A 63,892-nucleotide genomic window follows, 5' to 3' on the forward strand; every position below is an offset into this window, starting at 1 on the left:
ATTTAGTCAGCCACCAATTATGCAAGTTCTCCCACTTAAAAAGATGAGAGGCCTGTAATTTTCATCATAGGTACACGTCAACTATGACAGACAAATTAGGGAAAAGAAATCCAGAAAATCACATTGTAGGATTTTTTATGAATTTATTTGCAAATTATGGTGGAAAATAAGTATTTGGTCACCTACAAACAAGCAAGATTTCTGGCTCTCACAGACCTGTAACTTCTTCTTTAAGAGGCTCCTCTGTCCTCCACTCGTTACCTGTATTAATGGCACCTGTTTGAACTTGTTATCAGTATAAAAGACACCTGTCCACAACCTCAAACAGTCACACTCCAAACTCCACTATGGCCAAGACCAAAGAGCTGTCAAAGGACACCAGAAACAAAATTGTAGACCTACACCAGGCTGGGAAGACTGAATCTGCAATAGGTAAGCAGCTTGGTTTGAAGAAATCAACTGTGGGAGCAATTATTAGGAAATGGAAGACATACAAGACCACTGATAATCTCCCTCGATCTGGGGCTCCACGCAAGATCTCACCCCGTGGGGTCAAAATGATCACAAGAACGGTGAGCAAAAATCCCAGAACCACACCGGGGGACCTAGTGAATGACCTGCAGAGAGCTGGGACCAAAGTAACAAAGCCTACCATCAGTAACACACTACGCCGCCAGGGACTCAAATCCTGCAGTGCCAGACGTGTCCCCCTGCTTAAGCCAGTACATGTCCAGGCCCGTCTGAAGTTTGCTAGAGTGCATTTGGATGATCCAGAAGAGGATTGGGAGAATGTCATATGTCAGATGAAACCAAAATATAACTTTTTGGTAAAAACTCAACTCGTTGTGTTTGGAGGACAAAGAATGCTGAGTTGCATCCAAAGAACACCATACCTACTGTGAAGCATGGGGGTGGAAACATCATGCTTTGGGGCTGTTTTTCTGCAAAGGGACCAGGACGACTGATCCGTGTAAAGGAAAGAATGAATGGGGCCATGTATACGTGAGATTTTGAGTGAAAACCTCCTTCCATCAGCAAGGGCATTGAAGATGAAACGTGGCTGGGTCTTTCAGCATGACAATGATCCCAAACACACCGCCCGGGCAACGAAGGAGTGGCTTCGTAAGAAGCATTTCAAGGTCCTGGAGTGGCCTAGCCAGTCTCCAGATCTCAACCCCATAGAAAATCTTTGGAGGGAGTTGAAAGTCCGTGTTGCCCAGCGACAGCCCCAAAACATCACTGCTCTAGAGGAGATCTGCATGGAGGAATGGGCCAAAATACCAGCAACAGTGTGTGAAAACCTTGTGAAGACTTACAGAAAACGTTTGACCTGTGTCATTGCCAACAAAGGGTATATAACAAAGTATTGAGAAACTTTTGTTATTGACCAAATACTTATTTTCCACCATAATTTGCAAATAAATTCATAAAAAATCCTACAATGTGATTTTTTGGATTTTTTTTCCACATTTTGTCTGTCATAGTTGACGTGTACCTATGATGAAAATTACAGGCCTCTCTCATCTTTTTAAGTGGGAGAACTTGCACAATTGGTGGCTGACTAAATACTTTTTTTCCCCACTGTAAGTATGCTTTCAAAACAAGCTAAATACTCTTTACTTGATTTAATTTTGTTCTGCTACTCACAAACAGTCAAACTGCAGTTGCCCCCTTTTCCTGTGCCTGACCCTGAGATAACACATGCTAGCAATCCAAAGTAATTTACTACTGCCGGTATTCATTTCAAACTCACCACCGAGCGCTGTAGTTTGCTCGTGCATGCAGGTAGAACGGCGAGGGAGGTGACTTTTTTCAAGATTCATGAGTTTATGAGAACATCTAGTTTGATGGGCAATTGGCTACATTTAAAGTTACAAGAGAGAAAAGAGACTAAAAATAAAATAAAGAGTCATCAGTAAATGTGCATGTGCCTGACTGGCCATATCACTGGGGTGTTGTGCCTCTCTCACATAGCTGACAGTCCTCTCTTCTTTACAGCAGCATTTACACAACCATGTGGGCAGAAGATGACTTCACTCTTCCCTCTGGGGTAGTGCGACTGGGCCTAACTGAACCAAAAGCTGGTAACACCTACATCATGTACCACGGCACCTCTAAGCTGGCGGCAGATACAATTAAGGCCTCTGGTTTTTGTCAGTCTTCTTCTGGTATGTTGGGGCGTGGAGTGTACCTCAGCCGAGACCTGGAGAAGGCAGGCAGGTACCCCCTGGATCTTCCTGAACATGAGAGGGTTGTCATCCGAGTCAAAGTCAATGTGGGCAAGGTGAAAAAAATTGACCGTCAGGATCATCGTATGCAGACAACCTGGAATGAGAATGGTTACGACACCGCCTGGGTTCCTCCTATGTGTGGTATGGTGAAGAGTGGTCTAGAAGAGGACTGTGTCTGGGACCCAAAGCGCATCACTGTCTTAGGTACCATCCAACCAAAAATGTAACAGCACCAGTGTCATTCACGCTGGTGATGAAGGGATGGATAAGGTGTAACAATACGAAGATAAAAATACATTGACTGTATTTCAACAGTATGTAATTTAGTCTCATTGACTAAAATAACAGTTGATTTTGACCAATAAATTGTTACAACAATAAACCGTCATCTCTTGTTATGTCATCGATCATCATTCCATTGTCATGACTCTTCCTATGCCATGCCAGAGAGAACATTTACAAGAAAACGAAACTACGGTAGCTCGCCTTTTCTTCTCATGAATGCAGGACGAGGTCTAAGGGATCAAGAAAAAAGCAAATAATCTATATATTAATATACTGTAGGTACAATGATTATGGGTGAATGAATTTATTCATTTCAACAAACTAAATAAACCAAACAATTTATATTTTGTGAAAATAATATTTGTACCTATTGCTCACTTTGAGCAATGAAATATGTTAAATAGCAGAAAAGCCAGAATAAATGTTTTCTCTCCATAGGAAAACAAGTAGTGTGTGTTTGTCATATGTCTTGTTAGTGAGAGTTTACTGCAGGGTAACCGTGCACTTCAAAACAGGCTAGAAAAAGCATGACCATTACTGCACCACAATCTCATCCTTTATAATTACATTTAGTAGCTTAATCTCCCAGGAAATAAAGGCGTCATCATACAGTTTACATACATGTGTATTATTATTCAACATACTGTTAACATACAGTACATACATATTTAATTCCTCGTTTGTTTCTAGTCTTTCTATTCTACTGTTACAGTTGACCATTAGAATGGAAAGAGGAAAGAAGAAGAAGAGAACAATAGATAGAGAGAGGAAGGAAGGGAAGGAAGGGAAAGGAAAGGGAGAAGAGGAAATAACAGCAAAGACTAAACATGCCTCTGTTAACTTGGCTGTGTGTTAAGACACTGTTTGCCTCCTGCAGTAAATTAATTTACACTAAAAACAACAGAATAAATCCTCCTATTCTTCCTCAAAACAAAATGTCAAAAAGGTAGATTACATACGTGTGTACTCTCCAGGTTTATAAACTTAACTTTGCCATCCCCCTACTGTAGAACACATCTAGTAATCCAGTGGATTTCAGTCATGAAACATACATGAAACGTTCATAAAACATGGTATCACTGTATCTTTGTAGAACACGTCTAGTACTGTACTTTACACAGATGGCTCATGAAATTCAAAGTAGTCATCCATACAGTAGCTAATGTTCAGAGATACAACACAGTACATTGATGTATGCAGGAGCAGCACTCACTTCTCAGGAACATAGAAGGGCTGAATCTATCTAACTAGTTTTAGATTACTGCTTCAGATTACTTTGTAGAACATTTTGTAGGATTCTTGCTTTCATCTTCTGCTGTATTTGAGATCATTTCAAAGACATGTATTTTTCATAAGGGCCTAAAACGGTTTGTCCTGTTGAATATAGATCTCTCTCCATTATCTTCTGACAGTAAAGTCTACTAACAGAACTGCTCATGTAATCCAAAATTCTGTGTGTGCGCGTGTTTGTGTGTATGCTGGGTTATTACTACAGATGTCGGATCTTAACTTGATCACTCTTTTGTCGCCGAGAATTATTTTCCTGCTCCATTAGGAAATTCAAATGAGCCTCGTGAGTCCCTGAAAAATAGCAGTTCTCTTTCTCTCCATGCGGGGGCAGTCGAGTTATTGGGATCACGGCTCGCTATCAAATTTATTCTCTCTCTTGTTGGCTCAAACACTGGGCCTAGGTCCTATTTGTGACTAGGTTCAGGAAAGTAGGCTTTTGTCGCGGGTCACTACTTCACAGGAGAGCCATTTGAACGTAAACTTTTGTTTTTTAAATCAAAAATGTGTTTTTTGGGCAGAAAAAACAAACTTGTATGCCATCTGTAAATACAAATACAATTGTTAAAATACAAGCCTAGTGTCACGGTTCAGACAGACGACCAGAGGACCACAATTGCGTCACACCAGAAAGTTTATTAAACTTAAGGGAAAAGGGAAGTAGGGAGTGAATGAAGGCTCCAGGGGTAACAGGGATCCCGTCCAATGCGCTGGGTCTGTGCCCCCCCCAGTGGCAGCGATGCGTCCTATGAAGCCGGTGGTGGGTGGTCCAGAAGTCCTGGGGGGGGGGAGACACAGACACAACAGGGCGGAATGAAACCAGGCAGCAGTACAGTTCAAGGGAAATCCAAAATACGTAGTAGCAAGGCAGAAGGCTGGTCAGAGTTACCGGGATTGAAGAGTAGTCAGGAGTCGTAATGGCAGAAGCAGGTCTGGATCTCCTGAGGCAGAAGAGTATCCAAAAAACAGGCAGGTCCGGGGTCACAAAACCAGGGTGAGCCAGAAGCGCGAGCAAACAGGTTCCGGGTGTGAGCTTTGCAGACGATCTGACACCGGAGAGCTGAAAGACAGGGCCTTAAATACTGGGAGAGGTAGTGGGTAATGCAGCGCAGCTGGCAGAGTAATTAGAGCAGAGCAGAGCAGGGACAGGTGGAGCTAGTTAGGCTGAGTAGAGAGAGTGGTGAGCAGAGTGGAAGAAAATTAAGGTGGTAACCCGGTGGAGTGAGAGGCCCATGACAGAACCCCCCCCCCAAGGGACGGCCCCAGAAGTCCCAAGAGCAACACCACGCCGGGCGGGAGGAGGGGAGCCGGAGGAGGGCTAGAACTCCTCCGAACGGTCCGAGTGAACGTCCTCATCCTCGGAGGAAGCCGGAGGGCCGTGGTCGGGAGATGGGACAGGTCCCGAGACAGGATCAGGCACAGGACAGGAAGCCGAGCGGGCCGGACGGTTAGGAACCCCTCTGGGGCGGCCCCTACGGATTGCAGGTTGATCAGGATGCCGTTGGTGGAAAGCGGTGATGAGAGTCCTATCCACAATCCGACTAGCTGGCACCCAGGTCCTTTCCTCAGGTCCATAGCCCTCCCAGTCAATGAGGTACTGGAGACCCCTACCCCTCCGTCTGGACCGAAGCAGGCGGCGGACGGTGTAAACCAGACCACCATCGACGAGCCGTGGAGGAGGAGGACCAGGCGCAGCAGGGACCAGCGGACTCTCATGGATGGGCTTAATCTTAGACACATGGAAAGTGGGGTGCACCCTCAGGGAATTAGGCAGTTGGAGCCGGACAGCAGTTGGGCTAATCACTCTTATGATAGGGAATGGGCCAATGAACCGAGGTGCCAGCTTCTGCGACTCCACCCTGAGTGGCAGGTTCTTCGATGACAACCACACCCTTTGACCAACATGGTAGGTGGGAGCAGGAATTCTCCGACGGTTGGCCCCGGTAGTGTAGCTGGCAACGGATCTGAGGAGTGTGGCTCGGGCTTGTGACCAGGTGCGGCGACATCGACGGGCAAAAGCAAGTGCAGATGGGCAAGTAACCTCCTCTTCCTGGCTGGCAAATAGAGGAGGCTGGTATCCATAAACACATTGGAAAGGGGACATACCGATGGCAGAGCAGGTCAGAGAATTGTGTGCGTACTCCACCCATGTCAATTGCTGCGACCAGGAGTGGGGGTTGCGTGAAGTCATGCATCGCAGTGCCTTCTCGAGCTCCTGATTAGCCCGCTCTGACTGCCCATTGGATTGGGGATGGAATCCGGAAGTCAGACTGACTGTGGCTCCCAGCAGGTGACAGAACTCCTTCCAAAAAGCGGAGGAGAATTGTGGACCACGGTCAGAAACTACATCCTTTGGCAGTCCGTGGATCCGGAAGACGTGTTCCAGGACCACCTGGGCGGTCTCCTTGGCGGTTGGGAGCTTGGGGAGGGGAATGAAGTGTGCCATCTTGCTGAAACGGTCAACGATGGTGAGAATGACGGTCATGCCACTTGAAGGGGGCAGCCCCGTGACAAAGTCAAGGGCGATGTGAGACCAGGGACGTCTGGGCACAGGCAGGGGCTGCAGCAATCCGGCTGGGGGCTGGCAGGACGACTTGTGTTGGTTGCAGATGGGGCAGGCTTGGACGAATTCCCGTACATCCTTCCTCAGAGAGGGCCACCAGAACCTCTGGGCGAGCAGGTTGTAAGTGCGGGTGGAGCCAGGGTGACAAGCTAGGCGGGAGTCATGTCCCCACTGAACGACCTGGGACCTCAGGTCTTCGGGGACAAAAAGGCGGTCAGCTGGGCAAGTGCTGGGACCTGGCTGGTTACGGAGAGCCTCCAGCACCTGTTCCTCAACAGCCCAGGTCAGAGCTGCAACGATGCAGGGACTTGGCAGAATCGACACAGGGTCCTTGGAGGGGGTGTCATCCTTCTGGAATTGACGGGAGAGGGCGTCTGGCTTGGTGTTGCGTGATCCAGGCCGGTATGACAGAGTGAAATTAAACCTGGTGAAGAACAGGGCCCAGCGGGACTGCCTGGAGTTCAACCGTTTGGCCGTGCGGATGTACTCCAAGTTCTTATGATCGGTCCAAACGAGAAATGGAATGGTGGACCCCTCCAGCCAGTGACGCCACTCCTCCAAGGCAAGCTTCACAGCCAGCAGCTCACGGTTCCCTATGTCGTAATTGCACTCAGAGGGGGACAACCGACGTGAGAAAAAGGCACAGGGATGGAGCTTCCTATCCTCCGCAGCCCACTGAGAAATCACAGCACCAACTCCCACATCCGAGGCGTCCACCTCCACAATGAATTGCCGGTCCACATCAGGCATCTGGAGGATGGGAGCGGAGGTGAACCTCACCTTGAGGGTACTGAAGGCTTTGTCGGCTGCTGGGGTCCAGGTGAAGGGTTGCTTGGTGCTGGTTAGAGCAGTGAGAGGGGCAGCAACGGTACTGTAGTTCCGGATAAACTTCCTATAGAAGTTAGCAAACCCCAGAAACTGTTGCAGCTTCTTTCTGTTCTCCGGAACTGGCCATGAAGTGACTGCTGATACTTTGGCAGGATCCATTTGGATACTTCCCTCTGCCACTATGTACCCCAGGAAGGCCACTGTCTTGACGTGAAACTCACATTTCTCGGCCTTGGCGTAGAGGGAATTCTCCAGAAGACGATGAAGGACTTGCTGGACATGGCGGGTGTGTTCAGACAGGTTTCTGGAGTAGATTAAGATGTCATCCAGGTAAACGAAGACAAACTTGTTTAACATGTCCCGCAGTACATCATTCACTAGAGCCTGGAACACAGCAGGAGCATTGGTGAGGCCAAAAGGCATAACCAGATACTCGTAGTGGCCTGTTGGTGTATTGAATGCGGTTTTCCATTCATCTCCCTCCCGGATCCGCACTAGGTGGTAAGCGTTTCTGAGATCCAACTTGGTAAAAACAGTGGCTCCCTGGAGCAACTCAAAAGCAGAGGTGAGCAGAGGCAGAGGGTAACGGTTCTTCACTGTGATGTCGTTGAGTCCCCTGTAGTCGATGCAGGGGCGAAGAGATCCGTCCTTCTTCCCCACAAAGAAGAAGCCAGCACCAGCAGGAGATGAAGATGAACGGATTAATCCTGCGGACAGAGAGCCATTGATGTAGTCCTCCATGGACTTTCTTTCAGGAGCAGACAACGAATAAAGACGACCCTTTGGAGGAGCTGTTCCAGGGAGGAGGTCGATGGCACAGTCGTACGGTCGGTGTGGGGGCAGAGATGTGGCTCTTGCTTTGTTAAACACCTCTCTGAGACCATGGTAGCATTCTGGGACATTGGAGAGGTCAGGAGCGGAGTTAGTAGGTACTGGCCGAGGGGGTAGTGCGGCAGCAAGCAGGCAGGTTCGGTGGCAGTCCTCTCCCCACTCCCTGATCACCCCGGTCACCCAGTCGAGCTGAGGGTTGTGCCGGCGGAGCCATGGGTAACCCAGGATGAGGGGTTGGCCTGGAGAGGGGAGCAGGTGAAACTGGATAGTTTCTTGATGGTTTCCGGACAGACCCATCGAGACCGGAGCCGTGACATGAGTGACCGATCCGAGTAAGTGTCCGTCCAGTGCCCGGGCAGGAATAGGAGGTGTCAAACGGAGGTTCTCCAGTCCCAGTTGGCGTGCCAGCTTGATGTCCATTATGTTGGCTTCGGCGCCAGAATCCACCAGAGCAGCCAGGGTGTGAGTTGAGTCAGAGAGGCGGAGGTGAACTTGCAGCAGGGGTTTGCGGTCGGAGGACTGGATGGTCATTGAACTCAACCGGACTCCCCCTATGCCCGGTGAGCTTCGGCCCTTTAAAGGGCAGGTTACCACACGATGTCCATCACCTCCACAATAGAGGCAGAGGTTTGAGGTGAAGCGGCGCTGGCGCTCTGCAGGAGTGAGGGAGGCTCGCCCAATCTCCATAGGCTCAGACTGATCAAGCTGACCTGGGTGAGTGGCAGTAGATGACAGGAGCCCAGTCGGATCTCTCCGAATGCCGGTAGTAGGTGGACCTTGGCGCCCCCTCTCACGACGACGGGTCTGTATCCTTCTGTCGATCCTGACAGTCAGTGCGATGGCTTCATCAAGAGTGGAAGGCAGTTCATGGGAGACCAACTCGTCCTTGATATAGTCAGCCAAACTATGGAAGAACGCGTCCACCAACGATGGTGTGTTCCAAGAACTTCGTCTAGCCAGGGTTCGGAAGTCGATGGAATGGTCTGCGACTGTACGTCTGCCTTGTCGAATACTGAACAGTTCACGAGACGCCTCTGCGGTGGGTGAATCCAGGTCAAACACCTTCAGCATCTCCTCAGCAAACAGGTCGAAGGTTGCACATGCGGGGGTTTGACGTTCGAACTCTGCTGTTCCCCAGAGTCGAGCTCGGCCCGTCAGGTGAGTGATGGCATACCCAACTTTAGCCCCCTCCGTGGCGAAGGTCCTTGGCTGCAAGGAGAACTGAAGTCGGCAGCTAGTCAGGAATGGCCGGACCTGGGTTGAATCGCCGTTGAACCGCTCGGGGTTTCCAATCTTGGGTTCCGGAGCAGCGGCTGCGATGACCGGGGCAGGTAACTCGGGGGCTGGGCTGGTGGGCAGACTGGCTGGGGTAAGGTTGGTGAGGAGTTGAATGATCATGGCGAGTTGTTGTTGCTGCTGCTGGAACTGCTGCTCATGCTCATCGGTTTCCATGTCGGGGAAAGTGTGCGCTGAGTCCATAATGGTCAGATCGTACTGTCACGGTTCAGACAGACGACCAGAGGACCACAATTGCGTCACACCAGAAAGTTTATTAAACTTAAGGGAAAAGGGAAGTAGGGAGTGAATGAAGGCTCCAGGGGTAACAGGGATCCCGTCCAATGCGCTGGGTCTGTGCCCCCCCCAGTGGCAGCGATGCGTCCTATGAAGCCGGTGGTGGGTGGTCCAGAAGTCCTGGGGGGGGGGAGACACAGACACAACAGGGCGGAATGAAACCAGGCAGCAGTACAGTTCAAGGGAAATCCAAAATACGTAGTAGCAAGGCAGAAGGCTGGTCAGAGTTACCGGGATTGAAGAGTAGTCAGGAGTCGTAATGGCAGAAGCAGGTCTGGATCTCCTGAGGCAGAAGAGTATCCAAAAAACAGGCAGGTCCGGGGTCACAAAACCAGGGTGAGCCAGAAGCGCGAGCAAACAGGTTCCGGGTGTGAGCTTTGCAGACGATCTGACACCGGAGAGCTGAAAGACAGGGCCTTAAATACTGGGAGAGGTAGTGGGTAATGCAGCGCAGCTGGCAGAGTAATTAGAGCAGAGCAGAGCAGGGACAGGTGGAGCTAGTTAGGCTGAGTAGAGAGAGTGGTGAGCAGAGTGGAAGAAAATTAAGGTGGTAACCCGGTGGAGTGAGAGGCCCATGACACCTAGTTGGTTTAGCCACAGGAAAAGGCAGCAACCTTCCGAACTCATCATCTCATGATGGCTGAGATGATGAGTTCGGATTGGTCTGCCATATAACACGCTTCTGTCTATTTGAGCTGGTCAGTATGTGTAGGTAATCCTGTCTAACACTGTTTAAAAAAAAAAAGTGTATCTTGTAGTAAAACTGCATAAGTGTTGCGCCCACTTTCTGGAGGACCACATTTTGAAATCAGTGGAATTATGATAGCTAAGGAGATGGAGAAAACACCTGTCTCTGGATTACATCTTCAAACTAAGGGCAACCATGGCATCTGTGAGGAAGATATTACACGTTTCTATTTTTGACAGAAAGTGGTTTCATTTCAAGTTAAAGTGTACTGTTAGCTAGCTAGCTTACATTAGCTGGCTGGCTCGCTAGCTAACGTTACATGTATGATCTTATTATTCGTATCTCAGAGCCATTTGTTTAGCTAGTTATAGCTTAATGTTAGCTAACTAACATTGAACCTGGTTGGTTAGCTACCTGCAGATTCATGCAGGGTAGTAACGTCATGAGTTGTGATTATGGTTCATTGTTTACCTAGCTTGCTAGCTAGCTACATGTCTTAACAAAAGACTCCACTATGCAAGTAACCATTCGGGTGCGTTTGTAAATTCAGTCTGAGTATGCCAGAGCGCAGAACAACTGATGAATTCACGAATGCTCAACACCCGTTGAATATGGCCAGTGTCAGCAAACGTCGGCAAAAAAGCGTAACTAAATAGTTGCCAGCAGCACAGTTACAGTCACCAATGCTCTGGATAACATGAAAACAGTCTAACCAGCTCTGCTAGGGCGAGTAAAAAGGTCAGTGGGGTGTTCTCTCATTTGTGTCTGGAAGTAGCTAGCAAGCTAGCCAATGTAAGCCAGTTAGCTTGGGTGCTTGAGTGCAGTTGTGATTTCAGAACGCTTGGATCAACCCTACTCATCGGCCAGAGTGTTCAGTGTGCGCTCTGAACGCTCCGAGAGCTGGATGAGGCTAAAGCGTAAGAGGGTGTGAACGATGCTGAATAGGTGTAGACAAACAAGAGCTCTCCAGTAGGTACCAAATATTCAAAGGCCATTTTCTCAAAAATGAGATTACAAGTTTATCAACTTTCAAAGCAGAATTACTTCCCATTGTTCCTCAAATGCAGGGTATTATATACCATTTTGTAGCTCTGTGTCTCTTCTTTTATCCAATGTAAAAAACACAATTTCAAATTTTGCTACATAAGACCGGATCAAATGTACAAAAATGTATCTGAAAAGCAGCCAGACACATCGAACAACCGTCGTTTATCATAGCCTAATAACAATATAGATATTGGTCTCCACTAGGCTGCGACGTACAAGTGTCAAGTGTATGGTAATATCAGAATAAAGTTCAATCGTGGCCTCAATTCTGCTCTTTTTCTCTCGGTTCCTGAAACTTTTCCAATATCAAACACTATATGTCAACTATTGGCAAATATTGGTATTGGTGGCCCTAGCGGGAATAAAACCCACAATCCTGGTGTTGCAAGCGCAATGCCCTACATGACCACAGAATACCCTTATCAATTTGTTGTGTCTTAGTTGATTTCAGTCATGAAACATACATAGGATCTCTGCATCTGAGAGAGAGAGAGAGAGAGAGAGAGAGAGAGAGAGAGAGAGAGAGAGAGAGAGAGAGAGAGAGAGAGAGAGAGAGAGAGAGAGAGAGAGAGAGAGAGAGAGAGAGAGAGAGAGAGAGAGAGAGAGAGAGAGAGAGAGAGAGAGAGAGAGAGAGAGAGAGAGAGAGAGAGAGAGAGAGAGAGAGAGAGAGAGAGAGAGAGAGAGAGAGAGAGAGAGAGAGAGAGAGAGAGAGAGAGAGAGAGAGAGAGAGAGAGAGAGAGAGAGAGAGAGAGAGAGAGAGAGAGAGAGGTGTAAACTGTTAGTAAATCTGCCCCCTCTCATCCTTATATGTACCTTGGTCATGTGATATCCTGTATGATGGGAAACAAAACTTAAAACTAGAATCTCATTAGTTTGCATATTGACACGACACGCCCTTGTCATAACAATATGAAGATAAAAATACATTGAATGTATTTCAAACTATGTAATTTAGTCTCATTGACTAAAACAGCAGTTTATTTTGACCAATGAATTGTTACAACAATAAACTGTCATCTCTTGTTATGTCATCGATCATCATTCCATTGTCATGACTCTTCCTATGCCATGCCAGAGAGAACATTTACAAGAAAACAAAACTACGGTAGCTCGCCTTTTCTTCTCCTGACTGCAGGGCGAGGTTTAAGGGATCAAGAAAAAAGCAGTTAATCTTTCTACAACATTTAGTAGTATCCTTGCTTTCACCCACCCATTTTCTACAGTATTTGAGATCATTTCAGAAGCCTGTATTTTTCATAAGGACCTAATAATACTGTAGGTCCTGATGAATATAGATCTCTCTCCATTAGGCACAATGATGATTGGTGAATCACTCTAATCATTTTAACAAACAACAAAAAATAAACATTTTGTGAGAATAATATTTGTGCGTATTGTTCACTTTGAACAATGAAAGATGTTACACTGCAGAAAAACCAGAATAGATTTTTTCTCTCCATAGGTTGTGTTAATGTTTTTGGCATGATTTTTATTTTATTTTAAACAATACAAAACATACTCATACAAAAGACAACATACAGATCCACACAAACATCAATGACATCACAGTGTGTAAACTGTTAGTAAATCTGCCCCCTCTCATGATGGGAAACGAAACTTCATTTGTTTGCATATTGAAAGTACGACACGCCCTTGTCATAACTTCCTCTAGAACTGGTATAAAGTAATCCGTTGAATCACTCTTACCTTACCTGTACCCTGAGATCAACATAAGATAGACATCCAGATCTGTCATTAGGTAAGTCCTTTATCCAACTAATCTTGATCAAATTTGATACGTTTTACATTTTGGTTTTAACATTCCAACATTGCATTTTGGTTATTTTTGGAATCTTTTGATGAGCAGTTTGTTTAGGATGTCCTTTGCCTTGACTATTTTAAGTCTCTTAAATCCTCTCTGTAAAATGTGCATATGATCAAAGAGTAGGTCACCAACAAAAAAGCTAAACAATTGACCGAATGCATACCATTACATTTTCATATAAACATTTAGCACCTTACGGTTTTTGTTTATAATGTTGTGAAAATAATGGAGATTTGTTACTGTCATCCATAGAAGTTAAGCTACTTCCCAACATGTCCCTTAGACAGCATAATAATGTAGACTAGCATCAGGGTCGTACTCAGACCTTTGATGGGGCAGGTGCTTATAGAAAAAAAATCACACTCACTCATCACACATTGTTGACTAAGCAAGCTAGAACCACAGATGAAAGGGAGTTACTAAAAGTATCATTGCTAGAACCACTACTTTGGTGGGCTATATCAGCGGATCATTCCAAATGTAGATGAATCAGCTAGATAGCTTTCAAAACAAGCTAACTAGTCTTTACTTGATTTGAAATTGTTCTGCTACTGACAAACAGTCATACTGCAGCTGCCCCCTTCCCTGTCCCTGAGACGACACATGCTAGCAACCCAAAGTAACCTACTACTGGCGGTATTCATTTAAAACTCACCACCCAACTCTGTAGTTCACTCGTGCATGCAGGTAAAAGGGCGGGGGAGGGGACTTTTTTCAAGATTCATGAGTTTATGAGAAATTTGTTACATTTAAAGTTACAAGAGAGAAAATAAATTAGTTAAAAAAACACCACCAATCAAAAGGGCACTTTCTTAATAGTAGGGACAAAGGGCAGGTCCTCCAGCACCCCTAGGACTCTCTCTGTGCATGTGCCTGACTGGCCATATCACTGGGGTGTTGTGCCTCTCTCACATAGCTGACAGTCCTCTCTTCTTTACAGCAGCATTTACACAACCATGTGGGCAGAAGATGACTTCACTCTTCCCTCTGGGGTAGTGCGACTGGGCCTATCTGAGCCACAAGATGGTAACACCTACATCATGTACCACGGCACCTCTAAGCAGGCGGCAGATAAAATTAAGGCCTCTGGTTTTCGTCAGTCTTCTTCTGGTATGTTGGGGCGTGGAGTGTACCTCAGCCGAGACCTGGAGAAGGCAAGCAGGTACCCCCTGGATCTTCTTGAACATGAGAGGGTTGTCATCCGAGTCAAAGTCAATGTGGGCAAGGTGAAAAAAATTGACCGTCAGGATCATCGTATGCGGACAACCTGGCATGAGAATGGTTACGACACCGCCTGGGTTCCTCCTATGTGTGGTATGGTGAAGAGTGGTCTAGAAGAGGACTGTGTCTGGGACCCAAAGCGCATCACTGTCTTAGGTACCATCCAACCAAAAATGCAACAGCACCAGTGTCATTCACACTGGTGATGAAGGGAAGGATAAAGTGTAACAATATGAAGAGAAAAATTCATTGAATGTATTTCAACAGTATGTAATTTAGTCTCATTGACTAAAATAACAGTTGATTTTGACCAATAAATTGTTACAACAATAAACCGTCATCTCTTGTTATGTCATCGATCATCATTCCATTGTCATGACTCTTCCTATGCCATGCCAGAGAGAACATTTACAAGAAAACAAAACTACGGTAGCTCGCCTTTTCTTCTCCTGACTGCAGGGCGAGGTTTAAGGGATCAAGAAAAAAGCAAATAATCGAAATATTAATATACTGTAGGTACAATGATTATGGGTGAATTAATTTATTCATTTCAACAAACTAAATAAACCAAACAATTTATATTTTGTGAAAATAATATTTGTACTTATTGCTCACTTTGAGCAATGAAATACGTTAAATAGCAGAAAAGCCAGAATACATGTTTTCTCTCCATAGGAAAACAAGTAGTGTGTGTTTGTCATATGTCTTGTTAGTGAGAGTTTACTGCAGGGTAACCGTGCACTTCAAAACAGGCTAGAAAGCATGACCATTACTGCACCACAATCTCATCTTTTATAATAATATTTAGTGGCTTAATCTCCCAGGAAATAAAGGCGTCAACATACAGTTTATATACATGTGTATTATTATTCAACATACTGTTAACATACAGTACATACATATTTAATTCCTCGTTTGTTTCTAGTCTTTCTATTCTACTGTTACAGTTGACCATTAGAATGGAAAGAGGAAAGAAGAAGAAGAGAACAATAGATAGAGAGAGGAAGGAAGGGAAGGAAGGGAAAGGAAAGGGAGAAGAGGAAATAACAGCAAAGACTAAACATGCCTCTGTTAACTTGGCTGTGTGTTAAGACACTGTTTGCCTCCTGCAGTAAATTAATTTACAATAAAAACAACAGAATAAATCCTCCTATTCTTCCTCAAAACAAAACGTCAAAAAGGTAGATTACATACGTGTGTACTCTCCAGGTTTATAAACTTAACATTGACAACCCCCTACTGTAGAACACTTATAGTAATACAGTGGATTTCAGTAATGAAACATACATGAAACATGCATAAAACATGGTATCACTGTATCTTTGTAGAACATGTCTAGTACTGTACTTTACAGAGATGGCTCATGAAATTCAAAGTAGTCATCCATGCAGTACCTAATGTTCAGAGATACAACACAGTACAGTGATGTATGCAGAAGAAGCATTCACATCTCAGGAACATAGAAGGGCAGAAACCATCAAACTAGTTTTGGATTTCTGCTTCAGATTACTTTCTAAAATATTTAGTAGTATCCTTGCTTTCACCCACCCATTTTCTGCTTTATTTGAGATCATTTCAAAGACATGTATTTTTCATAAGGGCCTAATACTGTCACGATCGTTGACAGATGAAGCGGACCAAGGCGCAGCGTGGTAAGCGTACATTCTTTATTTAGTACACACACGAACCAAAACAACAAACGAAACGATACGTGAAGTCCTAGGTTATACACAAAACCTTACGGAACAAGATCCCACAACCTAACATGCCACAAGGCTGCCTAAGTATGGTCCCCAATCAGAGACAACGAGCTACAGCTGTCTCTGATTGGGAACCACCCTGGCCAACATAGAAACTAAACGATCTAGAACAAAAACCAATGAAAACTAAACATAGAAAATCCACACCCTGGCTCAACAATTAAGAGTCCCCAGAGCCAGGGCGTGACAGTACCCCCCCCCCAAAGGCGCGGACTGCGACCGCGCCACACCAACACAACAGGGTAGGGGCCGGGTGGGCATTCCGCCTCGGAGGCGGATCCGGCTCCGGGCGTGACCACCACTCTCTCTCTACCCCCCCATTGCGCCCCTGGTTTAGTCTGGCCCCGCTGGCCGGAGCTGGACTGGACACCGGTGGAGCGGATTGCTCTGGCTCCGGAGTGGAGCAGCTGATCGGTGCCGGACCAGGCACCGGTGGAACAGGCACGGACCGTGCCGGACTGACGACGCGCACCACTGGCTTGGTGTGGGGAGCAGGAACGAGCCGGACCGGGCTGACGACGCGCACCACTGGCTTGGTGCGGGGAGCAGGAACGGGCCGGACCGGGCTGACGACGCGCACCACTGGCTTGGTGCGGGGAGCAGGAACAGGCCGGACTGGGCTGGCGACGCGCACCACTGGCTTGGTGCGGGGAGCAGGAACGGGCCGGACCGGGCTGACGACGCGCACCACTGGCTTGGTGCGGGGAGCAGGAACAGGCCGGACCGGGCTGGCGACGCGCACCACGGGCTTGGTGCGGGGAGCAGGAACAGGCCGGACCGGGCTGGCGACGCGCACCACGGGCTTGGTGCGGGGAGCAGGAACAGGCCGGACCGGGCTGGCGACGCGCACCACAGGCTTGGTGCGGGGAGCAGGAACAGGCCGGACCGGGCTGGCGACGCGCACCACAGGCTTGGTGCGGGGGACAGGAACAGGTCGGGCCGGACTGGGAACACACACCACTGGCCTTGTGCGGGAATCAGGAACGGGCCGGACCGGACTGGTGACACACACCACTTGCTTGGTGCGAGGAGCGGGACTGGGTTTCCTCATAAACCTCCGCTCCCTCTGCTGCCTAACCAGTTCCTCTCGCCGTGCCTCTACACTCTCCTTCTCCCTCGTGACCAATAGCCCCCGTAACCTGGTGGCCTCCTCTCCTAGTCCGCCGATTCGCCCTGTAGCTGCCTCCAGCAGCCCCGTCATCCACGCCGTGTGCCCCCCAAAAAAATGTTATTGGGGTTGCCTCTCGCGTGTCCGTCGTCGGCACGGTTGCCGCCGTTTCTCCTCTCCTGCCTGGGCATTTACTTTTGCCCATTGCCCTCTGCCCGCGAATATGTCCTCCTATGACCACCATTCGCCCACCTGAGCCATCGCCCTCTTCTCCTCCTGGGCACACTGCTTGGTCCTCTGGTGGTGGGATCTTCTGTCACGATCGTTGACAGATGAAGCGGACCAAGGCGCAGCGTGATAAGCGTACATTCTTTATTTAGTACACACACGAACCAAAACAACAAACGAAACGATACGTGAAGTCCTAGGTTATACACAAAACCTTACGGAACAAGATCCCACAACCTAACAGGCCACAAGGCTGCCTAAGTATGGTCCCCAATCAGAGACAACGAGCTACAGCTGTCTCTGATTGGGAACCACCCTGGCCAACATAGAAACTAAACGATCTAGAACAAAAACCAATGAAAACTAAACATAGAAAATCCACACCCTGGCTCAACAGTTAAGAGTCCCCAGAGCCAGGGCGTGACAAATACTGTATGTCCTGTTGAATATAGAGCTCTCTCCATTATCTTCAGACAGTAAAGACTGCTCATGTAATCCAAAGATCTGTGTGTGCGTGTGTATGTGTGTGTTTGTGTGCGTATGATGGGTTATTACCACAATGTCGGATCTTTACTTTTCACTGAGAATTTTCCTGCTGCATCAGGAAATTCAAATGAGCCTTGTGAGTCCCTGACAAAGAGCAGTTCTCTTTCTCTCCATGCGGGGGCAGTCGAGTCATTGGGATCACGGCTCGCTATCAAAATAATTTTCTCTCTTGCTCGTTCAAACGCTAGTCCTAGGTTCTATTTCTGCAACGTTCAAATGTACAAAATGTTTTCTGAAAAGCAGCCATACACTTCAACAACTGTCGTTTTACATAGCTTAATAACAATATAGATAGATATTGACGTACAAGTGTCAAGTGTATGGTAATGTCAGAATTAAGTTCAATCGGGGCCTCCACTGCTGTTTTTTCATTGAGCTTTTCCAATATCAAACACAATATCTTAACTGCCAGTCTGGCATTGAAGAGACAGATATTTACTCCTCTCTGCACCAGAATATAATTGGTTGAAATACACCTTTACATGCTCTTGCCATTTAGCAGGTGCTTTTGTTGTGCAAATATTGGTGTTGGTGGCCTTAGCAGGAATAAAACCCACAATCCTGGCATTGCAAGCGCAATGCCCTACATGACCACAGAATACCCTTATCCTATTTGGAGTCCATTTGTTGTGTCTTAGTGGATTTCAGTCATTAAACATACTTAGGATCTCTGAATCTGAGAGAGAGAGAGAGAGAGAGAGAGAGAGAGAGAGAGAGAGAGAGAGAGAGAGAGAGAGAGAGAGAGAGAGAGAGAGAGGAGGGTGTAAACTGTTAGTAAACCTGCCCCCTCTCATCCTTATATGTACCTTGGTCATGTGATATCCTGTATGATGGGAAACAAAACTTAAAACTAGAATCTCATTAGTTTGCATATTGACACGACACGCCCTTGTCATAACAATATGAAGATAAAAATACATTCAATGTATTTCAAAACTATGTAATTTAGTCTCATTGACTAAAACAGCAGTTTATTTTGACCAACGAATTGTTACAACAATAAACCGTCATCTCTTGTTATGTCATCGATCATCATTCCATTGTCATGACTCTTCCTATGCCATGCCAGAGAGAACATTTACAAGAAAACAAAACTACGGTAGCTTGCCTTTTCTTCTCATGACTGCAGGGCGAGGTTTAAGGGATCAAGAAAAAGCAGTTAATCTTTCTACAACATTTAGTAGTATCCTTGCTTTCACCCACCCATTTTCTACAGTATTTGAGATCATTTCAGAAGCATGTATTTTTCATAAGGACCTAATAATACTGTAGGTCCTGATGAATATAGATTTCTCTCCATTAGGCACAATGATGATTGGTGAATCACTCTAATCATTTTAACAAACAACAAAACAAACAACAACAAATAAAGGTTTTGAAAGAATAACATTTGTGCGTATTGCTCACTTTGAACAATGAAATATGTTACACTGCAGAAAAGCCAGAATAGATTTCTTCTCTCCATAGGTTGTGTTAATGTTTTTGGTACGATTTTTCTTTTCTTTTAAACAATACAAAACATACTCATACAAAAGACAACATACAGATCCACACAAACATCAATGACATCACACCTGCCCAGACCCACCTGTTCTCTCCCCTATCTCCAGTGCCTGCACTACCCTCCGCCACATGTCCTAAAATTGCACCATTTTGTTCCTCTCCATCGCCAACGCTCATTGAATCAAAGCATATGATATGTCCATTGTCTTAACGATGGAGGATTGGTTGATTTCCAGCTTATAAGTATACATTTTTTTCAAGATAATTGACGAGAAGAGTATCGTCCAACCCATCGGGTATCTCACTGCACCATTATATGACATGTCTTGAAATATGCAGACAGATGGATTAAAAGTAAATTTACATTGTAGTACTTCTGACAGACAACTTTCTAACTCCACCCATAGTTTTTGGACTTTATAATATTCCCAGAAGGCAGGGATTATTGACTAATTATTAGTTTTACTCTTAAGACATGACTCTGTCTTAAATAGGATTCCCTCAAGATTTCTCTGATGTCCAAAAGATTTCAAATCGAAATTTCGTGATATGAAACTTTTAAGTTTACAAAAATATAAATGCAACATGCAACAATTTCAAAGATTTTACTGAGTTACAGTTCGTTTAAGGAAATCAGTCAATTGTAATAAATTCATTAGGCCCTAATCTATGGATTTCATATGACTGAGCAGGGGTGCAGCCATGGGTGGGCATTGGAGGGCATAGGCCCACCCACTTGGCAGCCAGGCCAACCCACTGGGGAGCCAAGCTTTTTGTGCATATGGAACATTTCTGGGATTTTTTTTATTTCAGCTCATGAAACATGGGACCAACACTATACATGTTGTGTTTATATTTTTGTTCAATGTATTTGAAAATATCTACATTGGTCAGTCCAAAATTGCTTTTTAATTCTGTCATGTTTAATTTTCTTCCATATCGTTATAATGTTTTTACCTATGAAGTAGTAATGTTCTTAGCTTTATCCTTTGAAAATAAAATCTTCAATAATGACCAATTGTTCCTCCTTAGAGCATTTAACAATTTGTCTCAAGTAAAATCCTTGGGTGGCAAGTTGATACAATTCCAGGCCTGGGAGGTGAAAGCCACCCTCAGACTTAGGGATATGTAAAACTTTCCTTTTTATTTTCCCATATAAAGTATTTTATGACCGAGTATACTTTTATAAAGAATGCCGTCGGTGTGGTAATTGATATTACAGATAATAAATTAAAAAACTCTGGGAGCCATGCCATTCTGAAGAGGTATATTCTACGTGTAAGATTAATGGGAACATTTTCAATTTTGGTCAGATATATCAGGAGATCATCGGCAAATAGGTGTAGTTTATTTTAATCTTTACCACTACTGATACCTGTTACGTTTGGGTCCTGTCTAATTCTTTCTGCAAGTGGTTCAATTGCCAGTTCAAACAGGAGGGGGGAGAGAGGACATCCCTGTCTTCTGCCCCTTTCTAAAGCAATTTCATCAGATAATGTATTATTTGTGTATATTGTAGCTTTAGGATATTGATATAATATTTTAGTAGTGTGTGTTTCTTATGTATCTTGTTAGTGACAGTTTACTGCAGGGTAACCATGCACTTCAAAACAGGTTAGAAAGCATAACCATTACGGCACCACAATCTCATATTTTATAATAATATTTAATAGCTTAATCTCCCAGGAAATAAAGGAAAGGGAAAGTGGGATACCTAGTCAGTTGTACAACTGAATACATTCAACTGAAATAAAGCTGTGCCAACAGCAGTGTCCCAACAGCAGTCCCAACACCTTACCACTGCTAAACCTGGCTATCAGTGGAGCCTTGTCTGGCAGCGAAACAGTTCATTCAGCCTCATTTACTGCCTTTAAAAAAAACATAGCTGATATGGCTGATTTGCTTAAACAAATGTGGTTTCTACTGACAATTGAGATGTACAAACGATGGCATAAGGGGACGACGAGCAGATAAGAGGCAATCCGTAATTTCGATTAAGACATTAATGAGCGAGCTAGGACAGACGTAGTCAATATAACTATTTGTTCAGCACTTTTGAAATGTACAGCGACAGAATCGAGAACATGGGACATTCTTACAGTTTTCTCCCTGTACAAGTCAGAACCGTAGGATAAATAAAGGGGGCATATAAGAAGACAATTAAAACTCTTACAATATTTGATGATTACATTTCTCTAAAACAGTCTTTAGGCAACATCTATGTGCATCTTCTCTATGTGCACCATCAAGTCAGAACAGTAGGCTAAGTTATGAGGGAGGAACGGGACCAAATTATTAGGGTGAGGGACATGGGCTAACAGCTTACTACACAACATACACTTAGTATTACTTTCTTGGCTACAGTTTACATATCTCCCAGGAATATTACATCATTTATGCAGCAGCATACAATACATTTTTGGACTCACTTTGTTTTGCTGTGCTCACTTGAACAGGAAGGTGGCGCGTATTTTCCCAGTCCGAGCTAATAATAATAATAAAAATAATATGCCATTTAGCAGACGCTTTTATCCAAAGCGACTTACAGTCATGCGTGCATACATTTTTTTGTGTATGGGTGGTCCCGGGGATCGAACCCACTACCTTGGCGTTACAAGCGCCGTGCTCTACCAGCTGAGCTACATCAGTTGTCTTGAACTCACTGATGTCTGAGATTTCCCAGCTCCGAGTTTCCAGTTGTTTTGAATGCAGAAGAAGTCATGCTGGATTGACAGCATGGCCAATGTATTCAAACTTTTCTGGCACATGGCATTACCCCCTTTTTCGTGATATCCAATTGGTAGTTACGATCTTGTCTCATCGCTGCAACTCCCCTATGGACTCGGTGAAGGTCGAGAGCCAAGCTGCACCGCTCCCAAGCCAGTCACACTTATGTGTCAGAGGAAACACTCGACATAACGACCATGCAGGAGCCCGGCCCGCCTCAAGGAGTCGCTAGAGCACGATGAGACAAGGACATCCCGGCCGGCCAAATCCTCCACTAACCCGGACGAAGCTGGGCCAAATGTGCGCCGCCTCATGGGTCTCCCGGTCACAGCCAGCTGTGTTTGCGATTTCCAACTTGTTGTGTAATGTTTATGTCCAATGGCTGATGAGCACCGATATGTTTTATCTGTAATTTCTCTCCATATGACAAGGATTGAAATGGATTTGCCAGTAGATTGTCGAATTTATTCATAATGATGACTGCTAGCTTGCTAGCTAAGATTTTGAAAGTATGATGTTGACATGATCAGTCCAATCAAAGCTACTGTGGATATAACGTGATTTGACGTCATTTTATCTGTGGCCAATGACCTTGAGCCTTCTTGGATGGGCACTTCTAATGTAAGCTCTACCCGTAGGTTTTGCGGTGACGTAGTTTCCCCATGAGCGACAGAACACTGAGCCAATCGCGGCGTAACTAGAGAACATTACCAACCCCTTCGCTCCGTATTTTCCACTGGTTGCCCCACCACCACAGAAAGCACTGAGCTAGGCTAAAACACCTGCATTTTGGAGCTGCCTTACTCAAGAAAGCAAAAAAGAGACCATGTTTGTATGCAGTTTTATTAACTCAATATTTTTTTTTTTTTTTTTTTTACATTGTTTGCAAACTGATATGTGGCAAGTATTAATGCCAAAATAATAACAGCCCACCTGCCCTGAATGACGCCTTGCCCCTGAACATACTGTTAACATACAGTACATGTGTAATATTTCATTCCTCGTTTGTTTCTAGTCTTTCTATTCTACTGTTACAGTTGACCATTACAATGGAAAGAGGAAAGAAGAAGCATTGAAAAATAGAGAGAGAGGGGAAGGAAGGAAAGAAGGAAGTAAGGGAGTAAGGAAAGGGAGGAGAGGAGAGAACAGCAACTTGTGTGTGTGTTAAGACACTGTTTGACTCATGCAGTAAATTAATTTACACTAAAAATTAACAGATAAAATCCTCCTATTCTTCCTCAAAACAAAACGTCAAAAAGGTTGATTACATACCTGTGTACTCTCCAGGTTTATAAACTTAACTTTGACATCCCCCTACTGTAGAACACTTCTAGTAATCCAGTGGATTTCAGTCATGAAACACACATGAAACGTTCATAAAACATGGTATCACTGTATCTTTGTAGAACACGTCTAGTACTGTACTTTACACAGATGGCTCATGAAATTCAAAGTAGTCATCCATACAGTAGCTAATGTTCAGAGATACAACACAGTACATTGATGTATGCAGCAACAGCACTCACTTCTCAGGAGCATAGAAGGGCTGAATCTATCTAACTAGTTTTAGATTACTGCTTCAGATTACTTTGTAGAACATTTTGTAGGATTCTTGCTTTCATCTTCTGCTGTATTTGAGATCATTTCAAAGACATGTATTTTTCATAAGGGCCTAAAACGGTTTGTCCTGTTGAATATAGATCTCTCTCCATTATCTTCTGACAGTAAAGTCTACTAACAGAACTGCTCATGTAATCCAAAATTCTGTGTGTACGCGTGTTTGTGTGTATGCTGGGTTATTACTACAGATGTCGGATCTTAACTTGATCACTCTTTTGTCGCCGAGAATTATTTTCCTGCTCCATTAGGAAATTCAAATGAGCCTTGTGAGTCCCTGAAAAATAGCAGTTCTCTTTCTCTCCATGCGGGGGCAGTCGAGTTATTGGGATCACAGCTCGCTATCAAATTTATTCTCTCTCTTGTTGGCTCAAACACTGGGCCTAGGTCCTATTTGTGACTAGGTTCAGGAAAGTAGGCTTTTGTCGCGGGTCACTACTTCACAGGAGAGCCATTTGAACGTAAACTTTTGTTTTTTAAATCAAAATGTGTTTTTTGGGCAGAAATGCCTTCTGGAACATGTGAACTTTCATGTACCTTAATAACAAACTTGTATGCCATCTGTAAATACAAATACAATTGTTAAAATACAAGCCTAGTTGGTTTAGCCACAGGAAAAGGCAGCAACCTTCCGAACTCATCATCTCATGATGGCTGAGATGATGAGTTCGGATTGGTCTGCCATATAACACGCTTCTGTCTATTTGAGCTGGTCAGTATGTGTAGGTAATCCTGTCCAACACTGTTTAAAAAAAAAGTGTATCTTGTAGTAAAACTGCATAAGTGTTGCGCCCACTTTCTGGAGGACCACATTTTGAAATCAGTGGAATTATGATAGCTAAGGAGATGGAAAAAACACCTGTCTCCGGATTACATCTTCAAACTAAGGGCAACCATGGCATCTGTGAGGAAGATATTACACGTTTCTATTTTTGACAGAAAGTGGTTTCATTTCAAGTTAAAGTGTACTGTTAGCTAGCTAGCTAACATTAGCTGTCTGGCTCGCTAGCTAACGTTACATGTATGATCTTATTATTCGTATCTCAGAGCCATTTGTTTAGCTAGTTATAGCTTAATGTTAGCTAACTAACATTGAACCTGGTTGGTTAGCTACCTGCAGATTCATGCAGGGTAGTAACGTCATGAGTTGTGATTATGGTTCATTGTTTACCTAGCTTGCTAGCTAGCTACATGTCTTAACAAAAGACTCCACTATGCAAGTAACCATTCGGGTGCGTTTGTAAATTCAGTCTGAGTATGCCAGAGCGCAGAACAACTGATGAATTTACGAATGCTCAACACCCGTTGAATATGGCCGGTGTCAGCAAACGTCGGCAAAAAAGCGTAATTAAATAGTTGCCAGCAGCACAGTTACAGTCACCAATGCTCTGGATAACATGAAAACAGTCTAACCAGCTCTGCTAGGGCGAGTAAAAAGGTCAGTGGGGTGTTCTCTCATTTGTGTCTGGAAGTAGCTAGCAAGCTAGCCAATGTAAGCCAGTTAGCTTGGGTGCTTGAGTGCAGTTGTGATTTCAGAACGCTTGGATCAACCCTACTCATCGGCCAGAGTGTTCAGTGTGCGCTCTGAACGCTCCGAGAGCTGGATGAGGCTAAAGCTTAAGAGGGTGTGAACGATGCTGAATAGGTGTAGACAAAGAAGAGCTCTCCAGTAGGTACCAAAATATTCAAAGGCCATTTTCTCAAAAATGAGATTACAAGTTTATCAACTTTCAAAGCAGAATTACTTTCCCATTGTTCCTCAAATGCAGTGTATTATATACCATTTTGTAGCTATGTGTCTCTTCTTTTATCCAATGTAAAAAACACAATGTCAAATTTTGCTACATAAGACCAAATCAAATGTACAAAAATGTATCTGAAAAGCAGCCAGACACATCGAACAACCGTCGTTTATCATAGCCTAATAACAATATAGATATTGGTCTCCACTAGGCTGCGACGTACAAGTGTCAAGTGTATGGTAATATCAGAATAAAGTTCAATCGTGGCCTCAATTCTGCTCTTTTTCTCTCGGTTCCTGAAACTTTTCCAATATCAAACACTATATCTCAACTGCCAGTCTGGCATTGAAGAGACAGAGCTTTGCTCCTCTCTGCACCAGAATATAATGTGTTGCGATACACCTTCACAGGCTCTTGCCATTTAGCAGATGCTTTATTCTGTGCAAATATTGGTATTGGTGGCCCTAGCGGGAATAAAACCCACAATCCTGGTGTTGCAAGCGCAATGCCCTACATGACCACAGAATACCCTTATCCATTTGTTGTGTCTTAGTTGATTTCAGTCATGAAACATACATAGGATCTCTGCATCTGAGAGAGAGAGAGAGAGAGAGAGAGAGAGAGAGAGAGAGAGAGAGAGAGAGAGAGAGAAGGGTGTAAACTGTTAGTAAACCTGCCCCCTCTCATCCTTATATGTACCTTGGTCATGTGATATCCTGTATGATGGGAAACAAAACTTAAAACTAGAATCTCATTAGTTTGCATATTGACAAGACACGCCCTTGTCATAACAATATGAAGATAAAAATACATTGAATGTATTTCAAAACTATGTAATTTAGTCTCATTGACTAAAACAGCAGTTTATTTTGACCAATGAATTGTTACAACAATAAACCGTCATCTCTTGTTATGTCATCGATCATCATTCCATTGTCATGACTCTTCCTATGCCATGCCAGAGAGAACATTTACAAGAAAACGAAACTACGGTAGCTCGCCTTTTCTTCTCCTGACTGCAGGACGAGGTTTAAGGGATCAAGAAAAAAGCAGTTAATCTTTCTACAACATTTAGTAGTATCCTTGCTTTCACCCACCCATTTTCTACAGTATTTGAGATCATTTCAGAAGCATGTATTTTTCATAAGGACCTAATAATACTGTAGGTCCTGATGAATATAGATTTCTCTCCATTAGGCACAATGATGATTGGTGAATCACTCTAATCATTTTAACAAACAACAAAAAATAAACGTTTTGTGAGAATAATATTTGTGCATATTGCTCACTTTGAACAATGAAAGATGTTACACTGCAGAAAAACCAGAATATATTTTTTCTCTCCATAGGTTGTGTTCATTTTTTTGGCATGATTTTTATTTTATTTTAAACAATACAAAACATACTCATACAAAAGACAACATACAGATCCACACAAACATCAATGACATCACAGGGTGTAAACTGTTAGTAAATCTGCCCCCTCTCATGATGGGAAACAAAACTTCATTTGTTTGCATATTGAAAGTACGACACGCCCTTGTCATAACTTCCTCTAGAACTGGTATAAAGTAATCCGTTGAATCACTCTTACCTTATCTGTACCCTGAGATCAACATAAGATAGGCATCCAGATCTGTCATTAGGTAAGTCCTTTATCCAACTAATCTTGATCAAATTTGATACGTTTTACATTTTGGTTTTAACATTCCAACATTGCATTTTGGTTATTTTTGGAATCTTTTGATGAGCAGTTTGTTTAGGATGTCCTTTGCCTTGACTATTTTAAGTCTCTTAAATCCTCTCTGTAAAATGTGCATATGATCAAAGAGTAGGTCACCAACAAAAAAGCTAAACAATTGACCGAATGCATACCATTACATTTTCATATAAACATTTAGCACCTTACGGTTTTTGTTTATAATGTTGTGAAAATAATGGAGATTTGTTACTGTCATCCATAGAAGTTAAGCTACTTCCCAACATGTCCCTTAGACAGCATAATAATGTAGACTAGCATCAGGGTCGTACTCAGACCTTTGATGGGGCAGGTGCTTATAGAAAAAAATCACACTCACTCATCACACATTGTTGACTAAGCAAGCTAGAACCACAGATGAAAGGAAGTTACTAAAAGTATCATTGCTAGAACCACTACTTTGGTGGGCTATATCAGCGGATCATTCCAAATGTAGATGAATCAGCTAGTTAGCTTTCAAAACAAGCTAACTAGTCTTTTTATTTTTTTTATTTAACCTTTATTTAACCAGGAAGGGCTCATTGAGATTTAAAATCTCTTTTTCAAGAGCGTCCTGGCCAAGATAGGCAGCACCAAGTCATTACAAAAAAATTACAGACAGACAACATGAAATCTTTACTTGATTTAAAATTGTTCTGCTACTGACAAACAGTCATACTGCAGCTGCCCCCTTCCCTGTCCCTGAGACGACACATGCTAGCAACCCAAAGTAACCTACTACTGGCGGTATTCATTTAAAACTCACCACCCAACTCTGTAGTTCACTCGTGCATGCAGGTAAAAGGGCGGGGGAGGGGACTTTTTTCAAGATTCATGAGTTTATGAGAACATCTAGTTTGATGGGCAATTGGCTACATTTAAAGTTACAAGAGAGAAAAGAGACTAAAAATACAATAAAGAGTCATCAGTAAATGTGCATGTGCCTGACTGGCCATATCACTGGGGTGTTGTGCCTCTCTCACATAGCTGACAGTCCTCTCTTCTTTACAGCAGCATTTACACAACCATGTGGGCAGAAGATGACTTCCCTCTTCCCTCTGGGGTAGTGCGACTGGGCCTATCTGAGCCACAAGATGGTAACACCTACATCATGTACCACGGCACCTCTATGCAGGCCGCAGATAAAATTAAGGCCTCTGGTTTTGGTCAGTCTTCTTCTGGTATGTTGGGGCGTGGAGTGTACCTCAGCCGAGACCTGGAGAAGGCAAGCAGGTACCCCCTGGATCTTCTTGAACATGAGAGGGTTGTCATCCGAGTCCAAGTCAATGTGGGCAAGGTGAAAAGAATTGACTATCAGCATCATCCTCTGCAGACAACCTGGCATGAGAATGGTTACGACACCGCCTGGGTTCCTCCTATGTGTGGTATGGTGAAGAGTGGTCTAGAAGAGAACTGTGTCTGGGACCCAAAGCGCATCACTGTCTTAGGTACCATCCAACCAAAAATGCAACAGCACCAGTGTCATTCACGCTGGTGATGAAGGGATGGATAAGGTGTAACAATACGAAGATAAAAATATATTGACTGTATTTCAACAGTATGTAATTTAGTCTCATTGACTAAAATAACAGTTGATTTTGACCAATAAATTGTTACAACAATAAACCGTCATCTCTTGTTATGTCATCGATCAACATTCCATTGTCATGACTCTTCATATGCCATGCCAGAGAGAACATCTTCTCATGAATGCAGGACGAGGTCTAAGGGATCAAGAAAAAAGCTGATAATATATATATTAATATACTGTAGGTACAATGATTATGGGTGAATGAATTCATTCATTTCAACAAACTAAATAAACCAAACAATTTATATTTTGTGAAAATAATATTTGTACCTATTGCTCACTTTGAGCAATGAAATATGTTAAATAGCCGAAAAGCCAGAATAAATGTTTTCTCTCCATAGGAAGACAAGTAGTGTGTGTTTGTCATATGTCTTGTTAGTGAGAGTTTACTGCAGGGTAACCGTGCACTTCAAAACAGGCTAGAAAGCATAACCATTACTGCACCACAATCTCATCCTTTATAATAATATTTAGTGGCTTAATCTCCCAGGAAATAAAGGCGTCATCATACAGTTTAAAAAGTATACTCGATCTCAAATTCAGCAGAAAATGGGTGGGTGAAACCAAGGATACTACTAAAAGTTCTAGAAAGTAATCAGAAGCAGTAATCTAAAACTAGTTTGATAGATTCTACCCTTCTACTGTATGTTCCTGAGAAGTGAGTGCTGCTCCTGCATACATCAATGTACTGTGTTGTATCTCTGAACATTAGCTACTGTATGGAAGACTAATCTCATCCTTTATAATAATATTTAGTGGCTTAATCTCCCAGGAAATAAAGGCGTCATCATACAGTTTAAAAAGTATACTCGATCTCAAATTCAGCAGAAAATGGGTGGGTGAAACATCATACAGTTTACATACATGTGTATTATTATTCAACATACTGTTAACATACAGTACATACATATTTAATTCCTTATTTGTTTCTAGTCCTTCTATTCTACTGTTACAGTTGACCATTAGAATGGAAAGAGGAAAGAAGAAGAAGAGAACAATAGATAGAGAGAGGAAAGAAGGAAAGAAAGAAGGAAGGAGAGGAAAGAACAGCAAAGACTGAACATGCCTCTGCTAACTTGTGTGTGTTAAGACACCGTTTGACTCCTGCAGGAAATGAATTTACACTAAAAACAACAGAATAAATCCTCCTATTCTTCCTCAAAACAAAACGTCAAAAAGGTAGATGACATACCTGTGTACTCTCCAGGTTTATAAACTTAACTTTGCCATCCCCCTACTGTAGAACACTTCTAGTAATCCAGTGGATTTCAGTCATGAAACATTAAAGAAATATGCATAAAACATGGTATCACTGTATCTTTGTAGAATATGTCTAGTACTGTACTTTACACAGATGGCTGATGAAATTCAAATTAGTCTTCCATACAGTAGCTAATGTTCAGAGATACAACACAGTACATTGATGTATGCAGGAGCAGCACTCACTTCTCAGGAACATACAGTAGAAGGGTAGAATCTATCAAACTAGTTTTAGATTACTGCTTCTGATTACTTTCTAGAACTTTTAGTAGTATCCTTGGTTTCACCCACCCATTTTCTGCTGAATTTGAGATCGAGTATACTTTTTTACTATATACTCATTACATTTTGAATGCTTAGCAGGACAGGAAATTAGTCCAATTCACGCACATATCAAGAGAACATCCCTGGTCATCCCTACTGCCTCTGATCTGGTGGACTTACTAAATACACATGCTTCGTCTGTAAATGATGTCTGAGTGCTGGAGTGTGCCCCTGGCTATCTGTAAATAAAAATACAAAAAATGGTGCCACCTGGCTTGCTTAATTTAATTAATTTGAAATCATTTGTACTGTTACTTTTACTTGTGATACTTAATTATTGTCACACCCTGGCTCTGGGACTCTATATGTTGAGCCAGGGTGTGTTCATTCTGTTGTGTTTATTTCTATGTTGGCTAGAGTGACTCCCAATCAGAGGCAACGAGTGTCAGCTGTCGTTGGTTGTCTCTGATTGGGAGCCATATTTAAACTGTCTGTTTTCCCTTTGTGTTTGTGGGTTCTTGTTCCGTGTTGGTCATTGTTACCGTGGACTTCACGAGTCGTTTCTTGTTTTGTTTATTGTTGTTTCTATTATCACTAAAGATAATAAAGTTAACCATGTTCGTTCATCACGCTGCGCCTTGGTCTATTCAATACGACGATCGTGACAATTATATTCGAGCAATTACATTTACTTTTGATACTTAAGTATATTTAAAACCAAATACTTTTAGACTTTTACTGAACTAGTATTTTACTGGGTAACTTTCACTTTTACTTCAGTCATTTTCTACTAAGGTATCTTTACTTTCACTCAAATATGACAATTGGGTACTTTTTCCACCATTGGTTTTGGGTCAATACAAACTTACAGTATTTCCCGGTGTAACAGTTGTTAAAATACTTTGTGAATTTCACCAGGTTCATATATTAATATAGCATGTTGATTTGTTATTATGCATGCCTGCATCCTGGGAATAGGGGAGTGTGTACTTGCGTTTTGCCCTGCGTGCTCATGCTCAAATAACTTTGATGCACTATAAGAGACAGAATTCTGATTCATAAAACAACCTGATCTCCAAAGTCCACGTCTATAGCCTCAATGAATCACACACAACGCAGAGCTACAGCGATGCAGTACAGCACCGGTTACACCTGCTTCAAAAATGAAAGAAGGACAGCACTCACTTGGATATAAATTGCAATTATAGCTTTTTTTATGTTCTTTATCTTATAGCAACATTTCTTAATAGACAACACACTGACCTGAGACTCTCTCTGGTTTTTCTTTGCCTGGTGGAGGGATCCCTTTGGATATCTGACATAGAAAGGTTAAGATTCTGGATGTACTGAGTGAATATTGTCATAAGATATACATTTGTTTTGCTTATTTGAAAATGGGTGGATAAAACACCTAGACTCTAGACCTATTCGTCCTGAGCAACAAGAGATACACACATACCATATAATGTCAAACATATTTTTCATAGTTCATAACTAGTTGAGTCATTATCGTGTTTTGTCTTCAAGAATACCACAGATTCTCCTCTCATTTTCCCTTGTTTTATTTCCATGACCTACAGTTAGCAACAATTTCAGGACTCCCGTCCCCAGTCCAATCTGAAGTGTGATGCTTTATTTTCTCACATCATAATTGTATTGCATATCACAGGATTTGTCCCAAATGGCACCCTATTCCCTATACAGCTCTGGTCAAGTAGTGTACTACATACAGATGTTGGATCTTAATTTGACCCCTTTCGTCGCAGGAGGAAAATAATCCTGCAGCAGGAGGATTTGAATATCTGAACAAATATTTAGAATCGCAACTGGAAGTGGAGTTTGAATACAATGCACACCTTACCTACATTGTACCTTATGTATGCTACAGGGCTGGATTACCGAAAGGTTTAGGGGGGTTTGGGCCCCCCTGGAGGTCAGTGCCCTGGGGCCCCAAATGCGGTAGTCCGGACCTGGTAGGCTATGTGCAGGGTACAGCGCATCTCAATTGAATTATAATTATAATAAATTGACATATTTGTAGGGGGTAGTTGCGTTTTTTGTTAGGGAAAATCAGTTTTCTTAGATCAATTGTTTTATTATATGTTAAAGCAAGAAATAGACTGAATAAATTAATGGTTTCCTCAGTGTCAGTGTTGTCCAGTGGTTCCAGCCACTGTTCCTGGCAACCATATGCCATACTCGGCATGGGTTCGAATCCAGCCCACTGCCCTTTGACTCATAGATGAAGGTATATTATTTCCCCATGGTTAAAGGGTTCATTCCATGTGGTTACAAGGTTAAAACAGAAACAACCAAAAGGATAACAGTTTAGGCATTAATTCCGAGTGGTTATAGTTGGGGAAGGCTTAAGACAAAATAATAAAAAACGACGCGCCTATGTATTCTTAGTGCTCGAGAGAGCAGGCTTTCAATCCACACCAAAGACCAGAACTACAGTATATTGACAGATTACACATATCCTAACTATAAAACATGGACGAGTATCCACACCGGAGGACAGTTTATTGTTCTACAGCAGGCCTACATCTGTCAATCAGCTCATCAACTCAGCCAGGGATACACAGTAGCCTATTATCGGTTTTCACACCTTGCATGATGTGACAATGGATAGGCTAATGGTTAGCCTACAGAATGTAGCCTATTGGAATATAATCAAATAACAAGGCGCCAATTACAACAATCAATGGCACTAGAGTATCTGATGTCTTAAAACATACATGCAAAATTCACCCGCACAGCTGATCTCAATTGCAACCTTTACTGGTCATCTCATTACTGCTAAAAAAATGTGTCGGTATTACCCTTAGTCTTGCTTGCAACAAAAGTCTTTGAAGATATGTTCGCCCTCTGGTTGGTATTGTTATCGGAACAACTTAGTCCTTTTTTAACAGACTAAGGGCGATTTATCTATTTGACAAGAATTCCGTACAAAATAAATACATATTTTCATTGTTTACCACGGCAAATCTACTGTGCCAATTTACCTGACACATTGTATGAATGGAAACTAATGTTGGTGTAGCCTACTGTTATTATTTTATTTGTTTTCTATTTATGTTATCCAAAAGTGTCTGGCATGGTCATTTCTCATCAAGATCGGGGGTAAAATAACCCTGCACTCTCTATATTTGAAATGTGTAAATAAATCAAGTCAATCGGGGGGATTGAGTTATTTGTGGAACCTCATGTCGTGGCCTAGTGGAGGCGTGGGTCAGAATTGAACCCACGCCGACACGGTATGCTTATATGTGCGCGGCCACGCTGAATGCAGCGGCCCTAACCGCTAGGCCACTCCAGGATATGATTGAACTTCATTTTGACCTTAGCATACACTTGACACTTGTATGTCGTAGGCTAGTGGAGACCAATATCTATATTGTTATTAAGCTATGTAAAACAATGGTTGTTGATGTGTATGGCATTTTTGTACATTTTGTACAATGTTGCAGTAATAGGACCTAGGCCTAGCGTTTGAGTGAGCAAGAGAGACAATTATGTTGATAACAAGCCCTGATCCCTGTGACTCGACTGCCCCACATGGAGAGAACGAGAACTGCTCTTTTTCAGGGACTCCCAGGGCACATTTTAATTTCCTGATGCAGCAGGAAAATTCTCAGCGACAAAAGAGTGATCAAGTTAAGATCCGACATCTGTAGGGAATAGGGTGCCATAGGGTGCCATACACTACACGTATGTCCATTATTATCCCTACCCAGGGGTATTAGTGCAGTAGGCAGGTTCTATATGGATGTTTTATTCAAAGATGTACTGTACACTGAGTGTACACCTTCCTAATATTGAGTTGCACCCACTTTTGCCCTTAGTACAGCCTCAATTCGTCGGTGGTGGACCATTCTTGATACACACAGGAAACTGCAGCGTTGCAGTTCTTGACACAAACCGGTGCTCCTGGCACCTACTACCATACCACGTTCAAAGGCAAATATTTTGTCTTGCACATTCACCCTCTGAATGGCATACGTACACAATCCATGTCTCAATCGTCTCAAGGCTTAAAAATCTTTCTTTAACCTGTCTCCTCCCCTTCATCTACACGGATTGAAGTTGATTTAACAAGTGACATCAATAAGGGATCATAGCTTTCACCTGGATTCACCTTGTCAATTTATGTCATGGAAAGGGCAGGTGTTCTTAATGTTTTGTACACTCAATGTAGGTGTTGGAACATAACGATGCATATAAGATGTGGGTTAAGTTAAAGACTACATGTATATTCCTCTATCCTAATAGGAGAATATCTCTCCCCCTCTCCCTCCATATTTCATGTATATATCTGCATCTCCTCATTCATGAATTAAACATCACAGAGAGAGAGAGGGGGAGAGACGGGGAGAGAGAGATGGAGAGGTTGAGAGTTAGAGGGAGAGAGAGATAGAGGGAGAGGGGGAGAGAGAGATGGAGAGGTTGAGAGTTAGAGGGAGAGAGAGAGATAGAGAGAGAGGGAGAGACGGGGAGAGAGAGATAGAGATGTTGAGAGTTAGAGGGAGAGAGAGCGATAGAGAGAGAGGGAGAGACGGGGAGAGAGAGATGGAGAGGTTGAGAGTTAGAGGGAGAGAGAGAGATAGGGGCCCAGGGCTATGGCAGGGGGACACTGGAGGAAGTAGGTGAGATGATAATGAAATCTGGGTCATTTCCTCTTTCTGTTTGACCCATTTTCATCTGTTAATCATGCTGTAAAGTCCTCCAGGCCGGAGGGAGACCAGAGGTCATGGAGGGGATACATCGACTTTCCTCCAAGCTTTTCCATACAGAAAACGTATATTGATATCTAAGCTTGATTTACGTATGTGAAAGTTAATTACTATCTAATTTCTCAAGTTATGGTTTGTTTCAGTGTTGAAGAACATTTCAATGAAATTGCTCTGTGTGGTTGTGTGTTTCAGTGCCGCGGTCCATAGAGCACCCATCGTGGGAGTGGAGGGAGAGCAGAGACTTTGATGAGCTCAACCACATCCTGCAGGAGAGCAAGAAGCTGGGCAAGGCACTGGAGAACCTGTCACGCAGTGAGTCTAGTAACTAAACCCTAAACCCTAATACTGTACCCTAAACCCTAATACTGTACCCTAAACCCTAAAGCCAAGGCTCTAGAGAACCTGTCATGCAGTGAGTGGAGCTATTACCTTTAACTTATAGTAACCCCTTAACCACTTTTGACTAGAGGTCAAATGTATAATTACTTTGTATATCTTTTAGAAATAGAGGCCGCATGAAAAGCAGAGCTCCCTCTGAATCACTGTTCTCTTCCTTAAAGGTATCGCTGTTTCTGATGAACTTGATCAGGTAACTAGGAACTACTTTGTCATGATTATCCCTTGTTCACAGTCTTGATATTGAAACTGTCACATCGTCACCTTCTATTGCCGTCATCCTGTCTGTTGCAATCCGATTCCATCTTTCATCAATTTGGGCTCAGTTAACAGCACAATACACAGCTCTGAGAATAATGGTGTGTGTGTGTATGTGTGTGTGTGTGTGAGAATAATGACAAACCACAATCTCATGGGAATCCATCTGCAGAAACTTCAATAAGCATGTCCTCTTCCTGTATTTTCCTGGCTGCTAGTGTGTATATGTGATTCCTAGCAGACAAAGCTTTGTTTGATACACTGTCTGGCCTGGTTTCTACACAGTAATGAGATAACTGACTTTCCAGTGTACAGTTTCTCCCAGTATTGCACACAGTCTTAATTGCGAATTGATTGTCAGGAGGCCCCTCAAACAGTGGGCAGGACTACATTTAAGAAGCTTATGAAGGTGTCCACCTTAATATTTTAACTTGAATGGGCATCCATCTGATTTCTCATGGCACTGCCATGCCCCCATACTTCGAACCCTGAAGATAGCAGCAGCATTTGATGTATTCTTGTCCTCAAGAAGAGACGTTCACTATAGAGGTAATATCATATATGTATGTACTGTATGTCTGCCTGGCTCCAAGCCCAGATAATCTCCTTCTAGACAAGACAAAGACAGACAGAATATTAAGATATATTTACCATCCTATCATGCATTAAGCATTGAATTCCATTCCATATAAAACACAGTGAAGACACCTAAATGAGTGTTACTGTGAGAGTGGCTGTGAACACTGGCTAGTTAGGGTTGCTGTAAGTGATGAAGTGGTATAAAAAAATTGGTGAGTAAACTCTGTTTATGTGAGTTTACCCTCCACTACACCACTTGTTGCAATGAGAGGATAATGCACACACACACACAGACAGACAGGCAGGCATTAAAGCAACGCTTATTTATTTATTTAAAATGCATTCGGGAAGTATTGAGACCCCTTTACTTTTTCCACATTTTGTTACGTTACAGCCTTATTCTAAAGTGGATTAAATTATTAGTTTTCCTCATCAATCTACACACAATACCCCATAATGACAAAGCGAAAACAGGTTTTTTGAAATGTTATTCAAATGTATAAAAAATTAAAAACATAAATACCTTATTTACATAAGTATTCAGACCCTTTGCTATGAGACTCGAAATTGAGCTCAGGTGCATCCTGTTTCCATTGATCATCCTTGAGATGTTTCTACAACTTGATTGGAGTCCACCTGTGGTAAATTCAATTGGTTGGACATGATTTGGAAAGGCACACACCTGTCTATATAAGGTCCCACAGTTGACAGTGCATGTCAGAGCAAAATCAAGGCCATGAGGTCGAAGGAATTGACCGTAGAGCTCTGAGACAGGATTGTGTCGAGGCACAGGATGGGGAAGGGTAGCAAAACATTTCTGCAGTATTGAAGGTCCCTAAGAACACAGTGGCCTCTATCACTCTTAAATGGAAGAAGTTTGGAACCACCAAGACTCTTCCTAGAGCTGGCCGCATGGCCAAACTGCGCAATCAGGGGAGAAGGGCCTTGGTCAGGGAGGTGACCAAGAACTCGATGGTCACTCTGACAGAGCTCCAGAGTTCCTCTGTGGAGATGGGAGAACCTTCCAGAAGGACAACCATCTCTGCAGCACTCCACCAATCAGGCCTTTATGGTAGAGTGGCCAGATGGAAGCCACTCCTCAGTAAAAGGCACATGACAGCCCGCTTGGAGTATTCCAAAAGGCACCTAAAGGACTCAGACCATGAGAAACAAGATTCTCTGGTCTGATGAAACCAAGATTGAACTCTTTGGCCTGAATGACAAGCGTCACATCTGGAGGAAACCTGGAACCATCCCTACGGTGAAGCATGGTGGTGGCAGCATCATGCTGTGGGGATGTTTTTCAGCGGCAGGGACTGGGAGACTAGTCAGGATCGAGGGAAAGATGAACGGAGCACAGTACAGAGAGATCCTTGATGAAAACCTTCTCCAGAGCGCTCAGGACCTCAAACTGGGGCGAAGGTTCACCTTCCAACAGGACAACGACCCTAAGCACACAGCCAAGACAACGCAGGAGTGGCTTCGCAACAAGTCTCTGAATGTCCTTGAGTGGCCCAGCCAGAGCCCGGACATGAACCTGTTTGAACATCTCTGGAGAGACATGAAAATAGCTGGATGCTCCCCATCCAACCTGACAGAGCTTGAGAGGATCTGCAGAGAGGAATGGGAGAAACACCCCAAATACAGGTGTACCAAGCTTGTAGTGTCATACCCAAGAAGACTCAAGGCTGTTATCGCTGCCAAAGGTGCTTCAACAAAGTACTGAGTAAAGGTTCTGAATACTTATGTAAATGTGATATTTCTGTTTTTATTTTTTTATACATTTGCAAAACTTTCTAAAAACCTGTATTTGCTTTGTCATTGTGGGGTATTGTGTGTAGATTAATGAGGGGGAAAAACAATTTATTCCATTTTAGAATAAGGCTGTAACGTAACAAAATGTGGAAAAGGTCAAGGGGTCTGAATACTTGCCAAATGCACTGTATCTGGCACACAAACGTATCACTGAAAAAAACTACTTCCTGTTTTGAACTGAATGGCCATATGACAGTCCCTTTCTCTACCTTTTCTCCCTATCTCCCTCCACCCCCCTTCTCTCTCCTTTCCATCACCCCTCCTCTCTTTCCCCCCTCTTTTCTATCTCCCCCTCCCCCACCCCCTCTCTCCCCTGCACTAGAACCTTGGGGGGTATAACTCAGTGCTGCGGCCCAGGGTGGTGGGGGAGTGGGTGGGCAGGGAGGAGGAGGATCCAGACCCCCTGGCAGCAGAGATGCTCCAGCCCCCAGTCCCCAGGACCAAGACTGAGGTGTGGGGGAGGGCCAATAGCAGTCCTGCCTTTAGGTAAAAGAGAGAGTGTGTATGTGTGCAGACGTGTGTGTGTAAATGTGTTTGTGTGTGCTTGTGTGTGTGTCAGAGTAATGCCTTAAAGGTGTCCACATGCTTCACAGCCGAAACAGTTCGGAAGTGTTTGTGCATATATTATGACCACATTTTGTGACGTTTTTGTTCGTTTTGGACTTTTGGTCAACAGTAGGGATTCTTCAGTAAAGTCTTTGTTGTCATTCAATGAGAGAGGACTCGTTTTCATTCAAAAAATTTCATTGAGAAACACTGCACTAAACATCTTAGTTATATGTAAAATTGCGTGACTAACGTCTCCTCTGCAAAAATGTCAAAATTTATGACAGATTTCTTGAGTTATCTTAGATTAATTCAGACTATTTTGAGGAAGTGTATACTGGCTAAAACGTCTCAAAATGGACAAACAGTACTATTGCCTCTTTTTTCTCATTTTTCAAACGAAGGTCTTTTAAGGGAGTATGCTAGCACACTCGTTCGGTTCGTCTAGCCGAGTTCGGCAAGGCACCAGCCGAACTGAAGCATACTGAGGCCGAACTCGGCTTGCCGAACCGAACAAGTGTGCTAGCATACTCCCTTAAAAGACCTTCGCTTGAAAAAATAGTCCAAAAAAGTCCAAAAAAGGAACAAAAACGTCACAAAATGTCATCAAAATATTCACAAACTCTTCTGTACTTTTTTCGTCTGGGAAGCATGTGAATGCCTTAATTACCCCTCTCAATCTTAACCAACCAGAGGCCATTCATATTAATGTAATGCTCCAGCTGCAACAGAGAGGGTGACTTTGTATTCGTCCCAAATGGCACCCTCTTCCCTATAGCCTATGAGTCGTTCTACAAAAGTGGTGTAAATTGGGGGTTAAAAAAATAAGCATCCTATTTTTCCCAACCTTTCAGCACACATCTTAAGATATACATATCAGATAGACATATCTACTACTCACATGCTTTGTTGTAATGGCATTTTTGAAATTTTAACCTGAATTCCTTACCACCCCACTAAATTTGTCACTAGTGAAACATAGTGAAAAAGTTGCAATAAAGGAACAACCTTGCACAGTATTATAAATTTTCATTAATCTTCTATTACAGATTAATTTTTGAAATTGTATTTGCATACAACATTTACAAAATAGTAAAAACATGATTTTTAACATGATTTTCAAAATCTTTCAGTTGAATTTAGATAATTATAATCTCTATTGTTCTCTGTAAAATGTTCAATGTTGATTGTTTGAATCTGAAACGTATTGATGGATTGAATTACTTATGCATCTAATTAATTATGTTGTTAGTTAATTAATTGTACTTTTTTCTATCTTTATTGTGGCGAAAGTACAGGCGTTTCGATAGTGACATCATTGTTTCAGTTGTGACCTGGCATATACTGTACATTCTGAACTTCATTGCTTACTTAATTGATACCATATCTAATGGGGCACATGTGATTGACATATATTACTATCACAATCAATAAAAGACAAGTCTTTCTGTCTGTGTCTTTCTGCCTTTTCACTGCTGCTGACCTGTGTTGTCTTTGACCTCTTCAGAAGAGGACTTCTACCTCTCAGATAAATATTGTATTAATTTAACCTTTCCCTCTTCCTTTCTTTAACATTTATTTCCCTTTCCTTTTTCCAGATATTCTTGATATCGCACAGGGTCAGTTTCTATCCCCTCTGTACTCTCTGACTGTCTGCTGTACTTTTCGGCATGTTGGCACCAGATGTCCCTGTCCTTCAATAACTCTATAATCTAAAATATCTAAAATATAAATAATGATAAATGTATAGAAGTACAGTGGACTAACAATCAAGTGTCAATCATAGAGACAGATAGAGGACTCTAGATGGATATGGCTTGTTTTAGTGTAGACATTGCCGTTGAGGGCTTCCACCATTTTTAAGTAGTCAACTGGGTGGGGATTCCTATGGGTTGGGTGGGATCAGCAAAGGATCGGAGAGCATGGTCTTCTTCTTCAAATTAGGTTGCCTATTATTTGTAAATGGCTTTAAGATATATCACTGCCATCTAGTGTACAGTAAAGTATAGTACAGTAGAGTACAGTACAGTAATGTAGAGTATAGTTTAGTACAGCACAGTACATTACAGTAGGGCACAGTACAGTAGAGTAGAGTACAGTACAGTAGAGCACACTACATTACAGTAAAGTACAGTACAGTACAGTAGAGCACAGTACATTACTATAGGGCACAGTACAGTACAGTAGAGTAGAGCACAGTACATTACAGTAGGGCACGGTACAGTACAGTACAGTAGAGCACAGTACATTACAGTAGGGCACAGTACAGTAGAGTACAGTACAGTGCAGTACAGTAGAGTAGGGTACAGTACATTATAGATGTTTTTGTTTAGACCAAATAGATGTCAATGTTTGGGCTCTTGGAGGGTTGGAGCCCCCTGCTGTCTATGCATCTCAATACTCTACACTTTTTCCTGAAGTGTGCACTTGTCCACTTGACCCACATGGTGGTCAGCTGTAAATCAGTTGGTAGAGCATGGCGCATTCAACTTTAAATTGGAGATAGCCTCAGTGCTGCTGCCTGTGCTGTCTCAGACCTCTTTCTATTTCGATGGTGTCAATTGTTTTGGTTGTGACCATTTCAGTTTGGACAATTTAGACTTATTTTGGACTTTAATGAATCCCAATAGCTAGCATATGGCTGGCTAGCATTCATTGGACAGATGTAGATACTAGCAAACATATATTTTAGTCCCAAAACCACACTTTAAATATTTCTTGAAATATTAAATGTTCGGTAGTGACACTTCTTAAAAATACATGAAGATTTAGTAACTTGTCACTCATTTTCTCCAAAATGTTTGCAGTTAGACTACTTACCATGTAGCCATGCTGGAAAGGGGTGCAATCCCATCATCTGGTGATATGTGTAGGGGTGTGGCTTAAGGCAAATTCATTCTACAGCCTTTTAATGCGTATTTTGGTAGTGACATCAAAAGGTGGGACAGCATTTTTCAGAGAAAGATGTTTAAAAATAAGCTAAACTACTAATTAGATCAGTATCTTTCAATGTAATCATAGAAAACTCAAGATGTTCTATAGAAATAATAGTGTAAAAAAAACAAAAAACATGAATTGCTTTATTTTCAAACATGAATTTTAGCAGTCAGGGTGTGGGACAGCCACCTCTCAATAGAAATGGGTATAAACAATGACTTTGTACTATATTAGTATAACAATATGTGTGCTATTGCCTTGGAATTCATTAGAATATATCATGATGTACAGTAAATGAATGCCCTAAATTTGGAGACTTATGGAGATTTGTATTTATTTATTCGGGACAACAATTTGCACCACTTCTGTAGAATCACCAATAAAGTAAACTACTTTTGACCAGGGCCCATGGTCAAAAGGAATGCACTATATCGGGAATAGGGTGCCATTTGGGACGATACCTTGTTTGCCGTCATTCCTGCAGCTTCAGGAATACCCATTGGAATAATCTCTAATCCTATTTCACAACCAGGATCAGACATATGTTCGTATGATGCTGTTCTGACCCAATTTACTGACGACTACTAAAGCTAACCTCATTCAGGTACGCTCAGGGCCAAATGAATAAAACATTATAGCCTGTTCCTATATCCGTTTATGCCATTGCCAACTCCATTGCTGTCCTTCTTAAGACAAACGTTGAGATTGCCATGAGGCCAGACTGTTGACATGACAATAAGTGACAAGAAGTTGGCATGATAGCGCGAACAGCCTGACACTCAGGCTACTGAAGTTAGTCTTTGTAGGGAGATATATGCCATGGGCTTTGGTGTTATATTATTCACTGTTATGAAAAAGTCATCTAATCTAAACTAAATTAATGTTTTTGTAAAATTACGCAGGTGCGTAATAAAATACATTAATAATAAATAATAAAAAAATAAAAAATTGCTTTTCTTTTGATAACAAGGACATTTCTAAGTGACCCCAAACTTTTGAACGGTAGTGTAGCTAATTAGAGAGGATCAGATATTAAATCATAAATCATACTAATGCTCGAGCTGACACACACACACACACACAATCACACATACACACTGGTTTTTGTAATCTTGTGAGGTTATTCCATTGCTGGATTAGTCAGAGAAATCACATTATTAGGGTTTTCAGTTGACGGATAGGGGTATGCGTGTGCAGTGTGCGTCTCTGTGTATGTGTGTGTGCATGTGTGTGTCTCTCTGTGTCTCGTCTTCCCCAAAACCCAGTCCCCTGTAGCCTCCTCTAAGAGTTCCTCCAATGAAGGCTGAGAAGTGTTTGGCTAATTTATTTCTGCTTAATTGCGTTTCCTGGGTATTGGCTCCTGATGCTGCCTCTTGCTTGCCAGTCTTCTGCTGCTGCTGCTGTGCATTAGAGGATTGAGGGGCACTGGGCTGTGCTAAAGGAAACCCTGGCTTGCATAATGGTGCTGCCCACTACTCTGCCTGATCTGAAGCCCAGCTCTGAAACGCTGTCTGCATCTGAAATGGCCAAGAGTAGTGCACCATATAGGGAATCGAGTGATAGGATGATAGTGCACTTTTGGTCTAAAGTATTTCACTATTCGTGGGTTGCACGATTCATCACAATATTGTTTTGAACTTACTTTTGAGGACTGGTGCACGAATGTTCTACTCAATGCATTCTCAATTGACCTTTCGATAAACCCTGCCCCATAATTTTGGGCAACCAATTGCAGCGCTCCAATGGACAGCAACTGTCATTGAGTCCGACACCTCTGTGTCACGTTCGTTGAAGGACGGGTCAGACCAAGGCGCAGCGTAATATGCATACATGTTTATTTGAACCGAATAAACACAACGACAAAACAACAAACGAAACGAAACGTGAAGTCCAAGGTAGACACAAACAACATACCTTTCACGGAACAAGATCCCACAACTTAACGAGTGCCAATAGGCTGCCTAAGTATGGTCCCCAATCAGAGACAACGAGCGACAGCTGCCTCTGATTGGGAACCACACCGGCCAACATAGATCTAGAAAACATAGATCACAAACATAGAAAATCACACCCTGGCTCAACAAATAAGAGTCCCCAGAGTCAGGGCGTGACACTCGGACCTAGGAACATAATGATTATGTTCCTAGCCTTGGACCATCTCACGTTTGAAACACATGAAAGCCAGTGAGGGCAGTGGGAAAAATGTTGTTTGCTTTAAAAGATAATTGTTTAAATTGTTAAGTAATTGAACAGTGCACCATGGGAAAATCAAAAGAAATCAGCCAAGACCTCAGAAAGAAAATTGTAGACCTCCACAAGTCTGGTTCATCCTTGGGAGCAATTTCCATATGCCTGAAGGTACCACATTCATCTGTACAAACAATAGTACGCAAGTATAAACACCATGGAACCACGCAGCCGTCATACCGCTCAGGAAGGAGATGCGTTCTGTCTCCTAGAGATGAACGTACTTTGGTGCGAAAAGTGCAAATCAATCCCAGAGCAACAGCAAAGGACCTTGTGAAGATGCTGGAGGAAACCAGTACAAAAGTATCTATATCCACAGTAAAACGAGTCCTATATCGACATAACCTGAAAGGCCGCTCAGCAAGGAAGAAGCCACTGCTCCAAAACCGCCATAAAAAAGCCAGACTACGGTTTGCAACTGCACAAAGATCGTACTTTTTGGAGAAATGTCCTCTGGTCTGATGAAACAAAAATAGAACTGTTTGGCCATAATGACCATTGTTATATTTGGAGGAAAAAGAGGATCTTGCAAGCCGAAGAACACCATCCCAACCGTGAAGCACGGGGGTGGCAGCATCATGCTGTGGGGGTGCTTTGCTGCAGGAGGGACTGGTGCACTTCACAAAATAGATGGCATCATGAGGAAGGAAAATTATGTGGATATATTGATGCAACATCTCAAGACATCAGTCAGGAAGTTAAAGCTTGGTCGCAAATGGGTTTTCCAAATGGACAATGACCCCAACCATACTTCCAAAGTTGTGGCAAAATGGCTTAAGGACAACAAAGTCAAGGTATTGGAGTGGCCATCACAAAGCCCTGACCTCAATCCTATAGAAAAGTTGTGGGCAGAACTGAAAAAGCATGTGCGAGTAAGGAGGCCTACAAACCTGACTCAGTTACACCAGCTCAGTCAGGAATGGGCCAAAATTCAACCAACTTATTGTGGGAAGCTTGTGGAAGGCTACCCGAAACGTTTGACCCAAGTTAAACAATTTAAAGGCAATGCTACCAAATACTAATTGAGTGTATGTACACTTATGACCCACTGGGAATGTGATGAAAGAAATAAATAAAAGCTGAAATAAATCATTCTCTCTACTATTATTCTGACATTTCACATTCTTAAAATAAAGTGGTGATCCTAACTGACCTAAGACAGGGAATTTTTTACTAGGATTAAATGTCAGGAATTGTGAAAAACTGAGTTTAAATGTATTTGGCTAAGGTGTATGTAAACGTCCGACTTCAACTGTATGTTTACATTGCCAAAGCAAGTGAAATAGATCATATAAACAAAAGTGAAATAAACAATACAAAATGTACAGTAAACATTACACTAACAAAAGTTCCAAAAGAATAAAGACATTTCAAGTGTCAATATACAATGTTCTAATGATGTGCAAATAGTTCAAGTACAAAAGGGAAAATAAATAAACATAAATATAGGTTGTATTTACAATGGTGTTTGTTCTTCACTGGTTGCCCTTTTCTTGTGGCAACAGGTCACAAATCTTGCTGCTGTGATTGCACACTGTGGTATTTCACCCAATAGATATGGGAGTTTATCAAAATTGGATTTGTTTTTTAATTCTTTGTGAGTCTGTGTAATCTGAGGGAAATATGTGTCTCTAATATGGTCATACATTTGGCAGGAAGTTAGGAAGTGCATCTCAGTTTCCACCTCATTTTGAGGGCAGTGTGCACATAGCCTGTCTTCTCTTGAGAGTCAGTTCTCCCTACAGGGGCCTTTCTCAATAGCAAGGCTATGCTCACTGAGTCTGTACATAGTCAAAGATTTCCTTAATTTTGGGTCAGTCACAGTGGTCAGGTATTCTGTCACTGTGTACTCTCTGTTTAGGGCGAAATAGCATTCTAGTTTGCTCTGTTCTTTTTGTAAATTCTTTCCAATGTGTCAAGTAATTATCTTTCTGTTTTCTCATGATTTGGTTGCGTCTAATTGTGTTGCTGTCCTGGGGCTCTGTGGGGTCTGTTTGTGTTTGTGAACAGAGCCCCAGGACCAGCTTGCTTAGGGGGCTCTTCTCCAAGTTAATTTCTCTGTAGGTGATGGCTTTGTTATGGAAGGTTTGGGAATCACTTCCTTTTAGGTGGTTGTAGAATGTAAAGGCTCTTTTCTGGATTCTGATAATTAGCGGGTATCGGCCTAATTCTGCTCTGCATGCATTATTTGGTGTTTTACGTTGTACACTGAGGATATTTTTGCAGTATTCTGCATGCAGAGTCTCAATTTGGTTTTTGTCCCATTTTGTGAATTCTTGGTTGGTGAGCGGACCCCAGAACTCACAACCATAAAGGGCAATGGGTTCTATAACTGATTCAAGTATTTTTAGCCAGATCCTAATTGGTATGTCGAATTCTATGTTCCTTTTGATGGCATAGAAGGCCCTTATTGCCTTGTCTCTCAGATCATTCACAGCTTTGTGGAAGTTACCTGTGGCGCGGATGTTTAGGCCGAGGTATGTATCGTTTTTGTGTGCTCTAGGGCAACGTTGTCTCGATGGAATTTTTATTCGTGGTCCTGGCAACTGGACCTTTTTTGGAAAACCTTTATTTCTATCGTACTGAGATTTACTGTCAGGGCCCACGTCTGACAGAATCTGTGCAGAAGATCTAGGTGCTGCTGTAGGCCCTCCTTGGTTGGGGACAGAAGCACCAGATCATCAGCAAACAGTAGACATTTGACTTCAGATAGTAGGGTGAGGCCAGGTGCTGCAGACTGTTCTAGTGCCCTTGCCAATTTGTTGATATATATGTTGAAGAGGGTGGGGCTTAAGCTGCAGCACTGGGCCTCACCCTACTAAAAATGTGTGTGTTTTTTGCCAGTTTTAACCACACACTTGTTGTTTGTGTACATGGATTTTATAATGTCGTATGTTTTCCCCCCAACACCACTTTCCATCAATTTGTATAGCAGCCCTCATGCCAAATTGAGTCGAAAGCTTTTTTGAAATCAAGAAAGCATGAGAAGACTTTGCCTTTGTTTTGGTTTGTTTGTTTGACATTTGATCAGTATATTGTTTTCGCTGAGGTAATGTACGAGTCTGCTCTTAATGATAATGCAGAGGATTTCCCCAAGGTTGCTGTTGATATCCCACGGTAGTTATTGGGGTCAAATTTGTCTCTGCTTTGGTGGATTGGGGTGATCAGTCCTTGGTTCCAGATATTGGGGAATATGCCAGATCTGAGGATAATGTTAAAGAGTTTAGGTATAGCCAATTGGAATTTGTGGTCTGTATATTTTATCATTTTATTTAGGATACCATCAACCCCACAGGCCTTTTTGGGTTGGAGGGTTTGTATTTTGTCCTGTAGTTCATTCAATGTAATTGGAGAATCCAGTGGGTTCTGGCAGTCTTTAATAGTTGATTCTAAGATTTTTATTTGATCATGTATATGGTTTTGCTGTTTGTTCTTTGTTCTTTGTTATAGGGCCAAAAATATTGGAGAAGTGGTTTATCCATACATCTCCATTTTGGATAGATAACTCTTTGTGTTGTTGTTTGTTTAGAGTTTTCCAATTTTCCCAGAAGTGGTTAGATTCTATGGATTCTTCAATTATATTGAGCTGATTTCTGACGTGCTGTTCCTTCTTTTTCCATAGTGTATTTCTGTATTGTTTTAGTGATTCACCATAGTGAAGGCGTAGGCTCAGGTTTTCTGGGTCTCTATGTTTTCGGTTGGATAGGTTCCTCAATTTCTTTCTTAGGTTTTTGCATTCTTCATCAAACCATTTGTCATTGTTGTTAATTTTCTTAGGTTGTCTGCTTGACATTTTTAGATTTGATAGGGAAGCTGGGAGGTCAAATATACTGTTTAGGTTTTCTACTGCCAAGTTTACACCCTCACTATTACAGTGAAACATTTTGTCCAGGAAATTGTCTAGAAGGGATTGAATTTGTTGTTGCCTAATAGTTTTTTGGTAGATTTCCACACTACTTTCCTTCAACCTATAGCATTTCTTAATATTATTCAGTTCCTTTGGCTTTGATGCCTCATGATTGAGCATAGCTCTGTTCAAGTAGTGTCATTTTGCTGTGATCTGATAGGGGTGTCAGTGTGACTGACTGTGAACGCTCTAAGAGACTCTGGGTCTCTCTCTCTCTCTCCCTACCTCTCCTCCCCTCTCTCTTTCCCTCTCCCCTCTCTCACTCCCTCTCTCTCTCGCCTCTTTCACTTAATTTCTCCCTCCTCCTGTATTCACACTACAGTATTCCCTCCCCTCCCCTCCCCTCCCCTCCCCTCCCCTCCCCTACCCTACCCACTCCTACTCTTCTTTTAGTCTTTTATCTTCTAATTACCCTATTTTAACTGTAGTGTTCTTATATCAGTTCTCCCCCAGCAAACCCCAACTTTATTTTACTTTAACCACAGATAATGTAGTCCTTTCCTTTCCCAAGTATGAGTCATACTCTGTGTTTGTCCTAAGTGGCACCCTATTCCCTGTATAGTGCACTACTTTTGACCAGAGAAGTAGTGCACTATAAAGGCCATTTGGGATGCATTCTCTATCATGTCCCTGGTAGTTGAGGTCGTGTGATCTACTTTCTGTGATTCTGAAAGTAGGAGCTATCTTGTTCCCCTCAGGGAAGTTGTGCAGGGGGTTAGTCCCTCTCCAGGGCTCACACACTCAAGGTTTGGTAAAAACAGAGGGGGTGAGGGGGTGAAAGTGCTACGTAGCATATCAGTTTGATTCAGATTTTGATTCTAAGTTGATTCTAGCTACATCTCTTATTTGGTTTGATGTTGTGTTGATTGGTGTTTGCATTGTTGTTGTCATTTCTAATAGAACACATTACCTGAGCTTGGTCCCTGTGGAGGTAGCTGTCTGAGACTGAAGCAAAGGAGAGAGGGAGAAAAAGGAGAAGAAGAGAGACAAAGATCCCCTAAGGAAATAGAGAGAGAGGAGGAGATTCCCCATAGGAAATACTTGAAAACTCTGAGCAACAAATACAACTCAACATTTCTCACAAACAGAACAGACAATGCCACTGCTTCATCTGAAGTCTCAAAGCAGAACATAATACTAGTACTGTGTCCCAAATGGCACCCTATTCCATATTAACTTCCCTGTTTTTGACCAGGGCCCCTGTGGTGAAAAGTAGTGCACTATATAGAGACGCTAGAATTGCAAATAAAAGTTACACAAACTAACACACTTCTCCCCAAAAAACTCTGAAAAGAACCACCAGTCTCGCCTGGCCTAATCCATATTGATACGGCACATTAGCATAGTAATACTCTTTCTGCTCAGGATATGAAGATATTTCATCTCCCCCCTCTATCTCTTTCTCTATTTATCTCTCTCCTGCTTTTTCTCTCTCTTTTTCTTTCTCTCTCTCTCTCTCTCGCGCTCTTTCTCTCCATTCCTCTCTGGTTCTGACCTCCCGCTCTTCCCTCTGGTATCTGTAAATACTAGTCATTCTGATGAGATATTCATCCAATTAAAGCTCTCCAGTCCTAATCCCTAACACACACCCTCCATCCCAGACAGGATATGGAAATGAATTATCATGTCAAATATGGAGCTGGTGCAAACACCCCCCCACCACCACACACACACACACACACACACACACACACACACACACACACACACACACACACACACACACACACACACACACACACACACACACACACACACACACACACACACACACACACACACACACACACACACACACACACACACACACACACAAACACGCTCCATAGTTCATTTCTTTATCTGTGGATATTAAATTGGAGGCATTATTGGGGCGTTCATTCCTCATCCATACAGTGTGTACCCTAGCTGGAGATAAAGCCATTCCACCTCAGCAGCAGGGTGAAGTTATGCATATGTTTATGTCTGTGTCTGTCTATGCTCTGCTTAGTATGTTGTTTTCAGTGAATTTTACTTTAGTTTCTTATTTTCTCTGGCCCTCAACTTTCTGGTGCGTTGTAGGATGCATTGTATCTTTAGGGTGCGTTTTAAGATATATTCTAGGAATTGTTCCTCCATTATAATTTATCATCCTGGTCTTTGACAGGACACAGATTAGAGGACACAGCATGTAGATTCTAGATAAGGTTTTCTTCCTGTACCTGCGAAGTCCATCATGGATCATTAAAAGCAGCAGGACCTGCTCCATAACTCAGCTTCTACAGCTACAACAGACCACACATCCATTGTCTGCCTCTCAAATGCCACCCAATATCCTATATATTACACTACTTTTGACCAGGGCCCATAGTGGACTGTAATAGGTACTAGGGTGCCATTTGAGACACAGCCTTTGTCTGGATCATTTGAAAGGACTGGGCCATATTCATTCAAACCTGATATGAGAAATAACAAGGTGTCAGGATAGGTTTCTATTGTCAGTCCTGTTTTGAACACGCCTCTATCTGTCGGACCATGTATCCTTTCTTTGCTTTATAATCATATCCTCTTTGTCTGGATCCATTGTAAGGACTTCGGTCACTATTCAATCAAACTAGCTATGGGGAACTTGTTGATATAAGGATAGGTTTCTAGTGTCAGTCATCTCTTTTTAGCATTAGATTTTCTTTGACCATGCATCCTTTATGTGCTTTCTAAAGACTTGTGATTAGCAGGGCTGTAGTGTTTTGAACAGTCGTCTCTGCCTCAGTACATCATATGTCATAGTCCTAAAACCCATCTGTCCCTCTAACAGCCTGTAGCCAATATGTTTGGTGTGACAATGACAAAGGAGCTGTCTAGGACAGAGACACACTGACCATGATAGAGCAGAGACAGGCTGACTGCACCCTAGCTGCTATTAGCAATGCTGATGTTACACTGCAGCATTGCTCCCTTTTGTATTGGGTTGCGCAAAGAAAGTCAGTGGGAAGCCAAAGTTAAATCAAATTCAATTTCAATTTACTGTGCCGGTGGGCAGGATGGTTGTTCTTTAAAACGGGGTGAATTTGAGTCTAAATATCTAAAATAACGTATTATTAAAAATACTTTCCAAACAGTAAGTTGAAATTGAATTTTATTTCACTTCTGGCTTCTCACAGACTGTTTTTGAGCAACCCAATACAAAAGGGAGCAACGCTGTAGTGTAACATCACCATTGCTAATAGCAGCTAACTGCACCAATGCTGACTATATCTCTCTCACACAGGGCTGCATTGAAAACTGAATACGCTATCCTTATTCTATCTTCTATATTCTCTCTCTCATTCTCTTTTTCTCTCTCTCTTCTCTCTCTTTCTATCTATCTACTCCCTCTCTCTCTCCTTTTCTGTAGCCTCCCCTCTGTGATCTGTTTCTCTTCTTTTTTTTTTACTTTCTCTCTTGCTCTCTCCTCTTTTACTCTTTCTCATTCACTCTTATTCTCTCTCTCTCATTCTCTCTTTCTGTCTCTGCCCCTGCCCCTCCCCCCCCCCTCTCTCTCTCTCTCTCTCTCTCTCTCTCTCTGTAGCCTCACCTCCTCTCTGTTGTGTTGTGTTTTTGATTACTCTTTTCCTCAGTTCTAGGTTGTGAATAATTATCCAAGCCTTTTCACTTCCTGGTAATCAACACAGGAAGGTGTGAGTGTCTGCCTCTCTACTTTAATGGCTATGCTGGTTTGTATAGACTGAGTCCCAAATGGCAGGACTCCCTATGAGCCCTGGTCAAAAGTAGCACACTATGTAGGGAATAGGGTTCCATTTGTGCTCCTGTAAGTCGCTCTGGATAAGAGCGTCTGCTAAATGACTAAAATGTAAATGTAAATGATTTGAGACACAGCCTATTCTCAAACGAGCGTGGAATGGCTGCCAGGTGGCAGCCATGTTAAGAGGTACTTAAGCGTGAGGACACTGTGTACTGGGTAGAGAAGTTGCACCTGCCTACAGATACACACAGCCTCTGAGAAACAGAATCAAATCAAAATAAAATGTTATTGGTCGTGTACACAAATTTGCAGATGTTACTGCAGGTGCAGCGAAATTATTTTATTTCTAGCTCCTACTGTGCAGTAATACCAAGCAATACAAAACAATACACACGAATCCAAAGTAATAAAAATAAAGAAATTAAGAAATATCACAATGAGCAATGTCAGAGTGCGGAATTTAAATATACAGTATATTTAAGGAGTTTAAGTGTGCGAAGCTGTCATCAAGGCAAAGGGTGGCTATTTGAAGAATCTCAAATATAACATATATTTTGATTTGTTTAACACTTTTATGGTTACTACATGATGTGTTATTTCATAGTTTTGATGTCTTCACTATTATTCTACAATGTAAAAAATAGTAAAAATAAAGAAAAACCCTTGAATGAGTAGGTGTGTCCAAACTTTTGACTGGTAGTGTACATATACACTCAGTGTACAAATCATTAGGAACACCTACCAAATATTGAGTTGCACCCCCTTTTGCCCTCAGAACAGCCTCAATTTGTCGGGGCATGGACTCTACAAGGTGTCGAAAGCGTTCCACAGGGATGCTGGCCCATGTTGACTCCAATGCTTCCTACAGTTGTGCCAAGTTGACTGTTAGTGGATCTCTACTTGTTCCATCTCATCCAACAGATGCTCAATTGGATTGAGATCTGGTGACTGGGCAGGCCACTGCAGTAAGCTGAATTCACTGTCATGTTCGTGGAACCATTCCTGGACAATCCTAGCCTTGTGGCATGGGGCATTATCCTGCTGAAAAAGTATATTTGTAGATGGATACATTGCTGCCATGAAGGGATACACCTGATTGGCAATGATGATCAGATATCCTGTGGCATTCAAACATTTCTCCACTTTTATTAAGGGGCCCAGTGTGTCCTATGAAAACACACACCACACCATCACATCACCACCATCAGCCTGCAATGTTGACACGTGGCATGATGGATGCATGTACTCGTGGTTTTCTCCATACCCTAGTCCTCCCATCAGCGTGAAACAGCAGGAACCGGGATTCATCAGACCAGGCAATGTTTTTCCAATTCTCCAGTGTCCAGTGTTTTGGTTCCTTAGCCAACTGCAACTGCAATTTCTTGTTTTTTGCTGAAAATAGGGGAACTCTGTAAGGTCGTCGGCTGCCATACCCCATTCCTGTCAAGATACGACGAGTTGGGCATTCTTTTATGGGTCTTTGGGCAACAATGTTGTACTGGACTGTCAGTTGACTAACTGTAGCCCGTCTGTTGCTCTGCACAATTTGTGCCAGCCTCCTTTGTCCTCTTTCATCAATGACCCATTTTCGACCACTCCCCTGCCGTTGGCCGGATGTCCTTTGGGTGGTGGACCATTCTTGATACACACGGGAAACTGTTGAACATGAAAAATCCAGCTGTGTTGCAGTTCTTGACACTCAAACCGGTACGCCTGGCACCTACTACCATACCCCGTTCAAAGGCACTTCAATCTTTTGTCTTGCCCATTCACCCTCTGATTGGCACACATACACAATCAATGTCTCAATTGTCTCAAAGCTTAAAAATCCTTCTTTAACCTGTCTCCTCCCCTTCATCTACACTGATTGAAGTGGATTTAACAGGTGACATCAATAAGGGATCATAGCTTTCACCTGGATTCACCTGGTCAGTCTATGTCATGGAAAGAGCCGGTGTTCCTAATGTTTTGTATACTCAGTGTAGATAATGGTGTGTCTACAATACAGTATATACATTTAAAGTGGGTAAAACAGACTGTAAACATTATTAAAGTGACCAGTGTTCAATGACTATGTACAGGGGAGGGAGAGGTTATTTTCCTGGCACTACTCTGCCAAGGCTCTCACCTCCTCCCTGTAGGCTGTCTCGTTGTTGTTGGTAGTCAGGCCTTCCACTGTTGTGTGATTGAGTTGGAGACATCCGTGGCAACACAGTCATGGGTGAACAGGGAGTACAGGAGGTGGTTGAGCACACACCTCTGTGGGAGATCAGCGTGGCAGAGTTGTTGTTGCCTACCTTCACCACCTGGGGTTGGCCCGTCAGGAAGTCTAGGACCCAGTTGCACAGGGCCGACCCAGGGCCTCGGTCTTAGTGATTAGCTTGGATGGCACTATGGTGTTGAAGGCTGAGCTGTAGTCGATGAACAGCATTCTTACATAGGTATTCCTCTTGCCCAGGTGGGATAGGGCAGTGTGCAGTGCGATGGTGATTGCGTCATCCATGGATCTGTTGGGGCGGTATGCAAATTGTTGTGGGTCTAGGGTGTCGGGTAAGGTGGAGGTGATATGATCCTTAACTAGCCTCTCAAAGCACTTCATGATGACAGAAGTGAGTGCTATGGGGCAATAGTCATTTAGTTCAGTTACCTTTGTTTTCTTGGGTACAGGAACAATGGTGGGCATCTTGACTCAAGTGGGGACAACAGACTGGGATAGGGAGAGATTGAATATGTCCGTAAACACTCCAGCCAGCTGGTCTGCACACACGTCTGGACTGGCAGCCTTGTAAGGGTTAACATGCTTAAATGTCTTACTCACGTCGGCCATGGAGAACGAGAGCTCACAGTCCTCGTGAGCGGCAGTGGCCCACGGCAGCCCACGTTGGTTGCTCATTGTTTTCCTCGAAGTGGGCTAAGAAGGTGTTTAGCTTGTCCGGGAGCGAGGTGTCGGTGTCCGCGACGTGGCTGGCTTTCCCTTTACAATCCATGTTTGTCTGGAGTCCCTGCCACATACGTCTCATGTCTGAACCATTGAATTGTGACTCTACTTTGTCCCTGTACAGTCGTTTTGCCTCTGATTGCCTTACGGAGGTCATAGCTGGTCTGTTTACACACGTCCATGTACCCAGTCACCTTGCCGTGGTTAAATGTGGTGGTGCGAGCTTTCAGTTTTCCGTGAATGTTGCCGTCCGTCCACATTTTTTGTTTTGTATAAGTTCAAATCGGGAACAACATCCTCTATGCACTTCCTGAGGACAAGCGAGGAGGTGGGCAGAGCATATTTCCGTTAGGGAATACCTACTCTGTGAATTGCGCGTGTGCAATAACTAAATTCTAAAAAACTAAACTTTTAAAAACTTTTTGAAAGGGTCAAGTCTACAAAATCTGTTCGGAACAGATTATAGTGTTAGGAACAGAAAACGGTATTGAGATGGAATGTTTCATCAATGACACTAGGTGAAAAATCTGTCTGTCATAGCCGACTAGGTGAAAAATCTGTCTGTGCCCTTGAGCCCTTGAGCAAGGCACTTAACCCTAATTGCTCCTGTAAGTCGCTCTGGATAAGAGCGTCTGCTAAATGACCTATTTATTATTTATTTATTACAATTTGCAGAATGTCAGCCAAGTTTCAATGAGCTCCATCTTCTCCCACTTTCCACCACTGGACTTCCTTTCATCACCATATTTGGTGGTGAGTGGAAGTTCTAAACATTTACATTTTAGTCATTTAGCAGACGCTCTTATCCAGAGCGACTTACAGTTAGTGAGTGCATACATTTGCATACTGGCCCCCCGTGGGAAACAAACCCACAACCCTGGCGTTGCAAGCTCCATGCTCTACCAACTGAGCTACAGGGGACTACCGGATGCTTTAGATTTATACACCCTGTGGCATGTCTGGGTTTCCCTTTTTGTCTGTGATATAACCTCTCCCCTTCTTGTCTCTACAGTGTGAAGATGGACAGGAAAAGTAAAAGGTTTGAAGCAGCAGCAGCACAAGCCCTAACCCTCTAACCTTCCCATTCTAACCCCTCCTCTTCCTGTTGTAACCCTTCCCTTCCTGTTTCTCCAGTGTGAAGATGGAGGGGAAGAGTAAAGGGTTGAAGCAGCAGCAGCAGCACCACAAGAAGCTCCTGGCAGCCATGTTGTCCCAGGATTCCTTTGACTCCGCCCATAGCTCCGCCCCCTCGCTCACCGAGGAGGAGATTGAGGACGAGGATGATGCCATGGAACTGCTGGGTAAGATCAGAAAATGTGCATACACATACAAACAAATGCACACACATGCACACGCACACACACACACACACACACACACACACACACACACACACAGTCTTGTACAGCTAACCTTGTGGGGACACACAGTTCAGTCCCATTCAAAATCATATTTTCCCTAACCCTAACCCTAACCCGTACTCTTACCCTTACCCTTACCCTAACCCTAACCCTAACCGTAACCCAAAAACCTAACCTTAACCGTAACCCTAAACCTAACCCTAGTTCCTAACCGTAACCCTAAAACTAACCCTAGCTCCTAACCCTAACCCTAAAACTAACCCTAGCTCCTAACTGTAACTCTAAAACTAACCCTAGCTCCTAACCGTAACTCTAAAACTAACCCTAGCTCCTAACGTAACTCTAAAACTAACCCTATCTCCTAACGTAACTCTAAAACTAACCCTAGCTCCTAACCCTAACCCTAAACCTAACCCTAGCTCCTAACCCTAACCCTAAACCTAACCCTAGCTCCTAACTGTAACTCTAAAACTAACCCTAGCTCCTAACCGTAACCCTTAACATAGTTCTAACACTCATTCTAACCTTAACCCTAAACCCCCTAGAAATAGCATTTGACCTCGTGGGGACTAACAAAATGTCCCCAGTTGGTAAAATGTTTGCTCGTTTACTATTCTTGTGGGGACTTCTGGTCCCCACAAGAATAGTTAAACACGTCCACACACACACACACACACACACACACACACACACACACACACACACACACACACACACACACACACACACACACACACACACACACACACACACACACAGGGGTCGATGGGTTCACACCTTACACTCTTCAAGCTCCATTTTCATCTAATACTACTAACAACTACTATACAAAACCAGACTGAATACTGATTCACAGATATACATTTCAAATATGCCAGTGAAGATAATGACTCTATTTTCATAGAGGGTCATTGAGTTCTGACTTTATGGTGTTGCTCGTGTCCTCATTACAGCTAAAATAGGCTACCCAGTTCCACAACAACAATAACCACCAGATATGCTGAATATGGAAAACACATTCATAAATACTGAACTGAATTTCCTTCCTTTGTGAATAACAAACACTTACATGAAAGTCAGGCTCTAGACAAGAGATGATTGCATTGCAAATGGTCTCTCAATAATCTAAGAGGCAAAACAAGTTTAGTACAGTAAAGGTATAATAACCATGAATAAGAGATAGATACTCATACATGATAATCCACAGCCAAACTAGATGAAACAAAACAAATTGCACACACTCACGCACGCACACACGCACACAGAGAGACACACAGAGACAAACACAAATAGCCATGCTGTAGTGTAGCTACTCCATGGTAGGACAGAATGGTTTAGAAGTGTCTTGCTGTGTTCTTCACAGTGCTTACAGCCACCTGTTATCTGGCCAAGTAAAACTCAACTCCACAATGTACTGTGCTTTGTTCTGTGTAATTGCTATTCGCAGTAATTGCGTGCTAAATCTGTAGTTTTTGATAAAAACATTGTGATGTCAGAGCTCCAGTCCGGCCACACTTGTCGCCGCTCAACTCTGTTGATGTGAAGTACATTGCGGGGATGAGATTTACTTAGCTACCTGTTATCATGCCCTCACACACACACTGAGCACCAGCGTGTGTGTGTGTGTGTGTGTTGGTCAAGGAATGTGTCATTCATCCATTCATAACAATTCAGGTTGTAATTCATAACGGTGATGAATGAATGAACGAACAAACAAACACTATATTCCTTTAGGTTTTTTGTTCCTTTAGGTTTTTTGTTTGAGGGTGTTTCTTGGTTTCTGGAAGTTTATTGTGTGTGACTTGAAGTGCTATTTCTGGATTACACAGTGAGGTGGTGTCTGTTCTTTTTGCTCCGGTCACCTTGTCTGACCAGACACTGAGGTATCTTGTCTCATGTCAAATCCAATTTGTTCTCTTTCTTGTAAAGGCAGTGTTCTCTGTTATCTAAAGCTCTCTGGTTTATCTCTCTCTCCTTTCATCTCTCTCTCTCTCTCTCTCTCTCTCTCTCTCTCTCTCTCTCTCTCTCTCTCTTTCTCTCTCTCTCTCTCTCTGTCTCTCTCTCTCTCCCACTCTCTCCCGCTCTCTCCTGCATTATAATCCTTACCTCCAGCGATAGGTAGGTAGGTAGAATAAAGTACAAAGGGGATTATCCCTGGGCTCTAGCTCTGTTGTAATGAAAGGTCTCATTCTTCTGATACCAGATTCACGCAAAGGGAGAAACACACATCCACAGAGGGAAATAGCTGATTCATAGCCTTACACAATCCTGCTTTAAATCCCACAGATTGCCTGCTGCTTTCTATTTCTTTCTTTCTTTTCCAACACTTATTGCTCTGAAGTATATGTTGAATTACTGATATACATGTATAACTGGTCAGCCAAAGTAGTGCTTTATTGATTCACAATAGAGTAGCAAGACTTTCTGTAACACGTGTAGATCCTTTCTGTGTGTCTTGCATGACCACTCTCTCTCCCCAGATGGGAAAGCAGGAGTCCAATTACGCAGTGGTTGACCAACTCTCTCCCCTTATCCCCTCTTATTCGCTCTCCCCTTAGTCTCTTCTGTAGTGACAGATAATCCATGTCCTCCCCCACTTAAGAAGGCCATGTCATCTGCAGGGCACTGCACATCCATAGAGCTCATTTGTAGAGTGGCGTCTGGATGAGTTGAAGTAGAGTAATTATTCATATGTGTTTAATGTTTGCCCTGTTAGAGAAGGAGAGGACGCTATTGGTCGTGCCATACTATATAAACCATATTTAATCACAGGGGACATTACAGCACTTTGTGTGTTTATTATATGAAATTACCCTGCTTGATCATATCTCTGATTGATCATATCTCTGATCGATCATAATTCTGATAGCTGTGTGTCTGACTCTTAACAGCCTACAGTCCAGTCCACAGATAGCAGATATTCAGAGGGGATGATGCAGTGAGGTCATTTGTGATTCTGTGTGAAGGTTTGGCCTAATATAGTGAAGGGTTTGGCCTGGTGCAGCCCACTGAGACTGGGCCGGTCCTGGCAGAGAGAGAGGCAGAGAGGTCTATCAGTCTTACTTAATGGCGTTCCAGACTGCAACGGAATACAGAGATGGTAGGGAGAGAAGAGAGATGCCCAGTGGTTGGTGACATGATGTATGGATCCAGAAGGCCTTTCATGACTCTTTTCATCTCAGTTCAGTTGACAAAGGACTGTCCTATTGTCTTAATTAAGTTGAAAGAAATCACAAACAGGGGATTGCAATTAGAGTGGACATCATGGGAACTGAACTTGACTTCAGATAAGCCATACTGTTTTGATTATGACTCAGGGAGTTGTGATGGAGATAATATTCAACGGAGTGGCTGCAGTTCCAGATTTTCTGCAACCCGATTTGCTGTGGCTAATGATAGAGATTTCTGCGCATGTGCAGAATTGATTTTTTATGTAGCTGCTTCCCACTCTGCTGCCTACGTAGCTTCTGCTCAGTGCTCCGCTGCTGGTTGACCCTTGGAGGGGAAACTTGATGTTGTACACTAAATACCTGTTTTTACTGTCTATGCTAAAGAAATGGACGACGTGCGATTTAATGTAATTTTTTTCAATTGTGGTGTTAGGCATCATGCAGCTAAAATGTTGACGTTGTACACAAACGACATTATTGACATGTTCGTACAAACATTGTCTGTGGTAACAGTATTACAAACATAAGCACAACACAAAGGCAGTCTAGCGATTTCATGTTCTGCTTAGTTCCATGCAGCTATTTAGGCAAGCAAGACACAGACAGGCAGTCAAAATAGCGATTTCATATTATTTTCTCATCATCGTTGCAAACATTGAATAGTTCTTTTTACAGCCACTCTCACTATGATAAAACAGCATAACTATGAAGATTATCATCACAAATAGTAGGCAGTCTAAAGCAGTAGTTGACAAACAATGTAAGGAGTAACAGCGCACCTTTGTCAGACTCTGGTTACTGGTCTGGATACACACTCGACTGCCTAGAACGTCCAGCTACCCAGAGGTGGAACAGCTAGGTAAGCTACTTGTGCTGTACATGCATGATCATTGAGAAGCGAAATAGCAGTTAGTAGGGCCTGTGTGTGGTTAAAACGCAATAGTTTTTGTCCCAACGCAAAACTCAAGTGGGGAGTTACATTCCGCTATCTAGGCAGCATTGTAAACACAAGCACGACACAGACACGCAGTCTAATTAGCCATTTAGTGGTATGTTTTCATCATCATTGCAAGCATTGGCTAAGCAGGAGGCAGACAGGCAGTCAAAGTAGCAGTGTTCTTTTTCCAGGAACTCTGGCTAGTGGCTACGATATGGCAACAACTAAACAGATTAGCCTACATCATGTGCAACTGAAATATCCGTTACAACAGACAGATAAGGTTGTATAGGCTTCATACTATATATGTTTTGGAATGTTCATTCAAATCGCTGCGCGATTTTTATTTCAGCTGTTCAGAAATATGAGGCAGAGACGTAGGCTACATCATCATGGTTCAGAAGAGGGTGAGTAAAGAGAGAAACATGAAGGGAGGGGGGAGTGTGTTAGCGGTAGCTACGTAGTGTGCGTAAAATATCGCAAGCGCAGAACGTGATTCGGATCCTTAGCTTTAAGAAAGAGGTTTCTGGAGGGACGGGGTGAAAAGCGGGGGAATACTCTTTATTCGCAGCCACGGCCTATGCGTCCCGAAAGACACCATTTTCCTTATAGGCTCCTGGTCAAAGGTTGTGCACTATATAGGGAATAGGGTGCCATTTGGGATACAGGCAAAGTTGTTTGGATCCAGGAATGTAGTTTGTAGATCATTTATTGTGACATCAATATGTGCTACTTACCACTGTGAGTGATCATGACAGAGAAGTGGATGTTTTAGTCACTGTGTTTACGAGGTTACAATGACCTCTAGTGGCCACAGATGGAATAGCAGCCAGTGACTGGCACTGAATTCTCCTGTGAACCATGGGGTGTATTCATTAGGGCATACCATAGCAAAACATTGCGCAACGAATAGAAAACAAGCATTTCTTATTGGACTTCAGATGGTACTTCCCCGTTTTACTCTGTTTCCGTCCGTTTTGTACCTACTGAATACGACCCTGGTGTTTATTGTTGTTCTCTGTGAGTCAGACTGGGCCACTGGTGTCTCTCTCTCCCACTCTCTGAGCTTCTGCCAGACTAAACCATCTGTGCGTAGCAGAGGGTTACCAATTTAACACATGCACACGCACAGCGTGCCAAACTAACCAGGTGCAACGATGACTCTGCCACTTTCTGTAGACGTGTTGTTTCTGTTCTTGTTTTTGACCAAACCAATCCACCATGTAACAAAGCACTGAGCAGTTGGCATGGGGTACTGCATGCCAAGCCAGGAGTGTCTTTGTTATTCTATGACTCCAGTTGCTCACACACACACACGTATGCATATTGTAACAAAGCACCGAGCAGTTGGTCTGTGGTACTAAGTCAAGCCAGGAATAGGGCTGTTACGGTGAACGTATTACCGCCACACCAGCGGTCACGAGTCATGATGGCAGTCAAATTCCACTTGACCGTTTAGTCACGGTAATTAGGCTTCTCCAAGCTCTGATGTTGCTGATTGTGATTAGTAGCCTACCAAACTTGATAACTGCCTGGTACTCAGGACTCTATTGTCCCTCTAATCACTCTGACATCAATGCAAATGTGATCGAAATTCTAATCAAACACTTCGTGAGAGCCCATTAGCTCATGTTGCGCAACATTTCTATAGGCTATGCAATTGCGTGAGAAAACAGTCTATTAAAAAGAGGTGGTCCCCATCAGCTTTCTATAGGCTAGGCCTACTATATTTATTTCTCAACTTGCATAATATTAAGCACATTGCTTCTCTTTACAACAGGAGTATAGCCTACCTGGCTGGCATGAAAATGAACCATGGGAAAAGCGTCCTCCATTCGCTATTTAAGTGCATAGATGACATTATTCCCCCTGCCCCTGTTTTGAGACAGGTGCATGATAATGGTCAATTCTAAATCAAAACAAATGTCACTCATTTATTATTTAGTATATGCAAAGATTACATAAAGAATAGTCTGATGGGTGACAATATTAGCCTATCACTTGTAAATTATATATTTTCACTTGTGAATGATGCCCAGCTTGTGTGCAATAAGGCAAGAAACGCATGCCTTTTTTTTGCAACTTTTTCAAATCATAGTCACACACCTCATTTAGCCTAGCCCATAGGCCTATATGTTTTGATAAGGTTTGTATCACAACTAAAGTGGCCAAATAACTTCTTAAAACGATTCACACAGCCTAACTGGCATACATAAGCAGCGCATGAGTTTCAAGTTTGGGGAAGATAATTTTCACCATAAAAATGCACCTTTATAATAAAAACATTACATTCATAATCGCATTTGCGGTCACTTTTGAGAATGGTGTTTTCCCACTAATGGAACATTCGTGCTTATAGCCTACTGCCATGTGCGCATTGCTGCGCTTATAATGTGAAGAAATAGGCTAAAACTTTATCAATTTGTTTAGATAAACGTTCTGATCTGTTGTGAGCCTCATTTTTTATGCTAGTGGTTGTATTAATTTAAGATCTATCCCATCCCACAACTGTCCCAGACTATGTTTGGAATATTTATTTCTCACACAGTATAGAATAGGTCAACTTTTGTACTATGGGGGATAGTAAATTGACATAGGCAAGTGCTTTTGCTGTTCATCAGGCCTACTCATCTTGTTGGCTGAAGAAAAGTAAATTTGGACAGTTCTTCCAATATTTACGTTTACATTTTAGTCATTTAGCAGACACTCTTATCCAGAGTGACTTACAGTTAGTGAGTGCATACATTTTCATACTGGTCCCCCGTGGGAATCGAACCCACAACCCTGGCGTTGCGAGCGCCATGCTCTACCAACTGAGCTACACTGGATGCGCGCAGTTGCATCCCCGATGAGTCTGTCTTCACTTGTAGCCTGTGAGAAATACCCGATCACGTGACGGAGCATGCAGACGGGAGAAGGGAATTATAATTATTATATTCAGCCCAAGGGCACAACGGCCACTGGCCGCAAAAGGCATGGATTTGTTTAGGGGGCATTACGGCCACACAAAGGGGATGCCGCCGGGAAATTCAAGGTATTATCAAGTGCTTGTCAAATTGTGAATGACAGACTGATGAAGTGTGTACAGCCTGTGCTAAAAACAAAGCAGAGCACATGCCTTTCATGCAACTTTTTTCAAATCATCATTAGTCGCATCATGCAGCCTTAGAATGAATTAGAAATCTAAACATATAGCCCAATGTTTGAATCACAACTAAAGTTACATAAATAACTCTAAATGAAGCATATAGGAGTACCTGTTTCTTTGTTAACTTCTCAACACAGAATAGGCGCATGTGCTTGCTCCCTCAAATCGTTTGGAGAAAATATATTTTGTATTTTATTCAGATATGTTCAATTGTATTCTTCATACTATAAAGTAATATAAAATAATGCTATGGAATTCTAAGCAAATCTTGTATGCTAAACAAACTAGTGTAGCCCACAGCCGTATGGCATAGCCAGATCAGGGCCTAATATAAGGACAACTCAGAGTATGCTATTCTGCTCTTCAGAAATATACTTTATTTCTTCATAACATGTTTCTTTAGACCTGTCTAAAATAAATAATGGATTTATTGTGACGGTGTAGACTATATTACATGGATTTATTAGACTTTTAAAATGTAGATGTTCCAAAGGTCTGGATCAGTGGCTTATAGGGTATGCATGGAAGCCAGGAAATGCTAAATGTGTTTATGTTAATTAACGGTCAATTACTGTGAGACTGGCAGTTATTTGCTTGACATTCCCCGGCTGATGAAATTTCATCTATAAATGTAAATGTGTCCAAATCCACATATAGACAGATACAGTAGTTTTCTCCCACAATGTCTCTCTGTCACTAAAGCTATCAGAACCATTTCCTGGGTCTTTGTTCTAAGG

The 63,892-nt window shown here is 42.7% G+C and overlaps 2 protein-coding genes across 2 annotated transcripts; both read left to right on the forward strand.

Annotated features, from left to right (window-relative positions):
- The first annotated feature begins 13,044 nt into the window (after positions 1-13,044).
- LOC311123532 (uncharacterized protein) lies at positions 13,045-28,872 on the forward strand. Its single transcript, XM_084197780.1, has 3 exons — positions 13,045-13,091; positions 14,098-14,580; positions 28,359-28,872. The coding sequence occupies exons 2-3, from the start codon at positions 14,114-14,116 to the stop codon at positions 28,843-28,845; spliced, it is 954 nt and encodes a 317-aa protein (XP_084053906.1). The 5' UTR covers positions 13,045-13,091; positions 14,098-14,113; the 3' UTR covers positions 28,846-28,872.
- A 5,804-nt stretch (positions 28,873-34,676) lies between these two features.
- Positions 34,677-55,840, forward strand: LOC311123533 (uncharacterized protein C8orf34-like; the record flags this gene model as incomplete). Its single annotated transcript, XM_084197781.1, has 5 exons — positions 34,677-34,689; positions 35,388-35,507; positions 35,756-35,784; positions 38,566-38,729; positions 55,674-55,840. Coding segments are annotated over 5 exons (493 nt in total), but the record flags the coding sequence as incomplete, so codon positions are not given.
- Positions 55,841-63,892: the final 8,052 nt, after the last annotated feature.

The sequence above is a fragment of the Coregonus lavaretus genome (genome assembly GCF_964263955.1).
Source record: "Coregonus lavaretus genome assembly, contig: HAP1_SCAFFOLD_3394, whole genome shotgun sequence".
NCBI classification, from domain to species: domain Eukaryota; kingdom Metazoa; phylum Chordata; class Actinopteri; order Salmoniformes; family Salmonidae; genus Coregonus; species Coregonus lavaretus.

Excerpts from the sequence above, each read along its gene's own strand:
- LOC311123532 (XM_084197780.1), top strand. The coding sequence starts at position 14,114 with ATGTGGGCAGAAGATGACTTCACTCTTCCCTCTGGGGTAGTGCGACTG. Across the intron at positions 14,581-28,358 it reads CACCAGTGTCATTCACACTG|CAGCATTTACACAACCATGT; the intron begins GTGATGAAGGGA and ends TCTTCTTTACAG.